We start from the raw sequence: 69355 nt of genomic DNA, 5'->3' as shown, positions 1-69355 counted from the left end.
TCCGGTCATTGGCCACAACTTGGCCTCTGTTATTTTGGGTCATATTGGTGAATACTATTGCATGGCTGCCCAGTGTGAGCTCGTCAAAGGAGAAGAAGATCTAAAACTTGCAGGGAGGAGGCAGACTTGTTCTACAAGGTCAAAGGAGGACTGTATGGGAGACAGATTTGGGCTCAGGATAGGGCAGAGCTTTCTACCGGTGACAGCTGCCCCAAAACCAGCGGACTTCTTTGGGAGGTAGTGGGTGCCCATCACTGGAGGGGGCAAATGGGTCATGAGGGTGGCCAGAGAGAGGTTCCCTGTTCTGATACCTGATCATTAACTTCTGCAGTTTCTCCAGAATTTGTTGGGGGACCTGTTCTCTTTCCAAAATCTTCTTCAATGATCCCAACTTTGGCTCCCATCCCTATGAGCGCGTGCATATCTCCCTGTCCTGTTCTGAGTTCCAGCTCTGTGTGTCCAGGAGTCCGTGTGACATTTGGCACGGGTGACCTGTAGCTCAAGCCCGGTGGGAAGCTCCCTCTTAAACATGCTTCATTTCCAGGTCTCCCCATCTTACGATGGGTGCGCACATGTGCCCATTTGTTCAAGCCTTCAGGATGTCCTTGCCTCTTTCAGCCCCTCCTTCCCATACAAACAATCCCCAAGCCAGGTCACATCTACCCTTGAAATATCTCCTGAGCTGGGCCCAGGCATCATTAAGTGACTGAAATGACACAGTGTCCAGTTCGTATTTTGAAACACCTATTTTAGATGTGGTTTCCTTTTGCTGCTCTGAGCAGTGGCAATTTTCATGGGGTGGGAAGAGCTGGGAGAGAAGGATGGAAAGGAGGGGAGGGATGGCTCCTTAAATTAGTCACTTCAGATGCTGTTAAGAAAGACCCAAAATAACAGTGACGCTAGAGTAGATGCTTATTCTCACCCATGTGACAGTCCGGGTATGTCCAGGGCTGATACTGCAGCCCCTCAGGGGGCCTTGTGTCTTGCTGTTCTGAAGTCCCCAGAGTGTTGCCTTTGGCAGCGTGGCCTCAGATGGCCACCCCAGCTGTTTCAGCTAGTGGGAAAGGGGAGGAGAAAAGAGAGGGTATGCGCCCTCAGTTCCTCTCTTACCCGGTTAGCCGGAAGATGGTCACACGGACACACGTTTCCCCTGCAAGGCAGGCTGGGCTCTGTAGTCTTTAGCTGAGTGGCCATGTGCCTAATTCAAAATTCTACAGAAAGGGAGAGTAGGTATAGGGGGAAACTGGTGGTTTCCGCTGCAGTCATTTTGTACATTTCAATGTGACCTGCGTGGTAGTTAACTAACTGGCTATACCTCAAGGATACGGTACATACAAGTTTAACGTACTGATCAAGTTCCACGAGGGTCCAGCAAAGCATTTGTCGTACTTTGTTTTTAAGTTTATTTATTCATTTTAAGAGAGAGAGAGAAAGAGAGGGTATGCGTGTGGTAAGGGGCATAGAGAGAGGGAGAGAGAATCCCAAGCAGGCTCTGTGCTGTCCGCGCAGAGCCCGACATGGGGCTCAGTCCCACGAACCGCGAGATCATGACCTGAGCTGAAATCAAGAATTGGATGCTCTGCCAACTGAGTCCCCCGGGCGGTGCCAGCAAAGCATCTCTTTTATACATAGGAATACTGAATTTAGAGAGGGGAAGTCATCTGTTAAAAACTGCACAGCAGTGTCAGAGCTGAGAGCAGAACGCCAAACTTGGAACTCATTTCCTACTATTTCAAAGGGATCTGGGCACATAGGCAGTGCCAGGAGGACAGGTCACTTGGGGCTGGGGAGGAGCTACCCTTCCCAGCCTGTCTACCTGGGGAGCTGCTCGTCATTTTTCAGGACTCACCTTTAGGGTTATTACGTCTCTGAGGTGCTTCCAAGTAGTTCTTACAGTGTCTTAAATAATATACTATATTGAAGTGCAGTGATTTACATGCACTTCCCTATTGGAATGCAGGCTCCTTGAAGACAGACACAGCTTAGTCATCTCTCTGTCCCCAGATCTGGTAGGCCTGTCTACCAGGTACTCAGTGAGTGGTTAAATGCACTACTGAATATACAAATGAATGTATATTCAAGGAGTCCTTCAACTGCAGATAATAAAAACTTAGCTGAAAGTAGCTTGAGTTAAAAAAAAAAAAAAAAAGATTGACTCAAGTATCTGGGCAGTCTAGGTGTGCTTCAGGCATAGCTTGATCCAGGTGCTAAACTGCTGTTTTCAGAAGCTCTGCCTCTGTGCTATGCTGGTTAGCACAGATTGACACTAGTTATGCGGTTTGACTCTTCTTGCCCTCTTGGTGGGAAGCATTGTCCAAGTGGCCCCTGCAGAGATTGGGAGGAGGCAGGGGGTTAAGAGAGTATGGGGTGGTCATAGTGGGGGCAAGGAGTTCCTCTTGAGCATCCCTAGGTTTGAGGTATCTTGTTTTTGGTTTTGGCTTAATGGGGGCATATCTTGGGTCCTCTCTTGGGAGCTTCCCTGTGGCCACACCTCTGCTGGGGTTGGATGAACTTCCTGTACTGTCAGGCTAAGGGTGGGCTGGTCCCCTCAGTCCTGCTTCTCCGGGAAAGCCAAGGCACTCTGTGTTCTTTCCTGGCAGGGCTCCTTGGAGTTCCCACACTGGGCTGAGACTGGGATGAAGGAAGAGGAGGAGGGAGGGCTGGCTGGTGACTCATGGGGAGGGGTGGTGCATGCTGACTCCAGGGCCCGTCCTGCCAGGGGATGAGAATTCCCCTTTGTAGAGAAGGTGGGCAGGGCTGTGCAAATGCAGCATGCGATCTGTGCGTCTCCATGAGGCTCTGAGACAGGGGCAGCTCGTCTCTCCCAATGGGCGGTGATTGGCTTTCTGTTTCCAGGCCAAGCCCCTATTCCCTGTGTGGCACCTTGTCTCAGAGATGCATTTCTCCCTCGGGCCCTCAGCCCCTAGGGGCCCAGCTGTTGGGGTAGGAGCCTCTTGGTGCTGTGGAATTCTCAGGTCATCTTGGTTTTAGACTGTCTTCAGGCTTTTCCCGAGGGTAAACCATGAGGGTGGGAACTTCCCTGGGTTCAGAATCTAGGAAGGTAATCAAGGTGGGCAAGCCCAATGCCCACCCCTGGAAAGCTTCTCATTCTCCCTCTGGAGTGAAGGACGGCTTGGCCCTTGGAGAGCTCTGATAGGTCTGATTAGGAGAGAGGTGCTCCCTGACCTCCCCTACCCAGGAATGGCAGGCATTCCCAAGAGACCCTGGCTTAATGTCTGGAGACTTCATAAGAAAGGTGTTGAGTGCCAGGCAGAGCAAAGTGGCTTTATTTCAGTGGTAAGTGGGGAGCCATGAAAGGTTCTTGAGCATGGGCAAGGATGTGAGCAGATTCCTGTCTTAGGTCCTGAGAGCAGACATCATAGACAATGAGGTTGGTGGGGGCAGAGCAGAGATAGCAGGGCCAGTGAGGAAGGTCACAGGTGGGTCAGAGGAGTGCTGACCCCATGAGTCAGGGTGGGAGTGACAGGCATAAACAGAGAGGGAGGGGAGAAGGAGCTGGCCTGGAAAGAACAGATAGGCCTTGGTTTTGTCTGGGGGTGAAAGAGAGGAAGGGAGCCTTGGGATCTGGAAGCTTCTTAATCCTTAGTCCCTGGTTCTTCCTTGGGGGTGGGGGTGGGGAGCAGTGCGGGAGGCCGCTGCCTGCTAGCTTTTCCTGTGGCCAGTGGTTGCCCTTGTCAGCAGGATGTGGTGCCCGCCAAGGGTGCTTTTATGAATGAGCGAGAAGGCTGCTGACTCAGCAGGCGGCGAGGCTTTGAGGCTGCCAGGTTTGGACCGGAAGTGTCTGGGAAGGAAGTGGCTGCTCAGGGCTTCCCCGCTGTGGACAGCTGGGGTGGGGGGGGCAGGATGCACCCGGTTTGGCTGAGGGACTCCCTCAGCCCAGCTGCCTGGTGTGTGTTGGGGGGAAGGGTGGGGGGAGAGGTGCTTGGCTGGGACTGGAAGGCCTGAGGCCAGGTCCCTTGTGACCCGCATGATGCTGACAGCTGTGGGTGAGATTTGCTCCTTGGGAGAGGCAGAAAGGTGTGGCAGGAGGCTGGGCACCCAGACCCTCCTCATCTGTGCTCACTGGCAAATTATATCACACTAACAAAGTCCCCTCACTTGTATGGGCTTTTTTTTTTTTTTTTTTCTCTTGCAAAATGGGACCGAGTCAACACCCCCTCTCCCTGGGTGGTTGTGAGAATGTGAAATCGTTTGTGTTCCTGTTGAACGGTGTTGGATAGACCGAATCCACACTCGTTATGTGGCTCGATAGGACGTGGCATGAACAATCAGGCAGCAGCTGTGGGACAGGGTAGAGGTGGGTACGGCCTGCCTGAGTCAGACACCGTGGGGGGCAGCCAGGATTGGGAGCACGGCTGGGCCCAGGGAGGCATGGGCCTCTCTGGCTCAGGTCTCACCTGTGACCACACACATACTTCGCACTCAGTCCTGACTTCAGCCTCTGGGGTCCACCCCAGGCCTGGCCTCTTCCATTTCCGATTGGTCTCAGGAACTCAGTAAAGAGCGCCAAACTAGCAAATATGCTGTCTCTTGGGCCCCCTGTGCTTACACCAGCTGCCTCCTAGAACTCTCCCCTGAAGTTTCTGCACAAACATTGCTAACTTCACACACCATACAGCGGATGCCTCCATGTTCTGTCTCAGCGACCGTCTCGCCTGCTCACCGGGCTCAAAACTGTGGCCGCTCTGACGGCTCCCTTCCGGCTCCCTTCCTCTCTCCCCACGTCCTCCACTGCTGTTGTTTTCACCCAGACCTGCTTTATCTCTTCTCATTTATCCTGTACATGCTATCAGCATCATTTTTATGGAGCACAGCTCTGACCATATCCTTTCTCCTGTTCCAGAACCTTCAGTGGCTCCCAGTTGCCTTCAGGATAAATTTCAGAACTTTCAGCTTATCTCTACGTCTGGCTCCAGCCTCAGCCCTTACTCTCCCCACCAGCTGTTGTCTAGAGCCAAACTGAGCCAAACTGACCTGTGCACATTCTTGCCCTGGGCCGGCCAGCCTTGCCTCTACTTGCCGCCTTGCCTGTCTTCCTTATAGTTCATACCAACATCTTAGTTCTGAAACGTTGGTCCCAGCTGCCCCCATGTGCCCTTGTCTAGCCTCCCCAGTGACTCAGTGAGTGCCCTCTTGCCAGCATCTCTCAAAAAATCCCTCAAGTGGGGAGCCTTGTAGGGTTTGGAGGGAGGACCTGCCAATGGGCGATCGAAACCTTCCAGGAGCTTCCAGGTCCAGGGGGCGTGAGGTAAGGGAGGGCCTGGGGAGGACCGTTGGTTGGAGACAAAGACCTCACTTCCTCTTCCTCGCAGGCAGGGGCAGCCTTCCACTACGGAGAGCCCAGCTGTCAGCTGCCTCTCAGGAAGATGCTGTGTCGCTGGGCCAGCGCGGGTGTGGGTGTGCGTGTGCGTTTGGCCACAGCCCTGGCAGTGCTGTGGGTCTGCGTCACAGGTGAGGGGAGCAGTGTGGGGACCGGATGGGGGGAGGGTGCCCACACCCACCAGGGCTTCTTCTAAGCCTCTGTCTAGCAGGGATGGGGAGGGTTTTGGCGAACGTCCTCCCAATCTCCCCTGTGCCCTGGCCACACGCCTTTCCATCCCTGGGATTCAACAGGCAACTTACTTTGCATTTGTTAGCCTGTCTCCTCTTCTGTAAACCGGTGATGTGAGCACTAACGTGTTTCTTGAGCACGCAGTGTGTGTTCGTTCCCTCCTGAGGGCCTTTGCATGTACCGTTCCCTCTGGCTGGAATTTTCTGTCCCCAGACATTTGCACGACTTGATCCTTTATTTTGTTCAGGTCTTTGCTCCTATGTCACCTCCTCTGCAAAGCTTTCTTGGCTACCTTGTGTGAAATAGCACATCATCTCTCCCTGTCCTCAACCGTGGCATGCTTCTTCCCAGCCTTTTCCTCCACCTGACATGTTATAGGTTTACCTGCTTATTGCCTGCTCTGCTCAAAGAGCAAGGTCTATCCCCAGGGCCGGGATTGGTGCAGCCACACGGTAGGTGCTCAGTCACCACGTTGAATAAATGATGTAAATCTTCCCACACAGCTCTTGGCACAGAGTCAGCATTCAACAATGGCATTACTTTTAATAACCACATCCTCAGATTTGAAATCCTTAGCCTCTGGCACAGGGAGAGACTGCCTCCTTCCGCCATAGGGGAAGACAAAGCTGAGTGTCTCGTGCCACCTGCTGGTCATAAAGAGGAAACAACTCTGTGGTCCCGGCTGCTCTGATTTCTTTAGAGAAAGAGCTTTATCTGGGTGATTCCTCAGGTTTCATCCCCAAATGCCCCTTCCACGGGGCACCAGTTGGAGAGGTGGCCTGGGGCCTGGGATTGCAGCAAGAGATCCAGGGCCAGGTTAAGACCTTTAGAGGTCTCTACACACTACAAAGATTATGATCCCCTCGCCCTGTGTATAATTCGCAATAAAAATACGAACCGTAAAGTGTTATTTTTCTAAATGCAAGAAACCTTTAATGGGTGCTATATCCCAGTCAGCTTTGGGTCATGACTATTTGATCCTTACACTTTTTGAGTGTGCCTGCTTCACTGGTGTCCGTCTTACAAGGACCACTGAAATAGTCCGTTCTCCACAGAGGAGCCAGAGTGAGTTGTAAGCATTATTATAGCCAGATTATGCTGATTAACACCTCCCCCGCCACCCCGTGACTTCCCATTACATGTAGCACACCTAAATTCTTTACTGGTCTTACAAAGCTCTCCCATCCAGACTCTCCTGCCACACTGGACAGCTACCTGATATTTTCACATAGGGAGCTGAATCTTGCCTCAGAGCCTCCGTACTCACTGTTCTGTCTAGCTGGAACACACTTACAATAGCTCTTTTTTTTTTTTTAATGTTCATGTATTTATTTTTGAGAGAGAGAGAGGGAGAGAGAGAGAGGTCATGCTCAGGGGAAGGACAGAGAGAGAGGGAAACAGAATATCCCAAGCAGGCTCCACACTGCGAGCCCAGAGCCAGACTTGGGGCTTGAACCCATGAACTGTGAGATCATGACCTGAGCCGGGTCAGATGCCCAATTGACCGAGTCACCCAGGCGCCCTGACACTAGCTTTTTGTATATCAAGCTCTTTTTCATTCCCTTTAAATCTCAACTTAATATCCTTTTAGTGAGAATGTGACTCACCACCACCTTGAAAGGTATGGGCATTCTTTCTTTCCAGTATAAAAGCTAATCATGTCTTTTTAGAAAAAAAAAAAAAAAAAACAATGAGAAAGTACCTGTTATCCTTTCTCATCCAGAGAAAACCACTATTTAAAAAATTTTTTTTACATTTATTTTTGAGAGACAGAGACAGAGCACAAGTGGGGGAGGGGCAGAGAGAGAAGGAGACTCAGAATCCGAAGCAGGCTCCAGGCTCCGAGCTGTCAGCACCGAGCCCAAGGCAGGGCTCGAACCCACAAACCGCGAGATTATGACCTGAGCTGAAGTCAGACACTCAACCGACTGAGCCACCCAGGTGCCCGAGAGAAAACCACTATTAACATTTGATATACACTCTCCTTTCTGATTAATAAAGATAACATATACTTATGAGAAAATGCGGCTAGCTCAGACAGGTATAAAGTACCTGTCAAATTTTTGAAAAGCTACCACCTCTAATCCTTCGGGGTATGGATGAGCCAACAAGGAGCGCAACAAGGACCTGCGGCTTTCCTACTCCTAATCCCACGCTAATGAGAACTTGTCTTAGTTTGACCCTCTCTCCCACTAAAAGGTAAGCTCCGTAAGGGTGTGACCTTGGTCTTCTCTGTTGCATTTCTAACCCTTATGTTTGACAAATAGTAGGTGCTTACTATATAGTCTCGCTGACTGAATGGGGACCACAGATAATAAAGTTATTTTGGGTCTCAGGCCTTAAAGGAGGGTTGGACCGGCCTGGGGTTAACATGGAAGCTGGAGGAGAGCTAGGGAGGCTCCCAGTGTCTACACCCTTCCTCACTGCCCCACCCCACTGCCCCCAGGCGCACTGGAGGTCCAGGTCCCCGAAGACCCCGTGGTGGCCCTGGTGGGCACCGATGCCACCCTGCGCTGCTCCTTCTCACCCGAGCCCGACTTCAGCCTGGCGGAGCTCAACCTCATCTGGCAGCTGACGGACACCAAACAGCTGGTGCACAGCTTCTCCGAGGGCCGGGACCAGGGCAGCGCCTATGCCAACCGCACCTCGCTCTTCCCCGACCTGCTGGCGCAGGGCAATGCGTCCCTGAGGCTGCAGCGAGTGCGGGTAGCTGATGAGGGCAGCTTCACCTGCTTTGTGAGCATCCGGGACTTCGGCAGCGCTGCAGTCAGCCTGCAGGTGGCGGGTGAGCGCCGGGAGGGGGCGCCCTCCCCTGGATGCACGCCTCACTTCCCGCCACCCCTTACCTCTTGTGCCATCACGAACCCCATACATAACTCAAGCCCCATTAATGACCCCTGTTCCTCCAGGTGCCCTATCCTGCACCGCGGACCCCCATCCCCATCCTTGCCTTACCTCGACCTCTGCCCTCTACCCTCTGCCCCACTCCAGCTCCTTACTCGAAGCCCAGCATGACCCTGGAGCCCAACAAGGACCTGCGGCCCGGGGACATGGTGACCATCACGTGTTCCAGCTACCGGGGCTACCCGGAGGCCGAGGTGTTCTGGCAGGACGGGCAGGGTGCGCCCCTGACCGGCAACGTGACCACGTCGCAGATGGCCAATGAGCAGGGCTTATTCGACGTGCGGAGTGTCCTGAGGGTGGTGCTGGGCGCCAATGGCACCTACAGTTGCCTGGTGCGCAACCCTGTGCTGCAGCAGGACGCTCATGGCTCTGTCACCATCACGCCCCAGAGAAGCCCCACAGGTTTTTGGTTTTGGTTTTGGGTTTCGTTTGCTTAAATCTCCCGTGAGGGCGGGAGGTTTGGGTCCTATCAGCAGGGCGGGAGGTTTGGGTCCTATCAGCAGGGGCCGCAGGATTTGAATCTCGCTCCCTGTCTTCAGTCTCCCAGAACAGTGGCATTTTTGTAATGATAACAGGAAAGATAAACAGGATGGGGAGGCGGGGAAACTCACGTTGGTGGTGGGGGGTGAGGACAACGACCACAGGCCTTCTACCGCTCTCCGGGTTTCCTGACTCCAAGGCTCAGGAAACCTCTGGAAAGGATGGAGAAGCATTCAGATCTCAGCAGAGAGCGTACGGATAGGAGAGGGAAACGGATCCATCTCAGGGGAGAGGGGTTGTGCTAGGGTTGGATGCTGCCCTAGGACTGGCCCCCGGGGACAGGCATTATCAGGCCAAGGCCAAGCTGCTGTGGTTCTTGTCATAAGATTAGGGTGACTCCACGTCTGGGAATCTGGAAACTCAATCTGCTTTTGGGTCTGGAGAGAAACTGGGAAGATGGAACAGGAACTGGGAGTTAATAGAGGAGGAGATCTGTGAGGCTGTGGGCTGGTACCCCGGCTTGTCCCCGCCCCTCCTTACCGCCTACCCAACCTCGCCCCCAGGCGCCGTGGAGGTCCAGGTCCCCGAAGACCCCGTGGTGGCCCTGGTGGGCACCGATGCCACCCTGCGCTGCTCCTTCTCACCCGAGCCCGGCTTCAGCCTGGCGCAGCTCAACCTCATCTGGCAGCTGACGGACACCAAACAGCTGGTGCACAGCTTCTCCGAGGGCCGGGACCAGGGCAGCGCCTATGCCAACCGCACCGCGCTCTTCCCCGACCTGCTGGCGCAGGGCAATGCGTCCCTGAGGCTGCAGCGAGTGCGGGTAGCTGATGAGGGCAGCTTCACCTGCTTTGTGAGCATCCGGGACTTCGGCAGCGCTGCAGTCAGCCTGCAGGTGGCGGGTGAGCGCCGGGAGGGGGCGCCCTCCCCTGGATGCACGCCTCACTTCCCGCCGCCCCTTACCTCTTGTGCCATCACGAACCCCATACATAACTCAAGCCCCATTAATGACCCCTGTTCCTCCAGGTGCCCTATCCTGCACCGCGGACCCCCATCCCCATCCTTGCCTTACCTCGACCTCTGCCCTCTACCCTCTGCCCCACTCCAGCTCCTTACTCGAAGCCCAGCATGACCCTGGAGCCCAACAAGGACCTGCGGCCCGGGGACATGGTGACCATCACGTGTTCCAGCTACCGGGGCTACCCGGAGGCCGAGGTGTTCTGGCAGGACGGGCAGGGTGCGCCCCTGACCGGCAACGTGACCACGTCGCAGATGGCCAATGAGCAGGGCTTATTCGACGTGCGGAGTGTCCTGAGGGTGGTGCTGGGCGCCAATGGCACCTACAGCTGCCTGGTGCGCAACCCTGTGCTGCAGCAGGACGCTCATGGCTCCGTCACCATCACAGGTAGGTAGTGGGCAGATGAACAGATGGGGAGGACGGAGGGAGCCGCTGCCTTTTTTTCTAGATTGAGAGCTGCAATTTAGGTAGGTTTGGGTGGTCAGAAGCCTTTTTAAAAACATTCTCATACATTTCAGCTGTCTCAAATTCTTCACCAAGAAGTCCTTAGGGGACTTTCTTTAACGAGCTGATAAAAGCCATTTGTAATATTCGCCCTCCTAAGAACGCCTTAGGTGGTACTTGTGCTTCTTACACGGGGGAGGGCGTAGCTGCCTGGAATCTGGAGGTGTGGGTGGGAGCTCCAGAGCAGACACAAGGCATGGTGAGGCAGGGCGATGGGAAGGTGTTGCTGTGATCTGAGGCCCTGAGGGACAGCTGGGCCTGTCAAGGTGGTCAGTCCCCCACACCCCATCCGTGGCAGCTCTTGCACACGGGAGCTCTCAACCCAGGCAGCAGTTGTGGGTGGGGCGGAAATCTCTGCTGCCCCCATGTGGTCAAACACCAGATTGATGCCGCCCTCTTGGTGATTCCCTCTATCTGGTTGGGGTTTTGTTTGGGGTCCGAGCCCAAACACCCTCCCTTCCTGTAGTGTCCACATCAGTGGGTGCTCCTTGTGTCTCGGGGTGTGAAGAGGGGGCCTCCCCACATACTCTGGTGTCAGGATAGCAGGTTCTGTCTAGTTGTCCTCTTTTCCCTTCCCATGACTTTCCCTTGCCTGGTGTGTTTCCAGAGAGGATAAGAAATACCAGGTAGAATGAGGTCAACGGAGAAAGTGAAGCTTTCTGAGAAAGGAGTCAGGAGTCAGAATGGGCTGGAGCAGTCGGGAGAGGTCTCCAGGGACAGGCAGGAGTTGAGAGGGTCTTGAAGGATTGGTGGACTTTGTGATAATTGGCACACTGGGCTGAACTGGATATTTGCCACGCCGTGCAGAAAGGGTCTATGGGTGTGAGTGGAACTGTAGGGAGAATGCTTAGCCCACCCAGGAGGGGGAAAAAAAAAAAAACCTTTATTTTAAACTTTAGTAGGTAACATTGAGAGTGCTTTTATTTCAGAGATGAGGAAACCAAAGCCCAGTGAGGAGAGAGAACTTTCCCAAGTCTACAGACCGGCAAAGTGGCTCTATTTGGGGGGTCAGGCACCTCTTTGAAAATTGGATACATGATAAACACAATAGTTTGCATTGACGTTTAAAGGGTGCATGGCCCCTTTAAACCCATCCGTGGGGTCTGTGGCCCTTGACTCCAGCATCCTTCGGTGAGCAGATGAGCCAGGACCAGAATCCAACCTTTAGCCTCTCAGCCTAATTTTCTCTTCTCCCCACCACCCAGCCTCCTGGTTTTGTAAGAGCAGGTCTGGCCTACTTTGGAGCCCTTGGCCTGTATTTCACTCCAGGCAGCTTTATGCCTTGTAAAACATTCTGGGATTCAGGCTGTCAGTCCTCCAGCCTGGTCTCTCCCACACCTGCTGGAGGTTAGTGAAGTCGAATGTGCTGTGCATGGAGGGGGCTTTACAGAGCAAGCACTGGAAATGGAACCTCAACACCCAGGTCTGAGCCCTGCTCTTTACGGTTTGAGTGAGGGCATGTCTGACCTGTGTTCTAGGCACTGACACCAGTCAGGGGGTGAACGTAGAAAGGGGTCCTCCCTCCTCCTTGGTATTTCTGTGGCTCTGTGCCCTCCTTTGCTACAGGAGCCCCGCTGAGGATCCCCAGGGGTTTCCTTCCCAGGCTTCGTGGACTAGCCTTCCTGGCCCTGCATGTCAGCTGCTGCCCTCTCCTGCTCTCCTGGGTGATGTGTCCCTTTGCTCGCAATGTCCTGAGTGTCAGCTCTGCCAGCCATGCTGGCCGAAGGAAACATCTGCTGCACATGCCTGTGTCCCTGCCAGGGCCTCTGCTCGCTGAAGGTCCTCCTGGCATGGCTCTTTGCAATGACGGTGACTTCTGCAGAACCAGCTGGCCCCCTAAGACTGCCGATGCCCTGGGCGCTCAGGGTCTCCAGAGACCAGAGGAAAGCAGCTCTGTCTTTTGTTAGATTTGACGTCCCCAAGGCTTCTGCCCAGGACCCAGCACGGGCCCAGGGCCTGGGCGGATGGCTAGCGTGCTCAGAACAGCTGCTGGGGCTGATCCAGGTGCGGGCGCCTCAAGCCCTTCCCTCTGCTGCGAGATAGCTCACAGGAGGGCCCCCACGCTTCCCAGAAACATTCCCCTGGCAAGTCTCCTCCTCTTGGGTAAACCCAGAACCCTCACTGGGCACCCTCAGTTCCCACCCCCATCTATGTGCAGGGCTCCCCCAACACTTTCTGTAAAGGGCTGGATAGTAAATATTTTAGGCTTTGTGGGCCACGTACAATCTCTGTTGCTGCTGCTGCTGCTGCTTTTCCTTCCCCTTCTGCGCCTCCTGTTTCTTTTTTTGTAACCCTTTGCAAATATAAAAACTATTATTAGCCCACAGCCTGTACAAACACAGACCACAGGCCAGATCTGGCTCGCAGACCATGATTTGCTGACTCCTGATCTGTAGGATGGGACGTATCACCAGGTGGGGTTGGAACAGTCAGGGAGGGCCTCCTGAGGAGGGGAATCTTAAACTAGGTGAGAGTTTGGGAGCACTTTTTAAGGTAGGGGAACCTGACAGCAGTGGTGTGGAGGCTGGAAGGAACCAGTTGTCTGTGCAGAGAATGGTCAGGACACCAGCTCGGCTGGAGCAGAGGTTCCTGGAGTGGAATTGGAAAGGAAGGCTGGGGGAGGGTAAGCGGTAGCCACATGATAGAGGTCCTCCAGAAGGTTGAAGCATTATTCAAGTGTCAGTGGGGAGCCGTAGAAGGTTCTAGAGCATCATCAACTTCAGACTCTTCAACCCTGCCGGGGTTGAAGCATTTGCACACCAGCCATGGCTGTGTCAGGGTTTGGATGTGTCTCAGTGTGTGGGGAAGGGGCGTGGGGACTGAAATGAGGTCTCTTCATAGTGCTGGAGCCCAGCAAGGGTGGGAGTTCCCTTCATACCTTGTGGCCCCAGGGTGTGCTGTGCTCAGGGCCATGGGTGCTGGGCATGACCGTCTCTTCCCATTCTCCCCACTTCCCCTCCCAGGGCAGCCCATGACATTCCCTCCCGAGGCCCTGTGGGTGACCGTGGGGCTCTCTGTCTGCCTTGTCGCCCTGCTGGTGGCCCTGGCCTTTGTGTGCTGGAGAAAGATCAAGCAGAGCTGTGAGGAGGAGAATGCAGGTGAGCGAGAGAGAGTGTGTGCATGCACACACGTGTCTTTGGGCATGTGGGTGTGTCTGTGACATCAACAAGCGGGTCGCTTCCTAGTGACAGAATGAGCATGAGTGTGCCCATGGGGTCGGACTGCACGCGTGCGACCTTGAGGCTGAATATGGCTTGTGTGTGTGAACAGGTGCACGCCTGCCTCTCAGGGTGGGAATACAGCAGGCTGAGCGTGTGTGTGAGTGGGACTGGAAGAGAGTGGTGGGGACTTGTGGGGCTCAAGTGCGGTGGTGAGGGTGGAGGTCATATGAGCGTGTCTGCGAGTGGCGGTGTGGGTGTAGAGCGTGAAAGTTTAGTGACACGTGCGTGAATGCTGCATGGCTTCGGGTCTCACTGTGCAAGGGTGTGTCCGCCTCCTGGCAGGCAGAGTCTGAAGCAGCTGCCGTTAGCTAGGCTGGGGTCAGTGTGGGTTGACTTTGGTGACCGGCAGGTGGTGAGTTGGCATTGGTAGGTAGGTGGTTTGAGCTTGGCAGGTAAGTATGACCACTCGGGTGCATGGTGGGAGGTGAGCACACACCGGTGAGCGGGGTTTTGGTGCCGGTTGGTGGCACGCACAGGCTTCCAGGGGCGACCGTGAACGTAGACGGTGAGAGGTGGGAGCTGGCAGGGCATTGGGAGGGAGGGTGCAGATGTGGAGGAGGAGGGACAGACAGGTGGGTGGTGCTTATGTTGGAGGCTGGTGGTGGACGGGCTTGGCGAGTGAGCAGATGGGGGAGTGATGGGGTGGATGGGTGGGTGGGTGGAGGGGTGAGAGGAAGGTGCTTGGCTGGGTGAGTGGTGGGCGCTCTCAGATGGGGAAGTGCGGTAGTGACAGTGGGTGGCAAAGGTCTCTTGTTCGCTGAGTCCTTGTCTTCCAGGTGCCGAGGACCAGGACGGGGATGGAGAAGGATCCAAAACAGGTGAGTCTGAGCTTAGAGCTGGCCTTATTGGCTGAGAGGACACAGGGACAGGATGAGGACTCTAGGAACTGGAGGAGCCACATTCACTTGAGGTTTGATGAAGTGTCTCGTGGACTGTGGCCTCCTACCCAGGTGAGTCTGGTCTTTGCTTAGCGTTAGGCCTGGATCTGGATTTCCCTAGACTCTCTCCCAGGGGCTGCTGCATCTTTCCTGCCTGCCTTGCCTTTCTACCAGGGCCAGGTCCCCTCTGAGTGACCCTGCGCCATGGGGTCTGGTGGCTTCCTAGCAGCAGAGTGAGGACTCAGGAGAAGGGCATCCTGGGTTGAAGTTCCAGCTCCAGCCTGTAGGCGGAGTGGCCTTGAGCAAGTCACTTTGCTTCTCCAGGCCTCCATTTCTTCATCTCTGAGTCTTGGTTTCCTCCTAATGACTGCCTCCCTTCATAGGTTGTGTGGGTTAATTAAATGAGATAACGTATATAAAGGGCCTAGTGCCATACCTGGTGCCTGGTAAGTGCTCTCGATATCTTGGAGTCGTGTTAGTCGGCAGTTTAAGACAGTACCATTCTGGTTAGAGGCTGTGCGACTTCAGGCAAAGTGCTTTGCTGCTCTGGGCTTCAGTTTCCCATCTGTAAAGTGTTATCCCGACGCTGCCTTGATGGCACCAGAGGGCTGTTCTGAAGCTCTTTCAAGTGACCAGATACATAGGTGGTCTGCAAAGGGGATGGGGCTTTGGGGACACAGACCTGGAGCCCAGCTTGGGGCCGGTGCCCAGGCACTGGTGTTTCGTGGCCCCCGGAGGCCTCACTGCCCTCCCTTCTGGGGCTCCTGGCTGGGAGAGGCAGGTTCCCGCTGAATCATTTGGGATGGTGCCAGTTGACACCGGTCCCCTCCCCACCCCCGAAGAAGGAAGAGCAGGAGACGGACACCTGGGGACTGCCGCAAATTATGCCAATTAATTTTCTGCCTTTGGTGTGGAGACAGCCCTGGGATCAGGCCTCATTTTTCTTGCTCAGAGGCAGATGTAGTTGAGAGAGGGAGGGGTGGGGAGAAGAGGGTGGCCTAGAGATTTGTTCAGTGTCAGGTCTGCATGACCCCAGGCCCACCTGGGATCGTCTGCGGCCTCCTGTAGCTTCTTACTTGGCCCTTATTTGCAGGGCAAACTCGGTGTCCTTCCACGTCTCCAGCTCACTGGAGGGCAGGGTAGCTGTTCCCATTGTATAGATGGAGAAAACGGAGGCCCAGATGGGAGTGACAGGCTACAGAGCAGAGCGAGGGCTCGGGACAGTGGCCTAAGACCCTCCCCTGGTGCTGGGATGTTGCCCTCATCCTCCCAGCTTCTCCCAGTCATCCAGGCCCGCCTTCTTCCCTGGCTCTCGTCCCTCTGTGGGACCCCGTCCCCCTCCCCTTCCCGTGGTTCCCCCTCACCATGTGCCCCTTCCTTTTTTGCAGCCCTGCGGCCTCTGAAACACTCGGAAAGCAAAGAAGGTAAAGACACGTGGTGCTTGAGAACATGTGTCTGTGTGTTTGCACATCTGTGTGTAGGAGGCTGGAGGAGGGTCCTTGGTGGTGGGGGTGGTGATCACCTTTTCACCACCTGGTGACCTGAGGCTCCCTCCCTGGGGGAGCAGCCTTGACTCCCCGCTGGTGCAACGGCAGCAGGCAGAGTAACCGAGGTCCTGGCTGCTCTAATCGGTTGCAGATATGACAGAGGCATCACAACGACATGAATTTATTTCTCTCTCCTGTAACAGTCTAAGCATTAGGTGATCGTAAGGCCACTGATGTCCTGGAGCCAGGTTCCATTTATTGGTGTCTGCCCCCTTCCGTGCGGAGTTTCCACCCCGGTTCCAAGGCTGCTCCAGCTCCTGTGGCCCCGCGCCCCTCCCCTCTAGAAGGGGAAAGAGGAAAGGGAGGAAGGTTTTTTCCCTAGGGCTTGACTGGAAATAGCTCCTGTTACTTCGGTTTCCACCATCCATCGATCAGAGCCTAGTCACACGACGCCTACCTAGCACAAGAGAGGCTAGGAAATACAGTTTTCAGCCAGGCAGCCATGTTCCTGTTACATGGTAGGTGGTTAATCAATGTTAACAATCATCGTTATTCATATTATACGGCATCAGCGGTTACATCGAGAAGGGGTTGGTTAGAAGTAAGTTTGAGATTCATCCTTACTGAAAGTAACCAACAGCGACATCTGAGTACGTGTGTTTGTGTGGAGATACCCGTGTATCTGTGTGTGTGTCTTGTGAACAGAACGTTCCTTGGTGCAGTATCGCTGTAGATCTGAATGGCTTCCACCTAAAAGTCCAAGTTGGCTGCTAACAGTTAAAGGAAACTTAAATCTTCTTAAGGGTTCCTTGGTGTCCCTGTCAGGAAATAAACTTTCACTGAGCTCCTGGAGGCTCACCCCTGCATTTAGGGGAGAGGGGAAGGACATAGGCCCTGGAAACTTCCAGAGGCAGGGGGCAATGGGGCCCTCTGAAACCTGCACAAAATACATGTACACGAGGGCCATAGACTCAGACTTTCACGAAAGGCAGCAAGAGGTGTTTAGGAAGGCAGCCTTGTGCAGAAGGTAGATGCCCCTGGGTTAGGAGGGGAGACCTTGGGTCTAGTCTCCGCCTCTGACCTTCCAGGAAGTTTCCTCATCTGCAGAATGAGCCCCTCACTTACAGATGGTTGTGATAGGATTAGACAGGGGACAAATGCAGAAGTGCTCTGTCAAGCAAGTCTTTTAAATGCTGTAGAATGTTCCATGGCAGTAATGGAGGCCTGTGCTGAGGTACAGAAGGATGGAGATAAGTGATCTGCCTCTCTGTTGTTCTGAGCCAAATGAGGCATAGAAGGATCGAGCAGTTGGAGATGAAAATGTCAGCCTTGTTCCGGAAGAGGGCTGCAGAATGGCCCGGTCCTGCTCTGAGTGTGGCAGCCTGGCCTCCCAGTCTCTGATCACGCTGGGTGAACCCAGAGGCAGTATCCGGAAGGGAAGACTACTTCCCTGGGACACACGGAGCCCCAAGGGTGGGAGCAGAAGGATCACACATGCCCTGGTCCTCCTTCTAAGCTCCCCATTCAGGTCGGGGAGTGGGGCGAGGCCAAGGGTGTGAGTCCACTGGGTGCCCCCCATGTAGAGACAAGAGCCAGAGGGAGGGAGGTTCCCCACAGCACTGCTCTTGGGGAGCTCCGTGTGGGAGGGGGAGCTGGGAAGGATTTTTTGCTAGTGGAGGGGAGGGTATGATGGAGGGGGAGAGAAAGGGAGGTGGTGGTGGGAGGGGACACGTGTGCCAGGGAGAGGGGACAGTGGATGGGAAGGGTGTGGGGCGGGTGGACTGGGGAAGATTAGGCAGCCTCCCTCAGGGACTTCATGGTCCGTCTGATGCTCAGCTCCCGTGTTGGGGTCAGTCTGGGCCTCCAGGGCAGTGCGTAGCACAGGGAGCTGCTAGTCAGACTGCGGCGGCCACCGCCAGACACACTCCGCACCCGAAAGTGTGTGACCATGTGCCTGGCCCGAGAGCAGAACTCCTGCATTTAATGCCTTTTCCCCTGCTTTTTCTTTCCATCGTGAAATGTAGATGATGGACAAGAAATAGCCTGACGGCGAGCACCAGGGGGCTGCAGCCCCTGCCTGGGGGCTCCCACCTCTGGCTGCACTGGGGCCTCCGGGTGAGCCCTGCCTCCGACAGATGCCTCCCACTCTGGCAGGTCCTGCTCACTCTCCAAAGGACAGAGAGGCCACCCTGCAGCCTTATTTCTCCGATGGACGTGACTCCCAAGTCATCCTGCTGCCTTATTTCTCCAGTGACGTGATACGTAAATCATCCTACTGTCCTATTTCTTATGGACATGACACAGAGACCACCCTGCCACCTTATTTCTCCAACGGATATGCTGCACGGACCATCTGGCTGCCTTTATGTCTCCAAAGGACTCAGTATTCAGACTGATGCTCTGCCTTATTTCTCCAAAGACAGGATACACAGTCACCCCCGGCCTTGGTTCTCCAGTGGCCCTGATATACTAGTTATCATTTCTCAGCCTTTTCTTCCACCCACCTGTGAGCCCGTCTGCTCGGACAGGGACCCTGAGCCTTCAGCATCTCCTCAAGTCCAGAGGCGGCTCCCCTCCTGCCCGCCCCTCCTCTGGCCCCAGCGTCGGCCTTTCCCTCCCTCGCTGACTGAAGACAGCGCCCTTCCCCCGGGCCTGTGGAGGCACACAGGCGCATGTGCTGGGTCACGTGCTGGGACACGTTCGGACCTCCCTTAGCCCAGTCTCTTCCGTGGTGCCGTGGGCTGTGCCCCGTGAGCTCCCCCTCCACGGGAAGCATGTGCTGGTCACACTGGGTCTCCGGGTGTCCGCGTGGGCCCCCTGGGGGTCAGCTTCTATCCCACTGTTTTCCCCTCCTTTCCTTTTGTTCATCCATTCTAGTAACAGTCACTGAGCATCCGTGGGGTGTCAGCACTGTGTTAGGTACCTGGGACCCAGCGTGAGAGGACAGGCCCCTTCTCTAAGGAGCTTGCCCTTCAGCTGGGAACTGTCAGGAAACCTGCAACCGCCTGCTACAGCCTGCGGCTCGTGCGGGGGCTCCTGCCCTGCTCTCTACTGTACCCCTTTTCTGTGCCCACAGCTTCCTGGATACCTCACTCCCACCCCCTCCCTAATCCTTACCCAGAGCAGGGGCTGCGGGCAGAAACCTGGAGAGAGGGGCAGAGCCTCTTGCTAGACCTGAGAATCTGATGGTTTCCAAAGTCCTTCCAGGCGTGAGCAGGTGGGCAGGTGGCCATGGCACTCTGGACCCCGAAGAGCAGAAGCCTAAGTGAAGCCTGGGGATGGGGCAGGAGGGCCGCAGGGACACAGCTCTTCCCCTCTCACCCCCCCCCACCCCCCGCCCCAACCACGGTGCTATTCTGGGTCTGGGAAGACATCTCCTGGCTTGTCCTTTGCTGGCCTCCAGCCTCCGGAAAACTTCTGATGTCCTCCCGCTGACATTTCTTCCTTCCCCAGGAACGGAAGAGGTGGCATGTCTAATTTAAATGTGGGACTCTGAGGAATTTTGTTAACTGGGGGTGTATTTTGGGAAAAATAAATGGCTTTGTAGAAAGCTTTTTCTCCGAGAAGTGTGTGGAAGCAGGTTGGGCGCAGTACTTGGCAGGAAGGATTCCCTCTGGGACATTTGAGGCCAGAGTGGGATGCCTGTATCTCCTCCCTCTCGCCGTCCTTAAACCGCTGGATCTCTGTGGCCAGGCCATGCAGCCCCTCCCTGGCCTCAGTTTCCTTCTTGGTAAAGTGAAGTTTGCTGTCCAGAAAACCAAGCTTTCGGTCAGTGTATGGGACGCCTCCCACTTATGGAAGCATCACCTAATTTCTTTGTCTCCAAAGACTCAGCTCTTGGGCTTCTGAAGGGCCACTTCTAGTGCCCCCATTTTACAGATGTGGAAGCTGAAATGTGGTAAGAAGCTGATGCCAGGGAAGGAGCTCTGCCTGCTGTTGTTGGCTGACCCCGTGGAATGGGCACCAGACTTGAATCAGAGATCCAGGTCCGGGACCTCCTTCTGCCCTGTGACTCTGAGCAGGAAATTTACCTTCTCTGGACCTTACTTTTCTTGTATGAAAAATAGGCCTGAGGATTTCACCATCTTCCACCTCCAAAGACTGAGAAGAGAGGCAGCAAACAGGTTTCCAGAGGACCGGGTTCCTTTGGGATGTGGGACCCTGCAGGGTGTACTGTGCCCATCTGCCCCTGGGTGACAGGGTCTCAGCACCTGGCCAGCCAGTCATTCCTAGAGCCCCACAGCCCCTGGGGCAGCCGGAGGAACCTGGGCTGGAGGTCAGGACTTGACTTCTGTTCCCAGCTCTACTACTGACTTGTGACAAAGACCTTCATACCTCTGAACCTTAATTTCCTTATCTATGAAGTAGGGTGCTGAGCCCTCCCCTGAAATGCATGTGGCATTCTTTACCAACCTATAATAGGGCACCTATTATAAAGTCCGAGGCCCCAGCATTGAGACCGGTCACCTCGTTTGAGGTGAACACCTCCCACTGCTGGTTCTCGGGTATGTTTTAGAATCAAAAGACTCATACTGGGGCTCTGCCTTTGCCCCTTACTACCCCCTGCATCCTCAAACGTGTTGCTCACCTCACTAGGCTAAATGCTACCTGCAAGGCGGGGACGATGGTAGTTCTTGTTTCACGGGATCTCTCTGAGAGTTGGACAAGACAGTGGGTGAGAAGACACGGCACACTATAAAGCGCTGGGTGCATGTGAGGGGTTATTTTCCTTCCCCCGCGGCCGGGGCTGCAGGCTCTCACTCCCTAGGCGATTTTGCAGACGGGGCACAGTGACCTCAGTTTGCCCATCTGTGAAATAGGCATGGTAACCAGTGCTTTTTCTTTCTGACAGGGGCAGGATAAGCCTCAGACTCTGGATCAAGTGCTTGCAGGAGGGTGCCAACAGGGGTGGGGCGTTCCTGGGGGCTGAGGGGTGAGGAAGGTGGCCACGAAGTCCCGTGTGACAAGTGCCCCCAGAGAGCAGTATTTTTAGCTGCCTTCCTGGGCAAAGCTCCAACTTCTGCATTTTAATGGAGAAATAATTTTCACAGTGCGACAAGCTGTAGCCTGCAGGTGTCACATCCATATTAAAGAGGGGACAGAGCAAGGGTTCATTTGCCTGGCTCGAGGTGTGACCGGAATTCACCTCCAGGAGCATTTGTAACCATGGCTGTGAAGACCACTTAGTGGAACCGATCACTCAGAGGAGACCGGGTAGGCGGTGAAAATTGCATGGCTGGGGGGGCCCTGAGTCATCCTGCCTTTCTCTACCTGATTGTCTCCTCTTTCAGAGCATTCTGCTTCTGCTCACAGGCAGGAGCCATGCCTTCCAGGGGTCTTTTCACGGGGAGGACCTGACATGGCTTGTCCCAGGAGGCTGTCGTTGAGTATGCAGGCCAATGAGCAGAGACCCTGGCAGCTTCCGAACTGGGCAGTGTCCAGAGGTCCTTCTGCAAAGCCCAAGTCTTAAACTGAGACATGAAGCCAAAGTCTGCCCCAAGTAGCAGAATCCCAGGCCTCCAAGGGCAGGGGTTTCCCAGGGAAGCAGGAACCAAAGGAGCCGTGAAGTAATGTGCTGCATTGGGGCGGGGGGACAGGGGGGAGCAGCCGATTAAACAGTTTAAATGAGAACAATACTGTGTTAAACAAATAAGCAAACAAACAAAAACAAAATGCCACAGGCCTGACATGGCATCACTTAGGCCAAGTCCCTAAACCAGGACTGAATACACAATCTAATTGCACTTTCGACCTCCCCTAGAAATACAGTCTTAGTAGGGATTTCCTGATGGTCGTCAATGAATCTGCCACGTGGACCCTCTCCGTCCCCCAAAGGAAGATGAGGTCATCCGCACGGTAAGATCCCTTGCTCTTCCCGTTGCTCTACCCCACCCAGAGAAAGCAGCCTTGCCTGGAACATCCTTTTCCCAAAAACTTCCTTGCCCCATCCTCCTGTAAACCCCCCCCCCCCATTTTGTACAACTCCGGGGAGCTTCCCTCTACTGGTTAGAGGCCCCGAATCATTTAAGAAAGCCAATTAGATCTTCAGATTTACTTGGTTAAATTTCCTTATTTAACAACGAAATGTATAGAGTTGTCTTCACCTCCAGTCCCCCCACTCAGAGGGAAGCATTATTAAGGGCTTGCTATCCTTCTAGACTTTTCCCTAGGCTAACACTTCTCTACAACCGAAACTGTCTGGATTGTCCTGCTATGTTTTCTGTTTTCATTCCCATTTTCCCCACACAGTTCTTCTTTTTCTTTACTTTCTATATTGAGGTGTTACATGCATCTAGTGTTTAAAAGATGCTGGTCCTCAATGTATGGCCCCATGGATTTTTCCACATTTACCCAGGTAAGGTACCCAGATCCAGATATAAAACACTTTCAGAATCTAGAAAGTTACCTTGTGCCCCTTCCCACTCGATGGCCCCAACTGCAGCTATTCGGGCTGCTTTCACCATGGGTGGATTTTGCTTGTCCTTGAACCTCACGTGAATAGAATCCTACAGTACGTACTATTTTGTGTCTAGCTTCTTGCAAAGACATCCCTCATTCTTTTTGAAGGGGTACGTAAGTATCTCATAGTACTGCTGTTCTAGAATATATTTTGCCCGTTCCTGTAGTTTGGATACAAATACTACAAATTTGTGCTTGAGTTTCTGTAGTATGGGAGCACTTCTGGGGAGTGAGATCTCCGGGACACAGACCTGTGTCTTTTAAATGTTGGTATAGTTGCTGACTGTTTTGACAGCCTGTTTCACCAGTCCCTGTGGCAGCAAGAATGAGCAGGCAAAGAGCACTCAGGGCCACTAGCAGAATGGATTCTAGATAGGGCAGGAAGGGTGCTGGGAATTCCCAGATGGGCTTAAAGGAACCTCAGGGATGGAGCCCCACCCAGGAGTAGGTGGGGGTCTGTGGCCATCTCTTCCTCCCCAACCCACTTTGGACCAACCGCCTTCCCCTTCAGCATCTGCCTTGTGGCAGCCCGCTGCCTCTGTCTTCATGGTTCTGGGACTCCAGTTCTGGAAGTGAGTGTGTCTGCCTCCTGCTGAATGGGGTGGGAGCAGCGTGGAGGTTTGAATGTGTGCTCGGGCTAGGCTGCCTCCTACATCCTGTACCCAGAACACCTGGGTAATGGATAGGGGGATATTTATCAACACCTCACCGGATGCAGATGCCTCAGGGCAAGTTAAGTCTTTTGCACTTTGTGTCTGAGGATGTTCATAACCTGCCGTTTGGCTCCCCTACCTCCAGGTAGTTATGGTGACTATTTCACCACTAATGAGATGGTGCTCATCAGAACACAAAAAACACAGGATCTCATGGGGTAGATATATCCCAGCCCTCAGAGACAGAGGGTCTCCGACCTTTGCTCCCAGCCTTTCCCCAGTGTCTGAGCAGCAAAACATCCTCTTCTCCTCAACCTTCCTTGGCGGGTATGATTTCTCCACCCCCACTGCCCTCCCCTGGCCATGTTTCATCATTGTCCTTTCAGAGTGAAGCCCTGGCCTGATAATGTTTCAGCTTATAATAGATCGTTCTCTCACCTCCTTGATCCTGAGCACTATGCTCCTGGTGATACAACTCCAGATTCCATTAGTCCAGTAGTTTTGAACCCTGGCTGCCCATTAGAATCACTTAAGAGACTGCTGCCTTGGCTCCATTCCTAGAAGTTCTGATGCCACTGGTTGAGATCATTGCTAAATATTTGATATGTGTGACCCAGAGGCTCTAGCCTAGTGTACAAGTTAATGCAAAACAGGGCTCGGAGAGACAATCCAGGGCAGAGACCTTTGAGACAAGGCACCTGACACAAGCCAACTGTTCTCAGTGATCACTGTATCAGACCAGGGGGCATTTTTTCTCACTACAGGAAGTGCAGAAAACACAGGTGCAAAGAAGGTTGAGGGAATCTGTGATCCTATGTGCATGAAGAAAGGGGGCCCTGTGTTGTGGGGCCCAGGGGAGAGGAGGAATCCTGAGTCCTTGCTCTCAGACCAGGCACCCAGGCTCTGGGGGGAGAGGGGGGATGAGGGAGGATGGGGTGCCATGGATGATGGCTCAGACCCTTCAGCTCAGTGTAGGAAACAGGGCCCCTCCCCTCTCCTCCTCCCACTGCCTCCCTTTCTCCCCCCCCCACCCCCCATCTCTGGTCGCCCCCAGGCCTCCAGATGTGCACAGCCACGTGGCTGGTTCTGGCTCCCTCCCTCCCTTGAGCACCGCGTTCTCCACAGAGGGAAGGACCATCTGTCCCGCTCCCTGCGCGCCTGTGCCAGGCTCAAGGAAGCAGCCTTGTACTCTTCCAACTTCCTTCCCTTCGTGTCTCAGACTTGCTTCTGCACCAGGATATCCCAAGCCTCCGCTATACTACAGACCAGCCAGATCTAGCATCCTTCCTCTACCACTGCCCCCCACCACCCTCTTGTGGGGTGTCTGGCCTCCAGTCCTTCCCGAGTTTGCCTACCTGGTCCCCTAATTCCCTGGGCCATTGGGCTCTCCGGGGGGCCTGGTCCGCACCCTGTTCTGCTCCCTTCCTGCTCTCATTTTTAGGTATTCTCTCCAAAATGGTTCCTGCAGAATGTGACCCCCATTCTTAGGGTGTTGGAGGAAGGACCAACATGAGTCTCTGCCAGTCGCTGACCTGACATTTTGCCTTATTCGCTAAGATAATCAAGTGTAATTTGCTGCTAATGAACGAACGCACGATTTTTTTTTTTTCCCTATAGCTTTCGTAATTGCTTTGAAGTCCATGTGCTCACTGATGGCACCTTCAGAGAACCTTCCAGGAACCCGAAGGGGCCCAGGTTGCAAGATGGGGCTCAGCCTCCTTGGGTGACCATGCTAAGGGCCTGGGTGACATGGCTCGGGTGCTGATTTCCTTGGCGTCTCTATCCATGCTGCCCTTCTGGGTGTCCGCCGGCCCGCTGCAGCTGGGAGGATCTGGGTCAGCACAAGAGAATGCTGGCAGCCAGGGATTCCAGACCCAGGGCATTTGTGGAATGGCCTCTGCAGTGCTGAGACAGGAGTGAGTGCGTTCTGCTCTGTGTGGAAGACAGAATGGGTGATGGGTGATGAGGGAGAAGGGGACAGAGATGATTGATAGAGTGCCAAAAGTTGCATGCACCACATTCAATCCTATTTACGAGCGTTTGCTCAAGATCCCCCCCTCCCTGCCCCCATTCCCAGGGGATCTGCCCTCTCTCCCCTCCCTCCTATGCAGATCTCCCCCACCTCCCCATCTCTGACGGCACCTCAGTGTTTCACTGGCTCCTTCACCATTCTCTGGGAGTTCACCTCCTCCCCAGAGCAGGTCTGGATTCCCCCACCCAGCCCTGGGCACAGAGCAGACCCTGTGCTTTGCAGGCCAGGAAGCGCCCAGACCACCTTAATCTGGTCTCCGAAGGGAAAGGACTGAGGCTGAAGTTTACTTCTGCACTGTCCCTGAAAAAAGAATTTCCCAGCAAATGAGTAATGTAAATGAGGCTGCCAAAGGGTGCTTAACCTATTTAAGGGAATAATCTATTTTAAAAATCTCTTAGAAGTACCTATTTACCCAGAAACAATTGATATGGTAATTGCAAGTCATTTTCTTTATTCTTTTTTTTTTTTTTATTTACCAGAGAAGGTTCCCTAAGCTCCCTTCGCCCACTCCCATGTTCTGTGTAGAAAACACTACCCGCTAACCCTTGGGGAGCTGGGTACTAAATGCTCTGTGTCCTTGTAGGCTATATCTGTAAAATGGGGTGGAGAGGAACACCCTCCTTCCCTGGTTGACTGAGACGGAGACAGATCACCCGAAGGACAGGGGCTTCACGGGGCCACCTGCACTTACACAGTGTGAAAGGAGAAGTCGGCGCCGATGGCATTAGGCTCAGGGCAGATAAAGGAGACAGTTATGGCTTGAGACCAAAAGAGAGGGGACAGACAGTCAGACAGGGTGGGGGTGGGGTGGGGGAGGATGGAGACAGGGGCGGGGAGGATTGCTCATTGCTCAGCTGAAGATGGCAGTTGAAGGAGCCCCAGGTGCAAGGGAGAAGCAGCCACGGCCCCCTGGGTACCAGTATTGTGGATCAATGTAATCCTTTGGCCTGCCGATCGATCCTGCTTTCTCGGGGTTTAATTGGCTTGTTGGCTTTGGCCTGGGGAAGAGAAAGAAGCTCTTTCTGAGGAGAGAGTTGCATCGGAGGCAGCCATGGTGCCTCCATTCCTGTCCACCCCCGCGAGAGGGATGGTGGGGCAGCAGGTAGATACCATTCTTACCCCCTCCCCAGACCCTGCCCCCTGGAGGGGGGTGAGGCAAGCCGAGACTTGCTCCGGAGAAGGGGGGTAGTCTGGCCCTGTGCACCTGCTCTGGCCCCGCCGCTCCTGGTCCGACTCAGCCTTGGCTGGCGAGGGCGGGGTGGGGGTGTTGGGGGAGGAGAGCAAAGGACAGCATCCACAATCTGGGTATGTCAGCCTGCCCAGGAAGGGACCCTCAGCCTTCCTCCATTGTACTGTTGAGCTCAGAAGAGGGGAGCAATTGCCCAGCAACTAGCAGCAAAGCTCAGAGGAAAACCCAAGAGGCCCCTGCCCCCAGCTCAGTGCTGTGTCCTAGGACTCTGTTATATAGCCCTACGGGGTTCAATCTGAGGATAGGAGCATGGTTTCTGAGCAGCTGCCTCCTGCAAGGGGTCGGCTGCCCAACAGAGTGGCCTTCTCTTTGCAGCCCCCACAGGCCAGCCCCTCAGAAGGAGTACATGTTTCACTGGTGGTGGTGGCAGTGGTAGCTGAGACCTTTCGGGGCATCTCTCAGCAGCCGGGCCTCAGCAGCCTCCTCTCCACTCCTGTAGTTTTCCTAATAAACACCTTTGAAATATTTATGAAGGCAACGTCAATGAAGTAGCACAACATTGCTTTAAAATTATTTTCTTTTGCTCATAGGTAGCTTTGGCATGAGCTCCAAGTCCCAAACTCCCGAGGGCAGGCCCATCAAGGTAAAGGGTTCTCTTTCAATGAGCTAAGCAGCGGGATCCCTTCCCTCTCTTGGGGGGCCTGGCCTGGTGGCAGGTGTGGAGCTGTGACAGTTTCACAGGGCACAGGGACTGGCATCTGGCATCTGGGGGAATGGTTCAAGGGAGGGAGGAGACTGGCAGAGGCTCTTGGGAGAACTGACAAGAGAGAAGCCTGAAAACTGAGTTTCTCTGGAACCATGGACAGCACCTCTGACCTCTGCTTGTGGGGGTCTGAGAAGCCCACAAGCTAGCACTCTTGATTCTATGCCCCACTTTGTTGGCCCACAAGCTAGCACTCTTGGTTCTATGCCCCACTTTGTTGATAGGAGTGGGGGAAGGCTGTGCTCTAGAAGGAAATGATGGATGCCATGGGCTGGTGGGGTGGGGCCAGGGGCGCCTTGGCCCCTGAATAGTAAGTAGCTGAGCTCAGCGACTTCCCAGCAGCCCTGTGGGGAAAAGATATGATATCAACACTTTGTGTGTTCATGTTGGGGATGGGATTCGGCAGCTGGCCTCCAGATTTGTCTGACCGGCCTTCGAAACCCCAAGGAGCCCCCACCGGCTCACCTTCTTGCACAAATCCCTGTGCCACACTCTCATGTCAGCTAGGATGGCACCTTGTCCTACCTCCTCCGGTACAGATGGAGACACGGATTGCCCCTCCCCACGCCCCCACCTGTCCTCAAGCTAAAAGGAAAGCCTCTGTCCCTATCTGTCTGGAATGGAGGGGAGGCCCTGATGGAGAAATTTGAAGAGAAGGGTTCTATCCTTATCCTGTTCATGCCCGGAAAAGTCTCTTTCTAACAAGAACTGTTTTCATCACCATCGCCTAAAGCCTGGAGCTGCTCTAATTATGTGTCAGGCTGGAATCTGACAGGAAGCATTTTAATTATTAATTTGAAGTGTGCTGAGTGCCGGGATGGAGGAGGGCTGGTTCCTTAAGCTCACTCACGCCCAGCTCCGTCTGTCGGGACCTCATTAGCGACACCTCAGGCCTTCCAGGCCTCCCTGCCCGGCCGGAGCCTCTTTCCTGCCATGGCCCAGGGCCTGCATCTCCCACCCCTCTGCCCTTCCTGACCCCTTGCCTGGCACAGCTCTTTCTGGTTTTCCTTGTTCACAGAGTCCTTCAGCACAGAGTCTACAGCTCCCACTATAGATATGCATGACCCTGCAAGGGCGGGGGAAGGCGCTGCCCGATGTCACAGCACACAACAGCCGCACGCAGGGCAGAAACTTTGGGTTTTCCAGTTCAGGCTCTTTAGTTCTTGCCTGCCAGTGGAGGTGGCCTTCTGGCAGGCGGTTCCTCCTCTCTTGCCCGATCGTCATACTTACCTCATCTGTGTTGGCACACAGAATTTGATTTGATACTTTAAGGACCATTTTCTTGCTCCATTTACACCCAGGCACGGATGTCCCCTTTTGGGTTCTGGGGATAGACTGCTTGTCCCGTCCCAGGCAAGGTAGAGTCAGGGCCTGCCATGGACTGGGGACATCACTTGGCCTGTTGCTTCTTCTGCACCCCAGTGAAGGGAGACGGGTCCTCTGCTCACTGGTATCTTTCCTAGATCTGCTCACTGGTATCTTTCCTAGATTTGACCCTCCACACTCTTCTGGGTATCAAGGCCTTATCCTCCTGTCCCATGTCATTATTTCTGCATTTCTGGACTCAGGACCACAAAGGCCCAGACTGGGCAGCAGCTCTAGAGCTGAAGAATGTACTGCTTCACATGTGTCCGCCTACCGATTTGCTTCTTCGATATCTGAAAATACCTTTTGCTCTTCCTCTGAGCCTCACGGGCTTGTGGGGTTGAGATCGTGTTCCCATCCCTGGCTTTCCCCCTTGCGTTGCTGGCTGTCCAGGCAGCCTGGCCCCACCCTGGCTGATCCCTGTCCTTCCCAGGGCATGCCTGCCTCTATCCGCATCCAAAGCTGATACTCAGGAAGTGGCTCTCAGCCAGTGGCCTCTGGTTCATTTCTTTGCGCAGCCTTCCTTTATGTGAGATCCCAGGCTATGGTTGGATGGAGTGGCCATGATTCACTAGGGGAGATAACATTTATACAAACTTGAAGTAGGAAGAGCTGTGGGGTCCAGAGGAAGGAGGAAGAAGTCCTGGAAGAATTGGGGAAGGCTCCCCAAAGATGGTGTCATTTGAACTGAGTCTTGGAGGTTACTTGGACTTTTAGTCATGGTTGGGTGCAGGAAACAGGCACTGGATTTTAAGCAGAAAGAGGTTGAATGCAGGGTCCTGGGTGTTTATGAAATTGTTGGAAGGGCTGAAGGAGCAGGCTTGAGGCTGGGTCTCCAAAAATGCCTCCCAGAACACCACAGAACTAACCAGCTGGGACACGGTCAGAAAGGCATTGTGGTGGGCTGAATATCCCACCAGGTTCCCGGAAGCTGTGAATGTTATTTTATATGACAAGGGAGACTTGCCGGTTGTTATTAAGTGAAGAATCTTGAGATGGAAAGAGCACCCTGGATTATCCAGGAGAGCCCAATATAATCACAAGGTTCTTATAAGAAGGAGGCAGGAAGCAGAATCAGAACAGGGAGAAAACAAAAAAGGAGATGGGATGACAAAAGCAGAAACTGACTTGAAGACAGAAGAAGGGGCCATAAGCCAAGGAATGCAAATAGCCTCTAGAAATTGGAAAAGGCAAGGAAATGGATTCTCCACTAGGGCCTCCAGAAGGAACACAGGACTGCTGACCTTGAGTTTAGCTCAGTGAGATTGATTTTGGACTTCCAACCTCCAAAGCCATTAGAGAGTAAATCTGTGTTGTGTTAAGCCTCTAAATTGTGGTCATCAGTTATGGTGACAAAAGAATATGGGGGGGGGGGGCGGGGAGGAATCATTGGAATCAGTGGGTTCGATGCTGCCATAACCAGGCCCGGGGATCAGAGATCGTGCTGCTGCCTTTCCGCACCCTTGACTTTGAAGATTCAATGCTGAAATGCTCCTGCGTTTCCACAACTGGGCTGCTGGCCGAAAACAGCCCAGAGCAGCCATCGACAGCCTCCAAATCTGCCTTCCGAGTCTTGCCAAAGTGCCTCTAATTGCTGGAACCTAGCTCACACACAGAGTCTCAGCTGCAAGGGGTCCTGGGAAGTGTCGTTTTTAGCTTTCCAGTCACAGACGGCCAGCAAGGCCACTAGGAGGGGGCAGGAATGGGATGCTGAGTGTTGATCAAACATGTCAGCCAGCGGGGAATAATGGATGATTACAATGAGTAATATGCCTTAAAACCTGTCTGTGGGCGTACTCTGAAAGCCTCACCCCGGCCCACGCGCGGGTGTTGTTTAACTGTCCTCTGTAATCCCATGCAGCTAAGCTATTTGCCCAAAGTCCCACAGCAAGCAAGCGCCAAAGGCAGGGTCTGAACCCAGCTTTGCTTGACTGCAGAGCCCGAGTTCTAACTGCTATACAGGACCGAGGAGAAGCAGGGTCAGTCCATGAGGGAAACGGTCCCGAAAAGCACAAAGGCATGAGGGAAACAGGCACTTGAAGCCTGTTTCGTTGCCTTGAAAGCAGCTCGTTGCCTTGAATGGAAGCCGAGACCGGCCGAGTCCGGGTAATGCTCGTTGTAGTCCTAAAGGCCACCAAGGAACCACTGAAGTTTTCTTCTTCTCTTTCTTTTCTTTCTCTTCCTCCTTCTTTTCATAAGAGCATTTACTTTATTTTAATTAAAAAAAAGTGTTTATTTATTTTTGAGAGAGAAAGAGAGGGAGAGGGAGGGGCAGAGAGAGAGGGAGACAGAGGATCTGAAGTGGGCTCCACACTGACAGCAGTGAGCCCGACACGAGGCTCAAAGCCACGAACCGTGAGATCATGACCTGAACTGAAGCTGGACACTTAACCGACTGAGCCACCCAGGCACCCCTTTACAATTTTTTTAAAGTTTATTTATTTATTCATTTTGAGAGAGAGAGAGAGAGCACACGCGTGTGCATGCACATGCGAGCGGGGTAGGGGTGGGGAGAGAGGCAGAGAGAGAATCCCAAGCGGACTCCTTACTGTCAGTGCATAGCCCGACGTTGAACTTGATCTCACAAACCGTGAGATCATGACCTGAGCCGAAATCAAGAGTCGGATGCTTAACAGACTGAGCCACTCAGGTGCCCCTCAAAAGAGTTTTTAAAGCAGGACGGTGACAAGCTATTTTGCATTTTGTATGTAAAGAGTGGCTTATACTAGAGATTGGGGAGCTGAGTCAGAGAGAACAGACTGAGTCCTGACCTGGTCATGTACTGAGTCCCAACTCTGGTCACACACTGAGCCCTGGCCCTAGTCACACACTGACCTGGGACCCTGGTAACATACTGACCCTGGACCCTGATCACAAGCTGAGTCCTGACCCTGGTCACACCCTGACCCTGGCCTCTGATCATAGACTAAACCTTACCTTTACACTAGACTGAGTCCTATCCTTGGCCTCTTCCTGAGCCCTAACTCCGAGTGTAGACTAAGCCTGTCCAGCCGCTGAGTCCTTATCTCCAATTATCCTAGGCATGCCACTGGTCACTGGGGCACTCCGATGAGAGGACGGTTCATTCAATACAGATGTTCTCTATTGCTGTGTCCGTGGCCTCAAGCTCACGTCTTTAAAAAGTGGAGAAGTGTCAGCTTCCTCATGCAGGATGACTGGACAATGCTCGCTTTGTACCTGATGAACCGAGGAGGAAAAGGAGCAGAAAGGGGTGGGGGAAGAGAGCAAAGTGAGTTTCAAGAACACTAAGCTGCTTTTTCCATAAGGAAGGAAGCTCTCATTACAAACCCGTAGCTCCCTGATAACCGGGAAGGGGTGGGGTGGGGGAGCACAGAGGGACGACCTGGAGTGGGTGTCCTCTGCTGGGCCTCTCGGAGAGAGCTCAGACCCCAGGCCCTGCCACAGCCACACCCAGGTGTGGTCTTAGTGAGAAGCAGTCTGAGGATACCAGGTAAGCAGGGCAAGCCCAGCCCAGCCCAGCCCTCACTGGTGCCCACCGGCGAGGCATAGAGATGGCAGGAAGCTGCATGTCAGAGTAGGGCAGCTTTGTAACTGGTGCTCCAAGTGGATTGATGGAACAGCTACAAGACCTATTCGATTTGAAGATTCCTTTATTAAGAAGTATGAAATCGGGGCGCCCGGGGGGCTCAGTCGGTTGAGCGCCCTATTGTTGATTTTGGCTCAGGTCATGATCTCACTGTTCGGGAGATCGAGCCCCTTGTTGGACAGTACGGGCCTGTGTGGGATTTTGTTTCACTTTCTCTCTCTGCCTTTCCCTGTGTGTGCTCTCTCTCGCTCTAAGTAAATAAATAAACACTAAAAAAAAAAAAAAAAGGAACTGAGGGCAGGTGGGAGCAGCAGGGTTATCAGACTTGCATACCTGAAGGGGCCAAGGCAAATGACTAAGGGCCGCCAGGGGAGGTAGCCCGGAGGTGGGGTTCTGTGGGGACTGGTGAGCACCTGTCCCACCTGGACGGGTCCTGGCCGCTCCGTTTCTGCTGTTTCCATGTGGGATACCAGCCCAATATTGTCAGATTTTTTTTTAACACTTATTTATTTTTGAGACAGAGAGAGAGAGAGCATGAACAGGGGAGGGTCAGAGAAAGAGGGAGACACAGAATCTGAAACAGGCTCCAGGCTCCGAGCTGTCAGCACAGAGCCCGACGCGGGGCTCGAACCCACAGACCGCGAGATCATGACCCGAGCCGAAGTCGGACGCTCAACCGACTGAGCCACCCAGACACCCCATGTCAGATCTTTTTTTAAGACAATTTTTTAATAGCGAAATTGAGGGGATTTTTCTCCCCCAAAAAACTGAAATCTGATTTTTATGTAAAATCCACTTAAAACAAAACAAAACAATGTGTGGGGAGCAAAACAGGTGTGCAGGCCACCAATGTGCAACCTCTGCATGAGAGGAAGAGAAATGCCCAGGAAAATTGGCTGGAGGCGGGGATCTCTGGGCTAGAGAAGTTCTCAGAGTGCTCCCTCTGGGGCAGGAGGACCTCCTGCAGCTTCCCTGATCAGCTCCCCGCCAAAGCCTGAGCCCAAGAAACCCTTCTATGAGGAAGCCAGAGGGAAGGGCCTGAACGGGGCTTTCCTTTTGAGAAAGGTAGGAACCCATTTGCTGAGTGGGCAAGAATGTATTCTGTGGCTAGGGCTCACCCTGGAAGACGCCTCCTCTTGCCTACACCAGATTTGGGGTGCAGTCAATGCTGAGAGGCATGACGCCTCATTCTTGGGCACTGGGGGCACTGCAGTGAACCGCTTGGGGAAGGAGTATCAGGCTGGGTACCCCTGGGCCTTGTCCTAAAGTTGTCTCCTCACCAGGCTGATCTCTCAGCTCATGCTCCTGGCTCCTCTCCTAGACAACTCCTGTCCCCCCCCCCCCCCGCCCCCTCCACCCTGCCCCATGCCTCTGGGATCATAGGCTGTACCCAAACATCTTCACCTGGGACTCATCCTCTCTTGTCTGTTGGTAACTCTCTACTGTCACCCTGGGTCTCTGGGGCAAATACACCTACTCCCAACATTGTCCCCAGAGGGAGTGGTCAGTCTTGGGGGCCAAGCGGAGGGAGATGGTACTATGAGCAGACTGCTATCTGTGAGCAGGTGCCAGAGTTCTGTCCTGTCCCTTTCACTCCCGGGCCACCAGTGAACTTCTTCCCTTCGCTACGTCTTCAAAGTAGACATAGCATTACAACCTCCTTTGGAAACCTTCCCACAATCAGTATACTGCTTGGATCAGGGAAAATTCTCCATCCCTACAGAAGTCTCCTAGGAAGGCCCTACTGCTGACCATAGAGAATCCCCACAAAAATCAGGGTCCCCAGGCCTTTTCCCACTGTTCCTCTACACGCTGTGGCCTGTAGTGATCCCTGCCTTGTGTTGCCTTCTTGAGGGTGGAGGATAGGTGGGGCAGAGTAAACGGTAGGTGAGTTGGTTCCTGGAGACTGGAGTTCCGTGGCACTTCTAAGATGGCAGGTGACAGGAAGCGTGCCCTGCTGGGTCCCACCACCATGTGGTTGTCCATGGCGGGGACCTCCTGCCCTCTGCCCGTTCCAGCAGGGATAGGAGAGAGAGCAGCCTGAATGGGGAACTGAGAGCCTCAGGCAGGTGTGTGAGCTTGAGTGTTCCTGGCAGGGAGTCAGATCCGGTCAGGCTTGGTGCCTGGGTGTGGACAGCATTGGCCTGAGGTCACCCACCTCTGTCTCCTTGGTTGGCATGGCTGGGGACAGGTAAAGTGGGAGAGGTAGGTGTTGACAGCGGCTGTGTTCCTCTGTGTAGTTGGCTTTCAGGGCAGGCAGGTGGGCAGAGTCAGGTCTCATCAGGATCTCGGCTAGTTCCTGTAGAAGGGAGCAAATGTGGCCCCAGTGTCCCAACCCCTGTCCTGATGGGAGAGGAAGGTTTAATGAAAATGCACTGCAGGAGGGATGTTTAACCTGTTAAGGCACAATGACTTTCAAGGGCTTTAGCATATCTATTTTACTCACCAATGCGCTAATCATGCGCTGTTCTTATCTGTGCATTAAAGTGGGTCCCTATCACGATGGCCTCTACTGGGTAATGCATTACCCAGCTCTCTTAAATCTATTCTCCCAGTCTCAGACTAGACGGGAAAGCCGGATTCCTTATCCCACAGTCCAGAGGATGCAGTGGCTCTGAGCAGATGCTCCCATCTTTCCAAAATGGTGCCAGGGTTGGTACCCTGTACTGTAGCGAGGCCTCTTTCTGCTGTCCACTGTCCAGCCATCTTTGCAAAGTTCCCCGGCCCCAAATGCCCCTTGCCCCCTCTTCCAGCTGCCCAAGTTCTGCTCCATTGCAAATGCATTCCATTTCAAGTCCCTCCTCCTCCCAGAAGCCTTTCCTACATACTCTAGCCCCTAGCAAATGCCAGTTCAGTCCAGACCAGAAAGGGCTGAGGGTCTCGTCTTCCAGGCTCTGCTGGAGAGATGAGAAGAGGAAAGGTTACTCTAGACCTGGGGCTGTTTTCTGCTGGGGCAGTGCCCCAGACCCACAGGGAAGTGGGGGTAGGTTCTAGGAGTCCTGCCTCCTGCTCCCAGAAGCCTGAGGGGGCTGAGTGGAAGGAGGCGGGGCCTGAGCTCTGGTGAGCACTGGTGAGTTGTGGGGAGGGGGGGGAATCTGTGCTCTGGCAATGTCTCAACCTGCAGGGGTTCCAGGCCCCCCGAAGCACGGGGGAAATGTGAAGTCTCCATCCACATCTCGTTTCTGTACTTAGGAGCTGGTTATCTGGGACAGGATACTATACCTCTCTGGGTCTCCGTTTTCTCATTTGTAAAATGGTGATAGTTCCAGTTACCTGGAGGGGTGTTGTCGGTGGAGCAGGGAAGATAATTTACGGTGCCTAGCACACCACGTGGTAGATATTCTGTGAACAGTAGCTCTTGTATAAATAATACTAGCCACGTCAAATCCCTGGCTCCACCAATTTTTGACCGTGCAACTTGGAACACGTTCCTTGTTCATTCATTAGCACCCTCACCTATACAATGAAGATTGCGTTTCGTTCATTTATTCGATAAATAATTATGGAGCAACTTATTATGTGCTGGGGATTACTAAACCTGTCATTCACTGTTAGTTCAAAGAGGCGGCATAGTGCCTGGCGTATATGAGGTAGTCAATAACCGTCAGTTTTCTTACACAAGTCACAGCTGGCCAATGGGAGAGGGAGGGGTTGGCAGGGAGGAAGGGAACTCAGGAGGGGGAGGCGGGTAAGGCTGGGGCTGCCTTGAAATCCCAGCTTCCTCCCCACCATTTCCCCCTCTATCAACTTGGCCTCGCTCTGCCTCCAAGGGTGGGGGGTGGCGCTTGGGTCTCTGAATCGTTTTCTGTCCTTTCTGCCCGTGGTCCCATCAGATCACTTGTGCAGACTAGATCATCTGTCCACCTTTAAAATGGAGACAGTGGTGCCTCTTGATTCTCAGACACCGGGGACACTGCCATGTGCCCACCTCCTTAAGAGTGGTCTCCTCATCAAGCTGTTCTCCTGCCTCAGCACCTGGCTCCTCTCCCGGGGGCCAGAGTCTGGACCCAGTGTCGCCTCTGGATTCTCAGCACGGAAATTTCCCTCCCTTCCTTTTTGACTTTGTCCAGTCCCCAGCCATACCAGACCAGATCCTCACAGGGGAGCTGGGTGTGACCATGCATAAGCAGTGTGAGACCTGACACACATGAGGTCTACAATAAAAGTTGATTGAACGAAGCCACAATGGATGCCCCCTCTGCAAATGGGGCTCATTCACTCAATGAACAAACACTTATCGGACTCATAATCCATTTGGTGCCAAGCTCTGTCAAGGGCCACGGCATTTGCGTCAACAATCGCCAAGCTCTCCAAAGACTGGATGTCATGCACAGATTTCCTGCTCTCAACACCTCCCCATCCCCACCGGGCCACCTGACTCTCAGACCCCTGGCCCCTCCCTCACCCTCAGAGACGAGACCATGGCTCCACCACCGATTTTGGCTGCAGCAGATGTTTGAGTGCCAGCTCATTGAATTTGGGGTCAAATTCTGGTGCCATGACTCACCCCGTGCCCTTCGGCAAGTTAACTTCTCAGAGCCTCATTGTCCTCACCTGGAACACAGGCATGACTAAAATTGCTGATCTCGTATTTGCTGTGGGGAATAAATGAGAGGAGGCGTATGCTTAGGACACTGCCCGGTGCATAGTACATGCTCAGTGAATGTGAGCTGTTTATTACGTTATGACCTCTCTCTGCCACAAGTGCCCACGTCCCTCCCCCTCTGCCCCAGCAAGGTTCAGCACAAGCCTGAGCACGCAGTAGCTGGTCAGTGAAATGATTTTCTGGAAACAGGGGGATCTGATAGACAGGGTGGGTGAGGATACCCAGAAACTGGCAGAGGTTTTGAGGTGGGGGTGAAGGGCAGTGAGGGGCTGTCCGTGGAGGCGCGGGCAGGTCTGGAAGAAGGTCTCAGGGATGACTGTGTCTGCCTGAGGGACAGGGAGCTCACTACTCAGCAGTGGTGCATTCCACGGTTCAACAGCTCTGACGGTCCCAGCTCCTTCCCTGCGTGGCCACACTCTGCGTTTCAGGTCGTAAGCAAGCCACGGGCATCCCCCGCCACTGTCAGGGAGGCCCACACTGGGTGTGGTGTAATTACGAGAGGAGTCCATTACTTTTTTGGTCCAGAACCTATACCCATTTCCCTCTTCCAGGACCCCCTGGCCCCTTTGGCTCATTTGAGGCAAGTACCCAAGTGGTGAACCAGGGAACAACCGACAGATGTCAGCCATGACCACATGTGATCACAGAGCCAGAGTGGGTGTGTGCGTGGCGGGGGGGGGGGGGGGGGAACTGCCGGGAGAGGACAGAGCCTTACCCAGGGCTCTCTCAGAGATCTCTGGCTCTGGGCCTCAGTTTCTTCCTCAGTGAAATGGGGACCATTCTGTAGGTTTCTTTCCCCTGTTGTAAAGATGAGAGGCTGTAAGTCGAGAAAAAATCTTGCCATTGGAGAGGCAGGACAAGTCTAGAAGGTAGAAATGGATGTCTTCCCTCTTAAATACAGAGAACTAACTGAAGGTTGCTGGCGGGGTGTTGGGTGGGGGGATGGGCTAAAGGGGCGTGGGGCATTCAGGAAGGCACTGGTTGGGATGAGCACTGGGTGTTATATGGAAGCGATGAGCCACTAAACTCTATTCCTGAAATCATTACTACACTATATGTTAACAAACTTGGATTTAAACTAAAAAAAAAAAAAAATTCTGCCGTGATAAATATGTTCACTACCTTGGTTATGGTAATGGGTCCATGGGTGTGTACGTACATTCAAATTCATCCAATTGTACACGTTAAGGATATGCAGCTATGGTACCTCGAAAAAGCTGATAAATTACACCTCAATAAAGTTGGTTTCATATATATATATAAAAAAAGAAGAGAATGTCTCCCCTCAGAGCTAGGGGTACCGGGCACTCCCTCACTGCCCCCTCCTCCTGGTCACATAGGGCAGAACCCAGCGGGCCCCTTCCTCAGGGCAGCCCCTGGCATTCGTGCTCCCAGCCACGTCCTATCACTGCACTGCCGGAGACAGAAGGGCTCAGACCCCTGGCTCTCGGGCCTGGCCCAGGGCAGACATTAGCACGGCCCATCTTACCCCCGGATTTCCACCCCGGAGGCCGCACCGTGGCTAGCTCTTTAGGACTCTGACTTCAGTCCACGATCCCCACGCTGCAGCCCACACATCCTCGACCCGGCCCGTATCAGGATGGGCCGTCCGGATAGCTTCCCTGGCCTCCGCGCCAGGTGGCCTGCACAATCTCTCTGTCTCCCCTCGGGCAGAGACAATGGTACTACCCGGCTGCTGGTCAGGCCCTCCTAGGTACCCCTGTGAGGAGCAGAGACCCTTCCAAAGGGTCCCGGTGGGCTGTTAATCTGCTTTAATGGAAACGTGCAGCAGACCTCCCCCCCACCCCCGCCACCGACACCTCCCTGTTCTGAGCACACGGCGGTGTATCGTGCTGACGTGGAGGATGAAGCAGAGCAGTGACCCACGGACAGCTCCCGTGACTGTGACTTCTTTCCCACACCCCCCTCAAAGCTCCTCATCCTTGGAAAACGCTGGAATCCAGGCTGGGGTCACACTGACCACAGTGCCTATCCAGGGCCACGGCGCTTCCCAAGGACTTTCACGTTTCCCATCTTGTTGAGGCCCCACAGCAGCCGGTGAGGTAGGTGAAGATTATTAGACCCATTTTGTAGATGAGGTAGAGAGGCTCAGAGAGGCGAATGGGCTCGCCCAAGGTCACACGGCTGCTAGACAGCAAAGCCAGGTATAGCCTGGGAACCACACGCTCATGGGAGGCAGGGCGGCACGGGCTCTGTGACCTCGGGCCAGTGACTTAACATCTCTGAACCTCAGCCTTTTCATCTGAAAAATGGGGCTAAGGAACATTTCCTATCACATGAGGTTATTGCGAAGATTACATGAGATAATACTATAAAACATACTTAGCATAGGAGTGGCCCAGAGGCCTGCCCAATAAGTGTGAGCAATGATTATGATTATGATCTCCAGGATATCCAGATGCTGTGCCTGGGTCGGCCCCCCACCCCAGATGAAGCCTTGTTACCTGCAGGCTCCCATCTTGTCTCTGTTGGTGTCATTCAAGACCTGCGAGGGTGGGTTCGGGGTCCTTGTGTGAGGAAGCAGGGGCAGAGCAAGGCCATGGGATTCCTCTCTGGGTCTGCCTGCCTAGAGAAGGAGCTCAGGAGCCTGCCTTTAGCCCTTTCACAGCCCCACAGTGGCCGCTGGTTGCCCTGTCACGTGGACCTCAGTTTCTGCACAGGGCCAACTCAGGGGCTGGCTGGCTTTGCCCTAGAGGACAAAGCTGAGGATAGGAGTTGGAAGGATGGGGGTGGTCTAGTCTCTCCAAACAAACCCCTTCCGAATCTAGTCTGGTCCTCTAGGGTCTGGGGAAGCCCAGCTTCCCAGCAGGGAGGCCTGTCCCATGGGAATAGCTTGCTCCTTCTCTGTGTCCTGGGGAACCCTGAGATGGAAGGGGAGTGGGGTGGGGTTGTGTATCTCCAGGTAAGTCTGCCTTTGGGAAGGAGACGCACAAGCCTCGGAGTGGAAAGTATGGGGGGAGGTGTGTGTGGAGTGATGCCACCCCGAGGCCCTCCATCCTGCAGTCAGACCTACGGTTAGCCCTTGGCCTTGGACACTGCTCCTTGGGAGCCTGCTACCTGTCGATGGATCCCCTCTGGGACAGGGCCCAGGCCAGCAGCCAGACTCCACCACTGTGCTCGGGGGCCTGGAAGAGGAGTCCCACCTAATTTACATGCTTTTGGATGCCCCTTTCGGGAGCCCTGCAATGAGAAGGAAGGGAGGGTGGTTCCGGCCGCACCTCCTGGGACCTAGATGGTGAGTAGGCATCTTTGTGTCTAAGATGAGCTCCGTGAAAGCTCTGGGGCCTTCGGGGTTGGATCCTTAGCATTTTAAAATTTTATTATGACTGCGTTTGTTTAAATATATATATATGTATATATATATATATATTTATAGCTCTATGTGCCCACTGCCCCCCAGCCCCCTCCCCAGCCCCTAGTTTTTCCCCTTGGCTTTCTGTCTGGCAGCCGTGTAGGGCAGCAACGTCTGCGTGCTTTTGTCTGACACTGTTTGGGTGCTGCTGTTCCTTGTGACCCTTCGGGTCTGCTCAGGGGCCAAGGTGGGGCCTGAGCGGCGGCTGGTCACTGGAGAGCGTCTCGGCTTGTAGGGAGCCGGGGAGGGCTTGAGGGGGCCCACGTGGGCCTCTGTACGGGGAGGCTCTGGGGACAGGCCCACCTCCTCCTCTGCCACCTCCTCCTCACCGTCCCCTTCCTCATCGTCACAGCACAGAGCGTGGTAGAGTACTTTGTCGCTGAACCGCACCCTCTCCCGTGTGCCTGGGGTCCGCTGGGGCAGCTGGCCCTTTGTGGGGCCAGCACTGAAGGCCTCCTCACTGGAGGAGTCCGGGGTCTCCACTCGTGGCCCATTGGGGATGGGCACGCCACCATTCATGAGCCGGTAGTCGGGGCCAGCCCCTGGCCGGGTCGACTCTGGGCCGTCCACGGAGTCCGAGGGGGTAGATACATCCAGGAAGGAGCAGAACTCCCAGCTGTCCGAAAGGATGTCAGCTGTCATGAAGTCTAGGTGACCCAGGTCGAAGGGGCCGCCCACGCCCGCCTTGTCACTACTGGAGGTGCTGCTCACAGTGGCCGTGGTCCAGTCGTCTGGCTCCAGTTCAAAGTCGAAGTCTGAGGTTAGCTTATCGATCTGGCTCACCACCTGGCCACGGAAGGAGAGACGAGTGAGGGGGGCCTAGCATCACGCGGGTATGAGCGTGCCCCTGTCCCACCCTGCTAGATGCCTGGCTGATGACCCCAGAGGATGGTGACTGGGCTTGAGGTCACAGGTTCGTTTGCCCCAATGAGGGCCCACGTTGGACGAGGGTGAGGAGAGCCTGTCTGGGCCATTCTCCTATTTTCTAGTCCTCAGTCCCTCCTTCCAGACCCACACCCCATCCACTCACACACCCCTCTCCCCTCAAGCCAGCTGCTGTTCTGGTGCTCAGAGTTCCATCTTCCTTTGATTGAGAGGCGGCCATTTACAGAAGCTGACACTCCAGCCAGGCCACACGGTGGAGAGATGAGCAGACCACATGATGGATGAGTTGGAGAGGAAATGATACGGGGTGACCACGAGGAAGACTCTGCCCAGGTTTTCCAAAGCATCCTGGACCAGCCTGTGCCGCTGGTCAGTGACTGTCCCCCCTGAGTCTCCATCACCATACCCCCACGTACCCCAGAACCTCCTCCTTCTTTCCCTTTCCTGCCCCCTGATGAGTGGAGATCAACCCTGGCTTGTTGGGGAAGGAATAAGAAAACCCTTCATCCTGGGTCCAGGGCCGCTCATCACATGCACTCGGGGGGCGGGGGGCAGCTCGGTCACAGAGACCACAGCACCCCACCCATCCCACATGAAGCAGCACCCTGCCTCTACAGAGGTGCCCTGCCTCAGGACTCCTCGCCTAGACCCTGTCAGTGCAGAAATCAGGGATGAAGACAGTGAGGGGGGGAAAAGGGAGACCCCATCAGAGGGTCCAGAATGGGCAGAGTAAGAGAAGGGGGAAACGATTCAGACCAAAAACAAAAACAGCAAAACAACAACAATAGCAAAGCAGAGGGACCAAGAGACCCAAGGACAAAACATACACAGTGTGTCCCCAAGCTCCCGGTGCCTCTCTGGTGTTCTTTCCCTGGGGTCAGAGCAGTGAGGTAATGAATTAACTAAGGAAGCCCCTAGTCCAACAAACTTGTATGAGGATGACTGCTGTCCAGTGATGTGCTAGGTGTCTGGTGAGGGGTGGGGGTGGGGGATGCCCCCAAATGCAAGACAAAAGCAAGGGCATAAACAGTGGGCCAGGAGGTGTATGGGTCAGTGAGAAGTTTACTTGGTTAGGAGTCAGAGGGTCCTACGTGGGTGACCTGATCAGTCATTTTCCCTCTGAGGTCTCAGTTTCTTCATCTGTAAATGGGGAGGTTGGGTGAATGGTTTATTTCCAAGGTTCCTTCCATCTCTGAGATTCTATGACTCTGGATTTATAGGGATGACTGAGAAGCTGTTTTGGGGTGTCCATGCCTAGGGGTACCCACTCCCCATGGCCCCAGGCCCCAGGGGTGGCGGGATCATTTGGCTGGCGCCTGCAGAACTGGGGGAGTCAAGACACTTGGGTTCTAGATTCAGCTTAGACATTGCTCTGTGTGTCTTTGGGTAAGTCACACAACCTCTCTGGATCTCAAACCTCATTTGCCACCATTTGAATACAATGACTCCAGCACTACCATCCTCACCAGGGCCCTCATTGAGGAACGGTGAGAAGGGCAGTAAAGGGGCTCTGTGGGGCACTGGTGATAAAAATGACATCATCTCCCATCTCTGAGCACCAACTAAGCGTTAGGCTTTCCACCCATGAGATCATCACCTCCTGAGCTTCTAGAAATTGCACCCGAGGCACCAGTAACAGGGGGGAGCCGAGATTCCCACCCTCTCCTGCCGCTCCCCTGCAAGACTGCTCACCACCGTGAGGTGCTACTGTGATGTCTGGGCTTGGGCAAGAAATGTGGAGAGGGCCCCACCCTCCAATCCGGCAATCCCTTCTTGTGTCCCCCACCCCCGAGTGACTCCCCCTACCTCAGAGAAGCTCATCTTCCCCAGAAGCCCCTGTCCAACCCAAGCCCCACCTGAGGGGTGGGAGTCCTGGCCCAGAGCAGGGGCTCTCAAACCGGAGTGGGTTGATGCACACTGGAGTTTCTGATTCAGTAGGACCCGGGTGGGGTTTGAGAAGGTGCGCATCCAACACGCTTCTGGGTGCTGCTGATCCAGGGGGGCATACTTTGAGAACCACTGGACTAGGGGTCTGGGGATTTAAGCTGGTAAAGACATAGCACCTCGGAGCATTGCCAGTCTCAGGGGAGGCCCTGAGTGTCTGGGGCAAATTAGGCTCTCCTGATCAAGTTCAGCCTGAGCCTTCTGCTGTGGAAGCATGGAGACACAGCTAATAGAAATGTCATTAAATGACTGGGTGTGACCACACAGGGTTGGCTGAGGCTAGGCCAAGCCCAGAAGCTGGGCTCCTAATGCCCGTGAGGAAGACCCAGGGTGCACAGGGCAGGGGCCCTAAAGCTGTCAGGCTTGGACATACTCCTTCCCACCCAAGAACTTCTGGCTGGCCACCTGCTCAGGCAGCCTTCACATTCAGGCCCTTCCCCTTCTCCATTAGAACGCCCTTCTCTGGTTCCATCCTGGGGTGTGGAGGGACAGGACAGAGGGAGGCTTGGGTTCAAATCCCAAGTCGGCCACATCTTGGCTAAGGAACTTGAAGCAGGTGATTTTCTCTCCCCGTGTCTGTTTCCTCCTCTACAAAAATGGGATGGACAATCCTCTCCTCACCAAGGTGATGGGGGTTTAATGGAACGTGATTTAAACTGTAGAATCAGCACAGCCAAGCACTTACGAACCTGGACTCTGGAGTCAGACCTAGCTAGGTGCAACCACCGAGTGGCTGTGTGACCTTGGCCAAATGACCCGGTGTCTCTGTGCCTGTGTCGTCATAAAAGCGAATTCTAGTAGTACCTACTTGACAGGACTGTTGGGAGTAGTTAATGACATGATGCCCAGAAAGCAGGTAGAACAACAAAGACTATCAATCTCCACTGTGCACCAGTGGGTGAAAAGGTAGAACCAGGCCCCTGGCACCAGGCCCAAGAGCTGATGGGAGTCACTTCTTCACCCACAGAATGGCATTCTGAGGGGGACATTTCCAATGCTTGTGGCAGAATAATGGGATATTCCAAACCCCAGCACATGGGTGGCACCTATGTTCTCTGCTCTGTCTCCTGACAGAGCAGGAGCAGAAGAGGGTCTAGACGCCAAACGGTAATGAAACTCAAAGGCAAAGCTGGCCCAGACCATTAGGGACAGGCACACCCACTTGATGAATGACATGAGTGAGGACCAGAAAGAGGAATGATGTGCCAAGGGTACCCAGCCTGTATGCAGGGCCTGGGTCAGTCCACAAACCCCACCACCTGTCCCTATACCTCATTTTGTGGGGCCAGTGGGGCGGGCAAAGGACAGGCAGGCCCCACATTACCTGCCCCTCTGCTTCAGATGCCTTGAAATCTGTGATTTCTCTCTGAGATTTAATAATCATTTTGCCTACATGTAATTTAGGATTGTCTTGGAGGACAGGGAAATAATTATATATACAGAAGGAAAGAGATGGGGAGAGAGCAAATGGAGAGAGAAATGACAGCGTAAAAATCGCAGAATCCTAGAGCCTCAAAGCCAGAGGACTGGAGTCGCTGTCGGCTTCACCCCTCTCACTGTGCTTGCTGAGGGGGAGACTGAGGACCAGAAACTGGAAGGAGCAGAGCTGAGACCACAAGTCAGGAGTCCTGACTGCTGGGTCTGGCACCTTAAGAACAAGAATTAGCTGATCTAGAGTAGGCAAGAAGGAACACTAGAAAGGCAGGGCTGAGTGCCGTGACAGACCGGCTCGGGGTTCCAGGCCCCATCCCAAGGGCGCCCCCAACCTCTGTCCTGCTCATAGCCTCAGCAACCTCACCTGAACAGCCGCACCCATCTGCTGGCAGCTTCCTGCCCAGCTCCTGCTGCGCGTTGCATTCAGGGCATCTCAGAATCAGCCAACAGGACCGCGTCACCCCTCTGCTTCCAGCACCGCCCTGCTCCCCAAACCCCCGAGTGTCTCAAACACAAACCCCACAACTCTGGCCACAGGGACTTTTCTCTCCAGCAGGCAGCCACCACCCTGCCAGGCGAGCCTCCCCAGCTCTACCCACTCCACCCAGCCCACTTTGGCCTCTGGGCCTCACCTGGAATGCTCCCTCTTTTTCTATTCACCCCATCTCACTTCCATCAGGAGTTTTCCCTGATCCTCCGTGGGGAACAGGTTCCCTAGGATAGGCTCTCAAGGCACTCCGCACCTTTCCTTAAAATATTTTCCAATATTTATCACTGCTGCAATTGCATATACATGTATGTTACAGGATTGATGTCTTCCCACTAGACAGTAAGCCCCATGAGGGGTGGGACTGGAGCATCTTGTCCGCTATGGCACCCCTAGCTTGGCACAGGGGTTGGCACACTCCTCACAAATACAGCTATGGGATGAGTGGATGAGTTGAGACAGGAGGCTGATAAAAACTGTTGGGGCTGCTTTTCTGAGAAGGAGTTGCATGGTCCTATCTTGCCCGCCCCAGCCCTCTCTCCAGCCCCGGCTGAGCCCCCTCTCCAAGGAAAGCACATCTGTGTTCCTTAAGGCCCCAGAGCCAGGACCGAGGACCCAGGAGTCCCAGAACCAGCATCTCCCTCACCTCTGGCCCCTTCCCCTCACTCAACAAGCTGTTACCTCCTCCCCTCCCGCCCAGCTCCCCAGGCAGCTGGTTACATAACTGGGGATCTGCATTATTTATGACCACTGATTATTTTTTAATTCTGTGATTATGTTATTTATTGTCTTCGGGGGGGGGGGGCTGTGGAGTGGGGGGTGGGGAGAGTTGACTGTGATTCATGACTCTCATCCTGCAATTTGGCCTAATTGGCCAGGGAGCTTTGTGAATCTGTCCAAAGGAGGAGAACGCAAAGGGAAAGAGGGAGGAAAGGAAGGTGAGGGAAAAAAAAAAAAAATAAGAAGAAAAAAATCCGCACAATTCTTGCTGAGCTGCGGGTGATGGCGCTGACCCACTTTGGCACAGCTCCGTGGTCCCCAGCCTCTCCTGCCCCAGCTGCTTCTTGGCTGGGCCACATTCATCTCATGCCCGCACGGCCCTTGGCTTTCCATGCCACGTCGTACGCAGCACCTTGCTGATGGGACTGCATGGTTGCCACTGGGCCTGTTCCCCATGCAAATCAGGTGGGGGGACCCTCCGCTGCCACGCCAGGTGGGCCACTATGCTCCTAAGTTAGGTCCCACCCAAGAGTCAGTGACGACATGACAGTCACCAGCGGCGAACTCGAACTCGAGGATCACTTTTGAGCCCCCATGCTGAGTGACATCTTGGGGAGGAGGGGGAGGAGGAGGCCAAGTACCTGGTTAAGATGCGCTCACCATCTAAGGGGCCAAGGATAAGGGCCCTTCCCCTTGCCCTTGGGGTCCCCCAGCTGGTGAGGAACAGGGAGCCCAATGGGGAGGCAGATTCCCACCCAGAAACACAAGCAGGAGCTTCCTGGAGACGGTGGGGGATTCTCACTGAGGATTAATCTGAATTTCATAGCAAGGCCTTTAAGGCTCTGTGTGATCTAGCTCCTGGCTCTCTCTTTGACCTTTCTTCCTGCTTTTCTCCTCCTGGTTCACTCCACTCTAGCCGCCCTGGCTTCCTTGCTGATTCCCAACATGCCGAGCGCACTTCCACACTTCCTTCTCAGGACCTTTGCACTGGCTGCTCCCACTGCCCGGAAGGCTCTTCTCCCAGATACCCATTCGTCTTGTACCTTCCTCTCCTTTGGGTCTCCGTTCAAAAGGCATCTTATTGGAGACCCCTTCCCCCCATCACCATCGCTCTCTACCTCTTTCCATGCTGGAAGAGGGCGACACTGCCCTACGGCCGAAGATACTGAAGGGTGCCAGCCAGGAGGCCAGGGTCCTGGCTCTGACCACTCTGATCATGGCTAAGAAGCTGATGTGACTCCAAAAGAACAAGGCTATCCATGGAGTAAGAAGCCGGCCGGTGCAAGAATATCTCCTTAATAATCTCTAAAAGATGTGGAGCTGGTTTTGTTTCCCTCACGGTGCATGTAATTTATACATGGTATCACATTTAATTCTTACCCTGGGGTAAGAATTACCCTGGGGCAGGGTTGTTACCTGCCCTGGGGCAGGGTTGTTACCCTGGGGCAGGTGGGCAGGCATAAGATTCAGTATCCCCATTTGCCAGAAAACAGAAAACAGAAGCCCAGAAAGGTGAAGTAACTTTCCAAAGCTCACACAGCTAGGAAGGGGGTGGAGCTTGGATTTGAACCCGAGACATCTGGCTGTAGAGCCCATGCTCTTGGCCTTAAGGCTGTGCTGCATCTCTATCTAAGTTGAGATTCGCAGAAATTTAAGGAGTCTGGAGACCCTGCTGGGATTGGCCTGGCGTCCTGGAGTACTGGAGAGCCTAGGAGGGATGAGGGCTAATTAATGATTGACAGTCACATCCCTCTGGAACACAACTTCAGCTTTCAATGCACGTTTACATTCTTCACCTTACTTAGTCCATGAGGGTACTTTCCTCACCCATGGGACAGAACTTGCTCCCTATCACCTGGGGAGCCAGTGACAGAGCTGCAGCAGGGGTTTGGGAGGGTGAGCAAGGTATGGGAGAGGGAACTCCAAAACCTTTAGGGGTGTGAGTGTTAGCGCCACCCCCCACCTTACCACGTGCCAAGCCTCTGATAAACCCTTGCAAGACCACTCTGAGATGTGAATGATCAGCATCCCCATTTCAGAGATGAGTAGACTGAGGCTCAGGGGCCTCAGGAGGAAGTGCTTTAGGGTCTCCCATCTCTCTGTGAGTTTCAGGCTTTGTGCTCAAGAGGATGAGGAGGGTTTGCCTTGATCAGTGGTATGTGCTCTCCTGATGACAACCCAGCTGATGAGCGCTGACCCGGTGGTATCTGGGGAAGGGGGTATAATGAGGGAAGAAGTGCCTGCCACCCTCTAGACCTTGGGTCGACCCATGCCCCTGATGGAAAAACGCCACACAAAGGGACTGAGAAGAGCCAGGTAGATCCAGCTTTATAAGCCCCCTTTCAGGATCAAGAGCCAAGATTGCAGGTTCTAGGGAACAGAGGGCTGCAACCCTTTACCCCAAACTAATGCCTGGCACCCCCACCGGGTAACCCCATTCCTGATAAACCCCATCCCACAGGAAGTCAGTTATGGTGTCTCCTCTTCTGCCTGGGCCTCCCAGAGCCTTACCTGCTTTCCCAACACTTGTTTCTGCCCATCTCCCCATGTCCAGACCCTGCCTGGGGGCTGGGGGAGCTCTGAGGCCTGCCCCCCTCCCAGCTGGGTGCCATTGGCAGCGGGCAGGCTGTGGCATACGGGGTAGACGCTGGTTGCCGTAGCAACCTGCCAAAGTCTTGGGTGGAGGCACATGGCCTGCAGGGTGTGTAGGGGGAGGGAACTCATCTCTCTCTGTCCTGGCTCAGGCCTCTGGGCTGCACGGCCTGTGACCCTGAAGCTCTGCTGTGCAGGACATGGGGCTGGGTCTATATATGCTGAGAAGGGAGAGAGGGAACATCTAACAGATCTGCAAATAAATCCTAGTGCTTCTGATCTCCCTGCCTCATCCTCGAAAGGGCATCCCCTCAGAGCATCACAGCATGAGCAGAAGGTGTCATCTCTAGAAGGCCCCTGTCAAAATGCAAAAAGGTCACCCACTAGTCCCCCTGCTCCAGCCTCAGAATAGGCCACGGGAACCTGAGTTCTGGGCTTAGTTCTGCCACTAGTAGGCTCTGTGACTTTGGATAAGCCCCCAGCCCTCTCTGGGCCTCAGTTTCTTCAAACAGAAAATGGACAGGGCTGGTATGGGTGATCTGTGAGATGTCTTTAAGCTCTGGGTGACTATGCTTGGGGAGACAGGAGAGGCAGATCTCAGAAGATGCTCAGTTGAGAGTAGGCTCCGGGCCATAGGACTCCCAGGCTTAGAGTCCATCCTGGCTCTTTTCTGGGTGGGCCTACTGGGGCACAGGTCCCATGCCCCTGCCCAAGACTGAGACTCTGGATGGTTCCCATGGCCCTGACGGACCCACAGGAGCATCTGGAAAAGATGGGGTAGAGAGGGATGAAGGGGAGTTGTAGTCCTTTGGACCAACGAGTTTGGGAGTTGCTCAGGGGCATCTGGTCTTCGACCACAACGCTGATTCTGGGCTGAGGGGACTGCCCTGCCTCACCTCAGTTCTTGTTCCAGCCTCTCCACAACCCCTCTGCTTGGGACACAGCTCCCTTCAAACATGCCCTGCTCCTTGGCTCTCCAGGCCAGAGTGGGTACCCACCATCACCCCCCTCTCCTCAATCCTCCAGGAGCCTCCCTGCCCAGCTGGCTGCGGAAAGAATGAACCCATAACTCCCATTCAATCACTCTCTCTGCTGTCTCTGCAGGGGCCCTGGTTACAGGGAGTTGAAATTTGCCTAAAGCCCACCTGGCCGGCTTAATGGCACCCAGTGGGCAAATTCAGGCCAGCGGCCCAGAACGCTGGTCATGCATTTTGGGCTCGAACACAGCCCAAGGGGCAGGGCTGAGGACGTGTGTACCTCATTACCCCAGCGATGTGGGAAGCAGTAATTAAACCGGGCTTCACTTAGACAGAGAGGGACACACATCCCGGGATCTCTCAGTGACTTTTCAGCCTTGGCAAAAACATTCACAACTGTAGACGGGGATGCATGCCTCTAGACGAGACTCCTGCCCCTGCCAAGGTACCCAGGAACTCTGGTACCCACTAGTGGCCCCCCAGACACATTCCCACCTCAGGGCAGGGCAGGCCTAGCTGGCTTTAACTTTTTCCCAGATCAAGGGTTCTGAGTATCTGTGTGATTTCTGGAGAATGCTCAGAGCTTCTCAGTAGGGCCAGCAACACTCTCTCAGAGCCACCTTCTGAGTAGGTCAGAGTCTGCGAGGCAGATGGTGGGGTCAAAAGCCAGCTTGGGCCCCAGAAGAGTGTCTCCCACTAAGAGGCTATGGTAGGATTTAGTCTATATTTGTCACCTTGGCAGCCTGGAGGGCTAACCATAGGCCACGGGCCCACAACACATTGCCCAACTCTGCAACACTGAGGCCCCTCCAGTCCTGGAGTATGGTGAGATTTCTAGCAAAGCAGATTTGGCGAAAGAAGAAGGAAAAGGAAGTCCCCAGCAAAGTGACACAGGTGCACACAGCTGTGAGTACACATACACACTTAAACACGGATGAGCATGTTTTGGTGCCGGGCCCAGGAAAACTGGCCTGGGGTCTGGCCGGCCCCTCACTCACCTCCCTTAGCTCCTTGGCCACCTCCTTGAGCTCCTGCAGGATGCCCTCAAGCTGCCCGATGACCATCTTCATTCGCTGTCGAATCCGCTCCCGCTGGCCACCACTGCTGGGGTCGTCACTGGGCTGCCCGAGGTCCGGGGTGCCCCGAATGTTCATCCTTTACCACGTGGCTGCGGGCCTGCCCATACTCCCCCCAGCCGGGCACACGCTGCGTCTGCCTCCACGGAGCCCCCCTCGGCCAGGCAGAGCTCCACATCTTAACGGCCCCCCAGCCCACCCTGGCCCTGGGTGGCCCTCACCCAGCCCCTGCCCCCTGCCACCCCGCCTCCTCTGCCTCTGGGTGGGGAATGGGACACCCAGAGGAAGACAGAGTCTGACAGAGGGGGTCAAGGTGAGGACACAGGAGAGCAGGGGGAGGGGCCTCGGGTCTCAGGAGTGGCCTCCAGGACTTGAAGTGCCTGAACGTGTGCTGAGCTGATCTCTGGCTGAGCCTGGACACAGAGGCAGGGGGATGACTCTGCAGGGACTAAGGGTAGGAGATGCCCTTGGGATGGGGGAAGGCAGCAGTCATCCCTCACAACTCCTAGGCAGTTGCAAAGGCAGAGGTCTCCTGAGGCAACTGACACCTGCAGAGGGACGGTGGCTGGGGTCTTCCAGATGTGGAGGGGGCTCCAGCTGTGGGCAGCTCTGAAAAGGGAGCTGGTCGGAGGAGAAGGGCAGCCCCCTGCAGAGAGAGCAAGCCTGGCGTCAGCCCTCCCAGGCTGCAGCACCAGCCGGCAATGCCGCTGCCTCCCTCCTCTTGCCAGCCTGCACCCTTCGTCGCTGGGGAATTTTTTTCTTTGTGGGGAGGGGTGGTGGAGGCAGATGGTCTACAGCATAGCCCCTCCTCTAGAAGGAAAAGGAGCCCCTGCTTTGGAGGCAGAAGTCCTCAGCCTGCGACGGGGCACCCTGCCCCAGCTCCCCCAGCTCCCCCGTGCCTCCACTCCCCCCTCCCCACCCCCAGCCAGGCCTGGTCCCGCTGGTTTGCCAGAGGGCCTCTCCAGTCCTTCTGTCCTCCCTCCCAGTGCCCCCGGGTGCCCTCACTCGCAGCGGACCCTCCCTTCCCCAGCCCCGCCTTCCCTCAGAACCCCAGCTCCGCTCCCGGACTCACCAAGGGTGGGAGCACCGGCCTTCCTTCCGAGCAGCGTCGGGGGCCAAGCCCCAGGAGGAGGTTGGGGGGCCCCCCCAAAGGCTCCCTAGGGCGGGCTTCTCTCTCTGGACCCTTCGGCCCCTGGCCTCAGGGAGGTCCTCAGAGCCGCCACGGGAGACATCTGGACGGTGGGAGGGGGCGGGGCCTCCGAGCTCCAAGGAAGGGGGCAGGAAAAATCTCCCCCAACCCCCGCCGGGCTCCGGGTCGGGACCGAGCGAGGGTCCGGTGGGCTTGGGGCTCCGAGGCCACAGGTGACCCGGGCGCAGGGCGACCAAGGCGACGCCGGGCCGGTCCCAGCGCGTGAGCCAAAGTCGGAGGGATCGGAGGGCGCCGGGATCCCCTCAGCCCACGCCCGGCATCCCCCGGGCTCTGCACAGTCCGGGATTCGCTCTGTCCAGTCCAGATCGGCCGGCTCCGGGCTCCGCCGAGGTCTGCCTGCCCTGCCCCGGAGTGAGCGGGCACCGCCGGGCGCCCGGGGCGCGCTCAGCCGGGACCCAGAAGGTCCGCGCTCCGGCACCCGCGGCGCCCGGAGCGGCCGCAACGGTCCGCTCCGCCCGGCCCGGCCCGCCCGCCCGCCCGCCCGCCGGGGGCGAGAACGCTCCCACCGCTCTGTCCGCGGTCGGAAAGGTCCGGAAGCCGCCGGGCCCCGGGGGGAGGGGGGAGGGGCGGTGGCGGCCGCGGGGACCGGGTCCCCGCCGGGCCCGGCCGAGAGCGCGCGAGGCAGGGGGCCCGGCCCGGCTGGGTTCGGCGGCCCGGGCGCGGGCGGGAGCGGCGCCGGGCGGAGCAGAGGAGGCGAGGAGAGCGAGAGGAGGAGGCGAGGCGCCGGCGAGGGAGGGGACGGGAGGGGAGGGGGCGCGCGGCGGGCCCGGCCCGGCCGGGGCGCTCTGGGCTCGCAGCCTCCGCTCGGCTCCCGCCGCCCCCCGCCCGCTGCCACTCGGCTCGCCTGCCTGCCGGTGGGGCAGACGGGCGCGGGGTCGGGGCTGGGCCTCCCTCCGCTGCCTCGCCCTGCCCTGCCCCGCCGGGCTCCGCGGGGCCTGGGCCCGCTCCCCGAGCGCCGCCGCCGCCGCGCCGCCCGCGCCCCGGCCGCCCGCGCCCCGGCCGCCCCCGGCCCGCCCCGCCGCCCCCCGCCGGACTGGCCGCCCGGGCGGGCGCTGGCTCCCTCAAAGGCCGCCCGGCTCGCTCGGCTCCGCTCGCTCGGCGCTGTCAGAGAAGGGGCCGGCCCTGCGCGCCGGGAGGGAGCTTTTAAAGCGACACACACGCCGCCCAGCGCCGAGCGCCGAGCGCGCGAGCCGGGGGGTCTCAGCACCCGGGTGACCGCCGGGGTCCTGCGCTGTCCGGGCTGAGGCGGACTAGCCCGGCGGGACTCTGCCCGACCTCGGGGCGCGGAGGGGCAGCGGGCTGGGGACTTAGCTCTTCCCGCCTTTCCAGGCAACCCTGTTGCCCCTTCCCCCACTGCGGTGCACCCCAAGCGTCTCTTTTGGCTAAAGTTTCCCGCATCCAGACCCTCCCCTTTCTCCTTATCATATCTCAGCCTGCCCCAGAGCTTGCGTTGAGGCAGATTAATTCAGAAAATAGAATACGGACAACCTTTACCGAGCGCCTACTGTGTGCCAAGCTCTGGGCTAGGCACAGTTGGGAGCTGGAGGCTCCGGTGCCCGGGTAGGCGTTAGACACTGATCATTTCTTCGGTTACTCATCCATTTACTCAACATTTATTCAGCGCTTTCTGGGTGCCAGCCCCCATGCTAGACTCTGGGGTCTCAGGAAGGAAAGGCAGCATTTTAGGAAGCTCACAGCTCCTGGGGGCAGTGGGGGCACTCCTGAGTAAGCTGAGAGGTGGTAAATGCAGGACAAATGCAAGTTCTAGAGGAAACGGTAAAGGAGTGGGGAGGGCGGGGAGCAAGCCAGGTCAGGGGCTGGCAGGCTCCCTCGGGAGGCAACCTCTGAGCTGCATGGGGAGGGAGAAGTAGGAGTTACCCCGGTGACTGTCAGTGTGGAGGAGGTAGGGATGAGCGCTCTGGCAGGGAGGAGGGTTAGAGCCGAGGCTCAGAGGCAGAAGTGAAGAGAGGGGATTTGACGCCCTGGGCCCTTTAGCGATGACCTGTTTGACAGCTCTGTGGACAGTGGATTAGAGGAAGACCAGATCCTGGAGAGACTTGGAAGCCACAGTTGGGCACTTGGATTTTCTCCTGGGGCAGAGGGGAGGGTGATATCAGGGAGGAACCTGGTCCTGCTTGCCTTCTCAGGAGACCGACTGTGGCCTTGTGGATGGGGGAGCTGAGGGCTAGGCCACAGGGAGGGGACCAGTTAGGAGGCTGTTGCATGAATCCAGCCGAGAGAGGAGGGGCCTGAGCGGGAGCAGAGACGGAGAGGAGGGGATGCTTTGAAAAAAAATTTAGGAGACTAGAACAGGGCTTAGAGACTGGCTGGACTTTGAGAGGGAGGGAGTCCACGATGCCTCTTACAGCTTGTGGCTTATAGCTGGGGAGGCCGGGTAGATGCTTGTGCTGCCAGTTTTGTCGGAGCACAGAGAGGAAGAACGCATCTGGGGTGAAGATGAAAAGTCCAGTCTGGGACAGGTGGAGACATCCTGAAGACAGTTGAGTATATGGATCTATGTCTGGCCTTGAGGGTTGTTTTTTTGTTTAACTGAATCATTATTTGAGGGGATGAGATTAAGCAGGAAGATTGTGTAGACTAGTACTAAAAGCAGTAGGTCCAGGCTGGAGCTTTGGGAAAGAGTCCCTGGAACAGGGACAGTCAGGGAGGTAGGAGGAGAATGAGAGTAGGGTGTCGTGCAGGCCTGGGAGGGCAGGGTTTGGAGGAAGGCATGGTCGGCCATGTCACAGGCTGTGGAGAGCTGCCGGGAGGGAAGGAATGGAAAGCACCCACTGGCCTTGGCACTTAGGAGGCCACTGGTGATGTGGCAGGGGAAGGTTTTGGGGGTGGGGAGGGAGGAGATGGAAGGTGGTAGGAGCCATATGGTTGGGCACTGGGTGCTGACTGGTTTAGTGAGGAATAGAAGTGAGTCTAGGTGACACTGACAAAAGTTCAGATGGCAGGGAAGTAGAGATCTTGAGCTAGAGGTGGAGGAATGATCAAGAGAGATGGGGCTGGATGGTTGTTTTGAGGCTGGCCCCACAGGGAGACCGAATTCCAGGGGCAGCGAGGTGTTAAGGGTACCAATGGTTTCACTTGTGCTCCAAGCTCTCTCAGAGGTGTGTGCACAGGGGTCTTCTGCAAGATTCTGGGTCTTCCAGAAGCGCTGAGGGTGGGAGTCCAGCTGCCTGGGGCGGGGGAGATATCCTCCTGGGGACCTGGGGAAACGAGAGGCCCCAGCAATTATCACTTAAAAAATTGTGGTAAAATACACATGAAATTTACCATCTTAGCCATGTTTAAGCGTGCAGTTCAGTGACACTAAGTGCCTTCACATTGTCGTGCAATGACCACCACCATCCATCTGCAGAACTCTTGTCATCTTGAAAACCTGAAACTCTGAATGCAGTAAACAATAACTACCATTCTATTTTCTGTGCCTACGAATGTGACCGCTCTAGGTACCTCCTAGAACTGGAATCATATAGTCTCGCCGACCATTTGCACAGAAGCTATGATGCTAAGACTAGCCAAGATCAAAAATGGGCTGAGCCTGAGGAAAGAGAACAAGTTTCTCTAGCCTGAGGTCCATGGAACCATCTGCCCATGTCCGGAATGGGGGAGATGTGTTTGAACTGACAGTGTTAGGAGACAGAGAGCTTGGTTTCAGAGGGTAAGATGTGACTGCTTAATACCTAATTGATCTTGGGTCTCATTAATAGAAGTGAGTTGTGTAGAAAAAGGGAGGTGAGGGGCACCTGGGTGCCTCAGTCGGTTAAGCGTCCGACTTCAGCTCAGGTCACGATCTCGCGGTCCGGGGGTTCGAGCCCCGCGTCAGGCTCTGGGCTGATGGCTCAGAGCCTGGAGCCTGCTTCCGATTCTGTGTCTCCCTCTCTCTCTGCCCCTCCCCTGTTCATGCTCTGTCTCTCTCTGTCTCAAAAATAAATAAACGTTAAAAAAATTAAAAAAAAAAAAAAAAGAAAAAGGGAGGTGACATTTCTTCTGTCACCTGTGGGGATCAAATATCTAGGACCCCAGTCCACTGGGTGGATCCCTAGGAGGGCAGCCAGGATGGAGGAGAGGAGGGGACTGGTGTAAATGTCCTGTGAAGAAGGGGTGGGCTGGTCAGAGCAGGCTTAAGAAGAGAATTCTCAGAAGATTATAAATCTGATTATAACTCCAAAGGGCTGTCACAGGTGAGAGGGAATAACTAGGTTCTGGGTGGTGCTCGGGCTTGCCTTCCTTAGAGTTTGGAGATTAACTCATTCTCTCTTCCCCTCAACCTCCCTGGCCGCCTACCCAGATGTCCCAGCCTTCAGATTTCTGCTTAGATCCATATCCCATCCCCCTGCCATCTCCAGACAGCCTTCCCTAGTCCTTAGTTGGCAAAGAAAAACAGAAGCACTCTTTTGGCCCTTAACCAAATGTTTCCCAGGATGTTCATTTAATGTGCTGGCTGTGTGACCTTGGGCAAGTCACTTAACCTCTCTGAGCGAGGATAAGGAGCCCATAAACATTTTTATTTTTCCCTATGTTGGCTGCCTTGCCAAAAAGGAAAAAAAAAGTTGTCTTCTAATGTCTCTTTGACTCAGAAAAATAGGGATGATAATGGTACCTACTTTCCAGGGTCATTGTGAGCTTGGAATAAAATAATGCCTGTGGAAGTGCTTGGCCCAATGCCTGGCACCTGGTAGGTACTCCATGGATGGTAGCTGCCATCAGTTCTTCTTAACGGCTTTGTGTCTACAAGCCTTATTTCTTCGGGAGGCTGTGACCTCCCCCAAGATGGTGTCTGTGTCGTGCCTGCCCCCGTCTCTCACATGGACCCGTGTAGTGGACTGTGACGGTGACATTTACCTCTTCAGCCCGTTTTCCATCATCCCACTTCTGACATCCCCTTCCTTTGGGAAACTCCCCCGTGTTGTCACATAGACCTGGTGGGTTGTCCGTGGCAGAGCCCGCTACTCCCACTTATCCTACCCCATTGCCAGCAGGTGGGCTGCAGGTGTCAAAGAGCCTCATCCTCTAGCACCAGGGATTGGCCCAAGGGTGGGCACACTACCCAAGCGGAACCAATCAGACTCGTTCCCGGAGATTGATATGTAGATGCAGGGGGGAGGGAAGCCTTCTTCCTACCAGGATGCAAAGTTTGCTGACAGCCAACTCTCCCACTAACTGGAGGAGCCAAGCCAGGCAACAGAGGGGAGAGGAGTTTAGAGAGCACGCTGGTGGCACTGAGTCCCAGTCTTGGCTTTTATGGCCTGGCAGCCTTTCTTTCAGTCCTGGGAGCTGCAACTACATCCTATCCATCTCTAAGAGCCAATAAATCCCTTTATTGTTCCAACTGGTTTCGTTGGGTTTGTGTCTCACACAACCAATAGGAGTCTGACAAACACACTCAGGGAATGCTGACGGATGACTGAGTGATTGGATTCCCGGATAGGGTGGGATGTCAGAGATCCTGCAACCCGAGGGTTGGGAACCGCTGCCGTGTGGCCATGGAAGGGGAGAGTGGGTACTGGAAGGTTTTGCATCAGGCAGACTTGGGTTTCAATTCCAGCTCTGCCATTTACTAGCGGTGTGATCTTGGGGAAGTTACTTACCCTCTCTGAACTTGAGGTTCCTTACCTGCAAAATGGTCAAAGTCATAGAGACTGCATAGGGTTGCCTTGGGGATGGAATGAGATAAGAACAGGAAGCACCAAGCATTGTGCCCCAGGTGGGGGCATGGGAGGCAAGAGCTAGAAAAATGGTAGCTGTTTTTATTAGCCCGCAATCCATTGTGACTGATAGCATAGGACTGAGACTGGCATGCAGGTCAGGAGGAAACCAGGATTCAGTCTGCAGGCTGAATTCTCAAAAAGAGTGGGTCCTGGCACTAGGGAGGCAGAACCAGAGCCAGAGAGAGCACGTTCAGAGAAAATAGATAATAGAGAAGCTCTCACTTTGGCAGTGGAGTTGGAAGGCCCACATGCTGGCTTTTCTGTTAATCACGTGACTTGCTAAATCTTCCCAAGCCTCAGTTTCCCTTCTTTCTTGGTAGATATCAAGATACCAAGTATCTTGGTAGTTATCTTGAGGGCTAACGCCATGTAACATGTTCAGCACAGGGCTTAGTAAGTGTTCATAAATATTGTTGTCAATTTTTGCAGCCTAGGGAAATTTCTGAACACAAAGGTGGGATCGATGGATAATATTATAGGCAAACTTCCCATGAGAAAATCCCCAGGTAAAGGAGTGCCTATATCTGATCTCCTAGGAAAGGCCATTTCGGAATGAGGAGGCGACGACATGTGTTTTTCTGCAGCTGGACAGCGGTGGGGCTCCTATCGAGGAAGCTATGTCTGGGGACATTTCTGTCACCTTCCTGCTCACTGTAATCTCCCCAGCCAAGGCAAGGTTTTCCAAAGATTTTTGTACACTGGTTGCCTCTTCTTCCTCACTTCCGATCATTCCTTAAACTTCACAGCCTGGTTTCAGCTGTCATTGCATTGTTGAAATCACCCTCACTGAGCAAGACCTTGTGCTTGCTAAGACCAGCAGACCCTCTTTGTCCCCTGTCCACGGTGATCGTTTTGTGGTCCCGACCCTGATAACTGGGGCACCCTCTACTCTACAGCATCATAGCTCATTTTCTCCTGGTTCTCTTCCTACCTCTCTGAGTGCTGCTTCTGAGTTGGCTTCAAGGATTTTTCTTCCTCTGGTCCTTGGGATGTTGGTGATCCGTGGGGATTCTCACTAGGACTCTCTTCTCACTCTGTACACTTTCCCCCAGGGCAGTCTTCCACACTCCCTAAAGGTTCTTGACTTCCAATTTGCTATTTCCAGAAGAGACTATTCCAAAACTTTAGACCGTATTGCCACCTGCCTGCTAGACATTTCCATGAGGATGTCATGCAGGCACCTTAACTCAGTGTGCCCAAGCCAGAACCCATTGTCTTTCCCACCCCCAAATGTATCCCCTCTTATCTCCCCCATCTCGGTCGACGGCGCCACCCTCCAGCCTTCCACATAAGCTGGAAACTTGTGATCATCTTAGACTCTTGCTTTCCCATATCCAACTGGGCACTAAGTGCTGTTCATTCCACCCTCTTAAAATTGTGTAGACAGGTTTCTTCTCTCTACTGATGACCAGGCCCTGTCTTGGACCCACTGGCCCCTGCATTAGCTGATGGCCAACTAATGGATCTGCCAACCTTCAGATTTATTCTGTGGAGTCCACTGTTGCTGGAATCAGCCCCCCCCCCTTTTTTTAATGTTTGTTTATTTTTGTGAGAGAGAGACAGAGCACGAGCAGGGGAGGGGCAGAGAGAGAGGGAGACACAGAATCCGAAGCAGGCTCCAGGTTCTGAGCTGTCAGCACAGAGCCTGACATGGGGGCTCGAACTCACAGATCACGAGATCATGACCTGAGTTGAAGTCAGAAGCTGAACAGACCGAGCTACGCAGGCGCCCCATCTGACATCAGCTTTCTGATCTACCTGTTTATGACCCTCCATGGCTTCCCCATTCCTACAAGGAAAATCCGGTGTCCTTAGTTTGGCATTCTGCTGTTTTCAGGAGCTGGCCGTTGTCTGTCTCCGCAACTTCCTCTCTGTGGCCTCTTGCTCCCATCGCTTCTGCCAGGAGGAGCTACTCGCAGCTCTTCAACACACTAGCCAATACACCTGCTCTCCTCTTTGGGTGGAATGCCTGCCTTCTTCTTCTCCTGGAGACCAACCGCCAGAACCTCCTGACATATTCTCGCCGTGCGTGAGGTCCCTCCTCTGCACCACCACAGAGCCCTTGTCCGCTGCACGTGCGGCACTTGCCACACTACACTGTCACTGTGAGTCCGACCCTCCCCCACCGGACCATGAGCTGCTGGAGAGCAGATACCTCCGTGTCCTCGATGTCCAGCAGAGTCTGCTGTAGTGACTTCTCAAGCCATGTTTCGTGAATATGGAATCTCTACAATGCTTATTTGTCTTACATCTTTATGAAACAAAATAGCTTTAAGGTGACCTGGGATGGAAAAAGCTGGAAAGAAGGAACAGGGCACGTAACTCAGCACCCCCGCCCCCAGGCCCCAGTGCACATTCCGAGGCTTCACACCCCTCCCTCCCCTGAACCTTTGACACCCAGACCCCGCTAACAGCATTAGTCTGCCAACAGCATGAGCAAGCTGTGTTGTTATCATCCCCTCCTGTCTTCTGGGGAGTCTTATGTTATCCATTACCCCTCACTCTCTGCTCTCCTGTCAGTGAAGTCACCGTCCGCCCCCTGCCCCCCGCCTCTTTCTCCTGGTTTCTGTCCATCAGCATTTAAACCTGCTTTCTAAACTCTTCTGTCTTAAAAGTAAGATCCCACTTCCCTCTCCAAGCACTGGCTCGACTTTCCTCTCTCCGCAGCCAGACTTACCCCAAGAGCTGTCTCTTCCCCAAGATGCCCTGCCTGTTCTTCCCCAGCCCCCGCTGATTCTCCCTCCCTTAGTGATCTGGCACCTGCTTGTACCGTTCGTCTAGTGAAATGCTAGGGTCACCGGTGACCTCCAAGACACCCCACCCCGGGTCCTGATCTGACTTGTCTTCCCACTGCACTCAGTTAGTTAACCACCTCTTTAGTCAGCCCCCTCTTTGCCCTCAACTTCAGGGGCACCAAGCCTTCCCGGATTTCTGCTGGCGGAGTGTTCACCCCTGGCTCTCAGCTGCCTCCGCCGCTTTCCACCCTGCCCTGTCGGAGCACTGGAGTTGCCCCAGGCTCAGCTTTACGTCCGTCCTGTTCATCCTCAACCTTCATCCTACCCCCTCCATCCTGTCCTGCCCCCCCCGCCCCCACCCGTCTAGTGGTCGCCGATGCCACCGACAAGGCTCCTCATCCCTGAAACGCATCTCCAGCCCAGATTCTCTCCAGGTTCCAGACTTGTGAGATCCTCTGCCTCCCGGGGAGCTCTGATTCAAAACTAAACCCGGGATATTTCTGACACAAGCCCCCCGCCCCCACCCCTGCGCAACCCCGATCCCATATCTCTGCGGCTCTCACAGAAACTCTGGAATTTTTTGTACCTTCCTGTCTCCACCCCCCACATCAAATCCACCTCTGCTCATTCTGCCTCCTGCATATTTCCCCTGTCTCCATTCTCTGCTGCCACCCCCTTTGTCTGAGACACCATCATCTCTCCACCAGACAATGAAATCCACCCCCTACCACGTGCTCACTGGTCCTTTCAAGGCATTAGCCCCATAGTGCCAAAAGGATCGCAAAACACTGAGTCGGATAGATCCTTCCCCTGCTTAAAATCGTCACGTGTTTCACATCTCCCTGAAATCCCAAATTTGTAGGGCGCCCATGAGCCCCTGGGTGGTCTGGACCCTGCAGCTCTCTCAGCTACTCTCCCCGCTTCCTGTTACTCCTGCACATCAGCCACACTGACCTTCGTTCAGCACCCTGGATGCACATGTTATGTGTCTTGCCTCTAGACTGTGGCACATGCTGTTCCCTCTGCCCCAGGGGCACTCTTCCTCCGTCTTCATGCAGCTAACTTCCATTCATCCTTCAGATCCTGGCTTCAATTTCAGTCCTTCCCAGGACTCTCCCCCAGACTATGCCCCCAGTTATTTGTAATAATGTGATGTCTGCATTCCCCGTGAGACTGCACGTACATCCCTTTGACGGCCTACAATGCAAGTGCTCAGCAGATACTGACGGACAACGGAGGAAGTTCAGAGTGGTTAAGCAACTTGCCGGAGGTCACACAGCCTCTGCCATGGGACCTCACAACACACAGATTCCTTCGATCAAAACAGTGGTCTCACCTTGTCCTTGCTGCCCGATCATTGGCAGAGCCTCGAGCCTCCACGGCAGAGGCTACGCTGTGCCCCGGTGCTCCCAATCGGTGTCTGGCCCGTGCCGAGGATGGCTGACTCCCTGCTGATGCGCCTTCGAGTTTTTTCCCAGCCCTGCCTTCCTATCCGGCACCAGTTTCCTTCTACAGCGCCGCTATGGGTTGAGCCTTCTTTTCATTTTCATCCTGAGTTAACTCTTCAAGAGAAACTTTTACTAAAAAAAGGAAAAAAAAAGATAAATGAGTGAATAGTAATTGGGAGAAGCAAAAACGAAGACCCAAAATATAAAACACAAGAGCCTAGAAATGGTTGAGACAAAGAGGTTCGGCTCCGTGTAGTCTGTGTGGGCTGAGGTCTTACGGATCACTGTCCTTTTGGTCCTCGGGCCAGTACTCCCACCCTTTTCCTGTAGTCTGGGCTCAGTCCTGGTTGGGGGGGGGCACTCCCCTGGGCGCAGTCACCACCCCTCTGGCTGACAAATCTGTGGGAAACACTTCTAAGGGGGTTGGGGTCTCTCATGATGGGGTAACAGAGGCCCAGAAGGAGTTAGGGGGAGTGGAGAGTGGGCTTCTGTGTTTGTTCCACAGGCCCAGATTACACCTGTGTTGGCCGAGCCCGTCTGTACACCCCGCCCCACCCCCTCAGGGGCTGGCACTGGATGACTTGGGGGTAAGGGTGGTGGGAGCCGAACTGCCAGAGTCAAGCTGGCAAGGCTGAGCCTGAACGCAGGAGGAAGGGAGGGGCCGACGGGGCCGGGGCAGGACAGAACAGCAGGTTCTTGTCAAACACACAATTTAATTCTGAGGCTGTATCCCCCGTGCCTGAGAGATTTTCGGCTTGCAATAGTGTCATTTACAGATGGATTTGCAGCGGCGAATTACAAGTTTGTAAGCAACAGCTTCTCTGACGCCTCGAAGAAAAAAAAAAAGCCTTATCCCTTTGCAAATTATAAATTCATAACTAACAGTGTTATCCAACTGAATGCAAAACAAATTCATTACCAGCTACATTATCCCACTGAATACCAAGTGAATGAACCGCACAGGGTTTTGTGCGGATTAGGGACACGGCAGGAGATGGGGCCAAAACAGCCCTCCCCCAGTTCCTCTTTTTTTGTGTCCCTTCAGGCCCACCTCAAGCTAACCCCAAATGGAGGCAGAACTGGCTGGATGAAAGGAGGCTGGAGGCTACGGTGGTGATGGTGATCTTCCAAAACACAGCCACCCTGCTGGTACGTGTGTGCATCTTTTGTGTGATTATTGAAATTGTCGTATGTGTTATCTTAAGATACCATGCTGTGAATGCCTAAGTCCTTGTGAGTTGCGGGACACCCCCTGTAAAAGGGGGTCATTCATGTTAACCACACAGGAAGATGTGGGTCCTCTGAGCAGATATCAGACTGAGAAAACAGACCTAAGTTTAGACACAGGATTGGGAATTCCTTGTATCTTCCCAGAATGTTACTCTCGGGACCAGGTTCCAAGATACTGAACATCTGGATGGATGGTCCTGGGTGGGGGTGGGGGGGCGCATCAAGACTGTGCCCACAATGTGCAGGCACTTTGGGGGGTCTGTGGTGGGGGGTGTGGGCCATTCTTTTAAACTCAGGTGATCTGGTTCCGGACTCTCTGGTGTATTCCCAATGTGTGGTTCCTGAAATTTACATTTTTTTCATTAATGTTTATTTTAGAAAATCAGAAAATACAAATAAACAAAACTAAATCACGCAGGTACTATCCCATCATATACCCCACCAGAAACAACCACGTGGGGTGAATCAGACCTGAAATTGGGCCCCTTCTCCAAGTCCATTCTGAATGAATGGAAAACTTGGAAGCTGACGACATATTTGATGTGGGAGAGAAGAGGAAATAGCCCATATGCAGCTATGCAAGCAGAGGCCAGGGACCCCCCCCCCCCCCCCCCCCCGCAAAGGTCTTCTATCCCGCCCCCAAATGGCCAGGGAATTTTCCTGGTACACATGTCCCATCTCCTCCAGGCCAACTGCCCTATCTCTCTCCCTTCTCTGATCACTGTGTGTTTCTCTGCTATCCTCCTTAGGAGCCAAATGACTTCCTCTCCTTGTCTCATGCTGAGTGGTTTGCGACCATCATCTGATTAAACAGTTGACCAAGCTATTTTTTTTTTCTAAACAAAGACAGTTTCCTGTCCAAGAAGAATTTGGTGCCAACTGTGAAGATAAGCTATTTTCACTCTGTTTCATGAACACGTTTATATTTTTCAGAACTGGGGGGCTATTCTACAAATGCTGATATCAAACCTGCTTTTGTTCACGAACAATGCAGAGTTAGCATATTTTTACGTCCTGAGATAAATCTATATTTTCTGTTTTAATGGCTGCATATTAATCCATGTGATTTTTTAAAAGCCATCTCTTTTTTTCTTTTTACATTTAGACTGTTTCCAGTTTTTGCTATTATAACACCCACACATCATCCTTGCACATTGATCTAATTATTTCCTTAGGTTGGGTTCTTAGAAGTAAAATTTCTGAGAATGCACTTTCCAAGGGCTTTTGTCATGTCACTGAACGACTCTTCAGAAAGTTTGTGCTGATTTCTACTCTCTGCAGCCGCTCATATTATGGCCCCCTTACTGTTAGTGTTATAGCTATGTCTCAGTCATGCCCTGAGGTGCTACAGAAAGAGCCCCCATGCCCTACTTTGGTGACAACAATGGCAACCAGTGAGCAATTAGACCCAGGGAGCAAGAATGAGGGGCCATGTGACGCAGCTGCCCCTCCCTATATGGATTCTTCCATGGCCACCATGGAAGGATTTGAAATTGACTGACTGATCGAACCACTGATCATATGAAGGAAAACGTTACATCCCTCCAAATGGTGGTGATGATCACGAGTCCAGCCTAGTGCTGGTAATGATAAGCGGTCATGCAGTGAAGACATGGGTGGTGACAGATAACAGTGGAGGTGAGAGGGGGTGCGGCATTGTGAGGAGATGGTGTGGGGGCGTGGGGGAGCACTGACAGTGAGAAGGCAATCACGGTGGTGGCGATGGTGGCCGTGGTGATGCTGGTGGCAGGGAAGGGAGTCCAATGGTGGTGGCGGTGGTGGCCGTGGTAGAGGAGGGTTAGTGACGTCCCTGCAGTGATGTGGGGTGTTGTGGAAATGGTACAAGTGATGATAAAAATGTAATATGGGAATACACAGACATCATAGGAGGGAGAGGTTGTCTCAGGCTTGGGGAACAGTGTGATTAAAAGAAGCAACCTGAGTCTAGCGCCAAGAAAAGGGAGGAGATCTACTGACCGACAGGATGGTTGGGGAGAAATTTCATGGCGGTGGGTGCTGGGAAGGGTCTTGAAAGTGGCAAGAGAAATTTGGGCTCCCGGAGGGCAGCCGAGAGACTTTGGGGATCGTGGGAGGAAGACGGGCCAGAGTTGACTTGTGTGCAGAACAGAGGTGGAGAGGAGGAGCTGAGCTGTCGGCCCCACTGCTGACCTCTGAGGGGAGCAGTAGGTGCACTGGGCCCTCTCGAGTGCCGGGGAGCATCCACGGTCTGTTGGAGCATGCGGGAAGAAGGGCTAAAGGGTCTGTGGCACCAACCCTGACCCTTGCCACTCCTGTGTCAGCCCCAACCAGCGATCCCCACTCTCACCTTTGGCCGAGGGGGAGAAATGTCTGGAACAGTGGTCTGGCTCCCCCTCTCTTCTCCCACAGCGGCCCCCACCACCACCTGGGTCTGATAGATGAGCATTTACCTGGTAGCGTTGCCTGGGAAGAGCCCTTTCTCACTTCTCCGGGGGTAGCATGGAGCCTGCTTTGACACGTGTGCAAAGATGCGGGATTCTTTCTTTCTGGGCAAGGATGCCTGAAAATGTTCAGGGATACAGAAGGCTTGTGTCTGAGCAGCCAGCATGCTGGGTATCAAGGGGTTAATCCATCCCTGAGGGTGGGGCACAATCTCTCCCCTCACCCTGCATGCTGTCCTCCTCACTCTGACACGGAAGCCACCGGAGCCAAGCGGGTGCTCTCTTTGGGAGAGGGAGAAACACTTTTTCCCTCCCATTTTAATGATACTGGTGACCTCACAAGGTTTCCATGGTGACAAGACCAAGGAGCCAGGGGGACGTGGTGAATTAGGCCAGACAAACCCACCCCGTAGAATCTTCTTCCTGATACTGGGCTTCGGAAGTGGACTCTAATCTATGAGCTTGCAGAAGAGGGAAGGGTGGGGAGTGGGGCACAAAGGAAAAGCTTGCAAAAGAACCCTGTGCCCTCCTTCCCTTTCTGTGCTCCACCCTTTGTCCTCTGCCTAAAAAGGTCCCTTCCTGGAGGGCATGGTGCTGAGTGTGGCCTCTCACAGCCAGACCTGGACGGTTACCGAGCACTGATAGGAGGGCAGTTCTGATCCCCAGTGTAGGAAGCATTAACAGGGTAATTCTAGGCACCAAGGTAGATGAGGTGACTGAGGGAGGTGGGAAACAGAGCAGAGAAGTAGGTTTGCAAGGGGAGGAGATTAGCATCTGGTGAAGAATTGGGGGCTGCTGCCTAAAGCTCAGTTTTCTTTCTTTTTTTTTTAATTTTTTAATGTTTATGTATTTTTGAGAGGGAGAGAGACAGAGCTCCATCAGGGAAGGGGCAGAGAGAGAGGGAGACACAGAATCTGAAGCAGGCTCCAGGCTCTAGCTGACAGCACAGAGCCTGATGCAGGGCACGAACCCACGAACCATGAGATCATGACCTGAGCCGAAGTCAGATGTTTAACTGACTGAGCCACCTAAGGCACCCCTAAAGCTTAGTTTTCTAAGGAGCAGACAGGGGCCAGTGCCTTAGAATACAGCCTGTGGATGTGGAATCCAAGTGATCCAGGTGTAAATAACACCTATGCCCTTTGGTTGTGGATTTCATGGGACATCATAGTTAAAGCACCTAGCAGGTGCTTGATATATATTTGTTTCCTCTCGGCTGCCCTTTCCCTCCTCCCAACCATGGGGCCACCACAGCTTCCTGAGGGGTTTGAAGCACCACATTGCCTCTCATTAATTTCTTGTTTTCAAGCACTGAATAATTCAGTCTTTACCTAGTACAGTGACTAAAATGCCCCTATCTGTTGTCCTAGTGCCGAAAATTTCACCACGGAAGCTCCACTGCTTTGCACCGAACCTCCCTGTAAATGGCAACATCTCATCTGAGAGGAGACTGTCCTATCCTTGGACCCTGGACAGGGGCAGTAGTGCTGAGGGATGGGGACAGTGGTTTTTTTAAAAGTGTAGATGGAGTCTGTAAGTGAGGGCAAAAGAGAAAGAGAAAGCAGGCAAGAGAGTTTGCTACCCTGAAATGTTGGCCAGTAGTCACGCCTTTGGCTGTGGGATTTCTCCGAGGGCGAGTGATGGAAAAACGCAGAGATTACCCAACATCCGAGAGGAGCCACTCAGGGATATCATGCCATACTCACACCACGGAAAATGGAAGAGCAAACTACAAGCTTTACTTTCTGAGACTAGGTCCTAGAAGCCAGATGGCCTGTGCCAGATACACCAGCAGTTCTGCTGGGTGCCTCCAGGGGAATCATGCTACCTCAAGCAAGACAGGGCCCAGTTGCTAGGAGTCTGGAGGCAGAGAGCTGAGGAGTGGGCCCCTTGGCATCAGAGTGGAGCTTGGAGGTTGGTTGGGTATGTCTCTTTGCCTTGACAGGTTCTCTTGGAAAGGCAGCTTTAATGAATCCTGAAGCACAATTTGCAATCAGCCCATCAAATGTTCAGAAACACTCTTTTAGCTAGAATCTCACTTGCTGGGAGTCTGTGGCCTGTAGTGGGTATAGATTCTACATCAGTGTCTGTAGCCCTCTACCCCGTATCCGGTGCAGCCTGGATCCCCCGGTGGGCGAGTCCTGCCCCTCGGTGAGTCCAGGTTCACCGAACCATTGGGAACTACCTGGGTCTCACTGTGCCAAGCTGCCGTCTGCCAGGGCCGCGGGAATCGGGCCCAAAGGCCTGGGGTCTTCTGCTAACAGGGCAGCTTCCGGCCCAAGCCCACCAGTTGCGAGCCCTGGCGGATGCTCCGGGACACCCTCCTCTGCCTCCTTTCTCTGCTCTCCCCATCTCCGCCCTGTGTCCCATCTCCCTTTGTCCCAGCCAGGTCCCTGGTGCTTGGAGCTTATTCTTGAACTTTGAGTGCCCTTGGGCTGATTTATCGCTCCATTTGCTCACGCTCAAGGAATCACTGAAGAATTCGTGAGGTGGGGGGGGGGCAGGGCAGTGGGGGGAGGGTGTTGCGTGGGTGAAATAGGTGAAGGGGATTAAGAGTACACTTGTCTTGATTAACACTGAGTAATATGTAGAACCGTTGAATGGCTGTATGGTACACGTGAAATGAAGATAACGCTGCATGTTAACTGCACAAGAATTGAAAAACAAAAACAAAACCCAAAACTTCATGTTGGGGAATTTGTTTTCTTTTCCCTTTTCCCTTTTCTAATTGGATTTTGCTAGCGTATTTATTGATACTGGCCATCTTCCTGACCTCTTTCCTAGTCTCTTACTGGTTTTTCAGTCTATCCTCTGGAGCGTTCTGGATAAACAATCATATCATGGACAAATAATGATAGCAGTTTCTCCTTCCTGAATGTTATGCTTCTTTTTATTTGTATTTTTTTTATTTGTATTTTTAACGTACTCTTGCGTTGGCTAGAACTTCTAGAACGATGCAAACTAATTGTGGCAGCAGCAGGCATTCTTGTGCCACTCCGGCTTAAATATGAATACCTCTCGCTGGTGTTTTATTGCCAAGAATGTTGTTGACGTTAGGTTGAGGACAGATGTTTTTCATCATGTCAGGGAAATGTTCTTTTGTTTTTATTTCACGAAAGAGTTTTCACAGGATGGATGTTCAGCTCTGTCAAATGTGTTTGGGGTTTTTGTTAAGATCGTCAGGTAACTTTTCCCTTTCTGGTAAGTGACATGATTAATTACATGGACTGATTTCCTGATATGTGATCATTTTCACCCCGCTGCATTTCTACCATGGCTATCTGTGGAATAGGGGCGGAGATCTGTTGCCCAAGAGGAGTCTGGGCTGAATAGCAGCTCTATACGCTGCTCTGAGTCCCAGGGCTATGAGCAAGCTTTGCCCCCAACCCCGCCCCCTAATCCAGGACATAATCTCACGCAGGCCCCTGGGATGTCTAGGGGCTTGAGCCACAGCTCTGGAGATCTGGGGTGTCGGCTGATCGCAGAGTGATCTTTGAAAGGCCAGGCAGATCAAATGACTCCCTTCAGTGACTCCCCATTGCCTTCAGCAGAAAATCCAAGCTTCTAGGCACATTGCCCGGGCCTCTTACAACTGGCCTTTGTCCAGCGCCACCCCCCTGCCCACCATCTTTTCCACCTTCTGCCCTCTAACCGCGTGGAAATCTCTGCAGGTGGCAAACCTGTCACCTTCTGTGCCTCTGGGCCCTCTCACACACTGTTCCCTTTGCGTGGAATGTCCTTCCCCAGGGAGGGCTCATCAGTCCCTGGTCCAGGGAGCCTTCCTGACCCAGCCTGCTGGGTGCCACAGCCAATGAGTTCACTACGTCTTTTGTACTTTCCAGGCAGAAGGTAGTTCTGTGTGTACCTTTATCTCCAGGAGCCCCAGCAAGGGTCCCTCTCCCAGCCCGGCGCCTGCCCTACAACAAGTGTTGCTCTGCCAGCCCCACGTCAGACACACTCTGAACACATCCATGAACACAGTCAAGTGTTCATACTCATGAGTGCACCCTGCTTGAGCCCCCACCCCACCTGTGACCCCCAGGTCTCACTGTCCTCACTCCAACAGCTAAGTGTGTACAGAGGCTCACGGGCGGCTACAGCTCCCTGGAGCCTCTTTTAAAAATGCAGTCGGCCTTGTTTCCTCTTCATAAACAACGACTTAGCACAGCATCAGGCCCCATGGGACAGTGTTCCCCCCAAAGCTGCTGCCATTGGAGACGCGGGAGGGAAGGCCAAGTGAGCCCAGGAGGGACCAGATGACTGGGGATCCATGGGAGGGAGCAAGCAGGAGGGGCTTTGATGGGCTGTGTCCCCCTGGATTTCCTGCACAGCTCAGATACCAGCACCTGAGCCGGGCCTCGGCAACAGCTCAGCCTGGTCTTTTCCGTTGGGTCTCAGGCTC

The 69355-nt window shown here is 54.2% G+C and overlaps 2 protein-coding genes across 4 annotated transcripts in view; one reads left to right on the top strand and one right to left on the bottom strand.

Moving 5' to 3' along the window:
* Positions 1–19614, top strand: part of CD276 (CD276 molecule) — a 27913-nt gene extending 8299 nt beyond the window's left edge. For both annotated transcript variants that reach the window (XM_053888858.1, XM_053888857.1), the window contains exons 2-10: positions 5334–5472; positions 8019–8357; positions 8564–8878; positions 9520–9858; positions 10065–10361; positions 13442–13576; positions 14476–14517; positions 15966–16001; positions 18089–19614. In XM_053888858.1, coding sequence (XP_053744833.1) covers positions 5388–5472; positions 8019–8357; positions 8564–8878; positions 9520–9858; positions 10065–10361; positions 13442–13576; positions 14476–14517; positions 15966–16001; positions 18089–18111 — 1611 coding nt within the window. In that variant the 5' untranslated portion in view covers positions 5334–5387 and the 3' untranslated portion in view covers positions 18112–19614. The remainder of the gene's footprint in view (positions 1–5333; positions 5473–8018; positions 8358–8563; positions 8879–9519; positions 9859–10064; positions 10362–13441; positions 13577–14475; positions 14518–15965; positions 16002–18088) is intronic.
* A 20396-nt stretch (positions 19615–40010) lies between these two features.
* INSYN1 (inhibitory synaptic factor 1) lies at positions 40011–52442 on the bottom strand. Of its 2 annotated transcripts, none has more exons than XM_019441518.2 (3): positions 51260–52442; positions 50110–50833; positions 40011–40858 (listed from the first exon to the last, which is right to left on the bottom strand). In XM_019441518.2, the coding sequence occupies exons 2-3, from the start codon at positions 50263–50265 to the stop codon at positions 40136–40138; spliced, it is 879 nt and encodes a 292-aa protein (XP_019297063.1). In that variant the 5' UTR covers positions 50266–50833; positions 51260–52442; the 3' UTR covers positions 40011–40135. The 2 variants fall into 2 exon arrangements, with proteins under 2 accessions (XP_019297063.1, XP_053744831.1); XM_053888856.1 differs by lacking the exon at positions 51260–52442 and having other exon boundaries at positions 40011–40688; positions 40784–40858; positions 50110–50149.
* Positions 52443–69355: the final 16913 nt, after the last annotated feature.

This window comes from Panthera pardus, unplaced genomic scaffold (assembly GCF_024362965.1).
Source record: "Panthera pardus isolate Hobbes unplaced genomic scaffold, ASM2436296v1 HiC_scaffold_24, whole genome shotgun sequence".
In the NCBI taxonomy this organism is placed as follows: domain Eukaryota; kingdom Metazoa; phylum Chordata; class Mammalia; order Carnivora; family Felidae; genus Panthera; species Panthera pardus.
Note: the sequence above shows the minus strand (reverse complement) of the source record. Positions and strands in the feature narration are given on the sequence as shown.

Excerpts from the sequence above, each read along its gene's own strand:
- INSYN1 (XM_019441518.2), bottom strand. The coding sequence starts at position 50,265 with ATGAACATTCGGGGCACCCCGGACCTCGGGCAGCCCAGTGACGACCCC. Across the intron at positions 40,859-50,109 it reads TGGCCAAGGAGCTAAGGGAG|GTGGTGAGCCAGATCGATAA; the intron begins GTGAGTGAGGGG and ends TTCCGTGGCCAG.